This window comes from Nuphar pumila, chromosome 4 (genome assembly GCF_984573655.1).
Source record: "Nuphar pumila chromosome 4, dmNupPumi1.hap1.1, whole genome shotgun sequence".
NCBI lineage: Eukaryota > Viridiplantae > Streptophyta > Magnoliopsida > Nymphaeales > Nymphaeaceae > Nuphar > Nuphar pumila.
Genome location: NC_143252.1, coordinates 143,215,328 through 143,287,416, shown reverse-complemented (window position 1 = coordinate 143,287,416; position 72,089 = coordinate 143,215,328). Strand labels below are relative to the sequence as shown.

The 72,089-nt window shown below is 38.7% G+C and overlaps 4 protein-coding genes across 5 annotated transcripts in view; 1 reads left to right on the top strand and 3 right to left on the bottom strand.

Moving 5' to 3' along the window:
* LOC149841436 (golgin candidate 2-like) overlaps window positions 1-3,819 on the bottom strand; it is a 4,662-nt gene extending 843 nt beyond the window's left edge. Inside the window, exons 1-4 of the mRNA XM_090005262.1 lie at window positions 3,480-3,819; window positions 1,486-2,919; window positions 1,238-1,348; window positions 1,047-1,106 (exon numbers count right to left, since the gene is read on the bottom strand). Of these exons, the coding sequence (XP_089861388.1) occupies window positions 1,047-1,106; window positions 1,238-1,348; window positions 1,486-2,919; window positions 3,480-3,533 (1,659 nt within the window). The 5' untranslated portion in view covers window positions 3,534-3,819. The remainder of the gene's footprint in view (window positions 1-1,046; window positions 1,107-1,237; window positions 1,349-1,485; window positions 2,920-3,479) is intronic.
* Window positions 3,820-11,865: 8,046 nt separating this feature from the next.
* Window positions 11,866-32,251, bottom strand: LOC149841435 (ceramide synthase LOH2-like). The gene is made up of 6 exons (XM_090003836.1): window positions 31,925-32,251; window positions 28,428-28,639; window positions 26,954-27,109; window positions 13,071-13,256; window positions 12,787-12,965; window positions 11,866-12,122 (listed from the first exon to the last, which is right to left on the bottom strand). Exons 1-6 carry the CDS (start codon window positions 32,015-32,017, stop codon window positions 12,103-12,105), a joined length of 846 nt encoding a protein of 281 aa, XP_089859962.1. The 5' UTR covers window positions 32,018-32,251; the 3' UTR covers window positions 11,866-12,102.
* A 16,945-nt stretch (window positions 32,252-49,196) lies between these two features.
* On the bottom strand, window positions 49,197-52,045 carry LOC149841434 (sterol carrier protein 2-like). The gene is made up of 4 exons (XM_090004800.1): window positions 51,754-52,045; window positions 50,275-50,335; window positions 49,665-49,764; window positions 49,197-49,498 (listed from the first exon to the last, which is right to left on the bottom strand). The coding sequence occupies exons 1-4, from the start codon at window positions 51,877-51,879 to the stop codon at window positions 49,417-49,419; spliced, it is 369 nt and encodes a 122-aa protein (XP_089860926.1). The 5' UTR covers window positions 51,880-52,045; the 3' UTR covers window positions 49,197-49,416.
* A 5,478-nt stretch (window positions 52,046-57,523) lies between these two features.
* LOC149841433 (Thioredoxin superfamily protein) lies at window positions 57,524-70,978 on the top strand. 2 transcript variants are annotated; one of them, XM_090003834.1, is made up of 4 exons: window positions 57,539-57,610; window positions 59,021-59,689; window positions 60,697-60,750; window positions 70,509-70,978. In XM_090003834.1, the coding sequence occupies exons 2-4, from the start codon at window positions 59,207-59,209 to the stop codon at window positions 70,632-70,634; spliced, it is 663 nt and encodes a 220-aa protein (XP_089859960.1). In that variant the 5' UTR covers window positions 57,539-57,610; window positions 59,021-59,206; the 3' UTR covers window positions 70,635-70,978. The 2 variants fall into 2 exon arrangements, with proteins under 2 accessions (XP_089859961.1, XP_089859960.1); XM_090003835.1 differs by lacking the exon at window positions 59,021-59,689 and having other exon boundaries at window positions 57,524-57,610.
* The last annotated feature ends 1,111 nt before the right edge of the window (window positions 70,979-72,089 follow it).

The following is a 72,089-nucleotide window of genomic DNA, read 5'->3' as shown; positions in this document are numbered from 1 at the left end:
TCCCATATTTTACCCTTTCTTTGTCCAGCAATCACCTGCCAGAAAACCTAACCACTTCTGGTTACCCCACAACAGGTGAGAGTTTTGACTTTGGCCCCTTGCCCTCTCACCAAATCTCTATTCATCAACTTTCCACGTTATCCTTTGTTCTCAGGATCTAAACAGGCTCTCAAAGTCTTCTATTTGTCATATCCATATGGTGCTAACCATGAGAAAGTGGTCCCTGGAGCATCTAAGCATGTCTGCACCAGGTGCCGTCCATGTTACAAGTGTTTTGATCTATCTCTAGAAGAAAATGCAACTCGATAAATGTTACGTGTCTTTGGGACACATTGTTGCCCTTTTAGTATAAAAAGAGAATCCAGAAAAAAAAGGGATATGCTTCTTCTAGTACAGCCAGCTACAAAATTGTCATACCCAATTTTCAGATTGTTCAAGACAAGGAAAAGGGAAGAAAAGATTTCAATGCCTACTTGAAAGGGGAAAGAAATGTCTTCCTACTGCTCACATGTCCACTATGAAGGAATTACCCAATTCAGATAAAGCACCTATCTCTAAGTTGGATTCCTGATAACATAATCTCCCTATTGCCTTAATGAATAAGAAATAGAGAATACATTCCTTTAAGCCATTCCATTTGCCATCATTCCTTATTGCCTTATTAATAGGAAATAGACAATGTGATCCATTAAGTCATCCTATTCTATTTCCCATCATTCAAAAAGGCAGTGGAAGTAGAATGAACCAAAGAAGGCTGTCTATAGAATAAAAAACAGGAATATCATATTAGTGCCTGCATCTATATGTGAACCTGCAAATGAGACAAGCTACAAAAGAATGAAGGCCTATTAAAAACAAAAGCTCCAGTGATGCAGGCCCATAGTCGGACAAGTTTTTGAAGAAAGTCAGAGCATAGCAAGACATGACTAAGAAGCAAAGGCAAGATTCTCACACACGCATGGCAGAAATTGAATACGACAATAGCAAGCAATGCAAGACCCAGTGAGAAAAATACATGAATTTTTCATTCTTCAGAATTCACATACCTTTTTTTCAAGTTTCCATTGAGTGGATACAAGGGGTCTTGCCAGCTCAGCATTTGTAGCCTGCAACACCTTTTACTTCAGAAAGACGCAATAATGCATGCAATAACAATACTACTTACACTGCTAATAGACCACACACAAAAAAAGAACATAAACAAGCAAACTCTAACAGAAATCTCAGGTGAAAATACCTCTAGTTTAGCCAGATGGGCCATGGCTTCCATTCTGGTGCTATTATGCTTCTGTTTCTCTAGTTCAACAGCGTCCATGACTTCGTCCATATTTGACTGCAATGCTGAAGCCTGATAACATACAAGAGAAAAAAGTACAAATGCAATCAAATAAGAAGCAAAACCTGAAAAACAGAGAAAAAGAAAAGAGGAGGTCGCCATAAATGAACTAATCCGAAAAATAAAAGTAAAACAGCAGAGAATGTAACCTCTTGTGCTTGTTGCTTTTTTCGTTCTTCCAAGATTTTCTCTAAACTCTGCTTTTCTCCTTCTAACCTGGTCACAATGTTGTCACGCTCTTTTATAGCTTTGACCGCTCTAGCAGCTGCTGCAGCAGCAATCATTTGTTCCTTCCTTTTCCTCTCCTCTAGCTTACTGATCCGTTCATTTTCAGAATCAGATGTTGAAGCTGATTCAGTTTCTGATGAAGATCCTTTCTCACTCTCTGAAGAACTATCCGTGCTTGGATCCACTTTTCGTGTGGTTATGCCAGGTGATCTATCAGAATCTCTCTGTTCTTGAAGCATGGAATGCCCCATAATCAAATCAGACAAACATCTTCGAGCAATAAACACATGATCATCACCATCTGCTCTAATTTTGATGTCTGAGAGTTCACTGGCCAAAGCATCATGTTCCTTGGCCTTGGGAATGCATGTATCTCCTTTGTCGCCCAACTCTTTTGTGATGCTTTTCTCTGAGATTGTTTCAGAAGCAAGGCTCCAATCATCCAGCTTTACTCCTGAGATAGTTGCAACTTGATCGTGAAAAGCACCATCTTCTGTACTGTTCATTTTACTAGTCATCTCAGAATGAGACTGCTGTACGTCACGGTAGCCAGAGCTTATGTTAGCTTCCACTGCTTGTGGCACTTCAAGAGAGGTTTTTTTTAGATTCACATATGAACTATTGGCATTAGCAGTATGACCTGCTGCCATAACCAGATGATTGATAGTAGCCTGAGAATCATCAATGGTTCTTCTTTGAGGGTAATCCAATCCATCCAACATCTTTGGGGAAAAAGTTGCAGGCGTACAAGACTCAGCATCCATCTTGGCGAAAACCTCATCAACGGAAGTAAATAACCCACGACCCTGCTTACTGAAACCTGATGCCAAGACATCATGGTCCAACCTTTTCTCAGTTGGGACTTCCAATCCCTTCGCCGACTTGGGACTGGAAGAAGGGTGCTTATGAGCCTTTTTTGCATCCAAAACTGCTGAATCAAACTGAGCATCTTTAGGATCAAAACCAATAGAAGAACCACCGCAATTCAGCGCATAACTTTGGCTCCTCTTAGCGCCATTTGCAGTATATCGATCAGGAATTCCATTCGATTTGTCAGAAACAGATATAGACTTGGGAGAACCAAGGAGCTCCGTCCAGTCTCCATCCTTAAGAACAGAATTCGAAGAGGCAGGAGAAGGCTTCGGAGGTATAATCACTCCTTCCAGTTTCTTTTTCTGCCTACTTTTCTGCAAATCAAGTGTTTTTGGCAAATCATTGGATCTTTTCTCAAGGTTTTTCTTCTTGAGCTGGTCCTTCAAAGGAGCTGCCTCTAATTTCCTTGGAAGCTCGGAGCTCACGGTCCCAGATCGGGATGCATCGTTCTTCCCGAGTGATTCTGCCGCTTGCTGATCAATCTAACAAACGCAATCCCGAACCCCACAAAAATTAACCAAAAAAAAGAGCAAACAATAATCAACCCGCAGTGGCAAACAAACCAAACAATTCTTCACAAATCAAAATCACCCAACCTAACACACACCCACCATTCCAAATCAATCATAAAGTTAGAAACCTAAAACCAAAATCACGATAAACACTCCCATCGTTCCAAACTAACTCAAACAAAAAAGACCAGACGCAAAAACTACCCTTAAAGAGAACAACTAAACCTAATTAGGCAAAAACCACTGCACCATTCGTGAAAACAACCAACGATTGAGTGATTCCACCACATTTCCTCCGTACCCAACAATTCAAAATGTCGAATTTGATCCAGCAAATCGATCAAACGTCAATAGATTTTAAAGCACAAAGAAATACTCTAAACCCTAACCTACTGATCACCCAAATTCACGAACGCTAGAATCCCGAATTCCCATCTAAAAACTACCCTGTGAATCAGGAAATTGAACACCACACCCACGAAATCAGATGAATTCAACGGAAAATTGCCCGGAGAAAGGAGTAAAAGTACCTGTTGGAGGAGAGACTCTGCTGCTTTGAGTTTGGAGGAAAGCCAACTAGCCATCTGATTGAGATCTTTTAGGGCTCTATGGATCGAATGATCACAAACTCCGCCATTAACGACGTCAATCTGGAACTCTTCCGAGAGATGTTTCCCTTCTTTTCGTGTTTTTGAAATTCTTCCAAACGCCAACCTTTGAGAAAATGGCTGATACTGATCTACCAAATGACCCAAGAAAATAAGAGTGAGGTCTCCAAAAGCAAGCCCTTGTTATATTGCTGCCACTTGTACAAAAAGAAAGGAGAAAACCTTGCTGTATACATCGTAACCATTGACCTTTTTTTTTAAACTCACATCCTGACCGTTGTTTATTTAGCCGTTTTTCATGCTATGATGGGTTATCCAGGGTATGAGTTTGGGTCCGACATCCGAACTAGGGCTATCAACATGCCGGAGATCCAATCCAACAGGGTATATCCAAATCCACCTAAATAATTTCTTATCGGATTCGGGTTCAGGTTCAGGTTTTTCCTGGTCAAGAAAGTGAAGTCGCAAACTCGGATTTGTATAATTTAAAGAGTTTCTATTCACCAAAAATATATATAAAATACTCGGGTCACGCCAAGATGGGTCAAAAATATCTGATAAAAATCATGACCCAAACCTACCTGCATATTACTCGGGTCAGGTTCAGGTTGACCCGAATATTATTCGGGTCAGCAGATTTTATGGCCATACCTGTGTATTGGAGTTTGGGTTGGGTCGTGTACCTGATACAAACCTGACCCGTTGACAGCCTTAATCCGAAGAACCGAAGTCTGTCCATGTTGGATTTGGTAGGCAGTGAGATCTGGTAGCAGGTCATCAAATCAGATTTTGATAGTAAAACACAAACGAAGGTACTATTCAATTACAACGGGTCAGAACTGCACCTGACTCGTGGATTCAGATTCAGATCCGACTTTAAGCAGCTAATGTATCCAGCTGGACTTAGCATAAGAAGATCCAGATCCAGGTCCGGCTATAGATAGAATATGCCTGGCCTGGTAAAAATTTAATTTTATATATTTTTAATGAAGATTAATGGATCTTAGTGAACACCATGGGTCAGAAAGAGCCTAGTTTGGAATTTTATAGACCAGGCCCATATACTTCTCAGATTCTGTGAGTCCGAGCGAAATAGCTAATCAGATATATTTCATTTTTTAAAACCAGGTCCTATTGGATCTGATCCACTATGGATCAGGTCAATCCAGACCTGCAAAAAGGCCGGGTTATAATTAAGGGTGTCAATGGGTCGGGTTTACCCTGACCCGACCCATACCAAACCTTATAGGCTCTGGGTATGGTGACAAATAAGAAGACCCGATTAAGATCTGTGTCCCGACCTGAAGGTCTGATTAATACATAAACCCGGGTATAGTTTGTGAAATTTTATACCATACCTGGGCCCGACCTGAGTTCCGATTAAGACCTGCAAATTTTCAATGTAAAAATGATAAAAAAATATTATTTTACCAGGTATGGTCTGGGTCTGATTCATGTAACTTTTATCGGGTCCGGGTATGGTTTATCTTACGGACCTGATACTATACCCAAAAATTTGGTCCAAGTCTGGTTTCACCTGGGTCCGAACCAAACCCGACCCGTTTATAATTTAGATTTGTAAGGCTAGGGTCGAGCAAATGGTCCTCTTGCCGGCCCCAAACAGATCCAACCCATTAACAACCAGAGTTCCAACGTAAATGAGGGCTGACTATAGATAGAGTATCAAACTCGTGCATAGACAATGAGTGTTGGGCTCTGCTTGGCTTTATATGCTTAATAAATATGTTCTACATATTTTTCATATGATAGATTGTACATGGTTGAAGAGTTTGGCTTGGAGCAAATAAGTTTTAGAGTTAAAATCCTATTGCTTACAACCTTAAAACAGGTCCCTGAGACCACACCACATCATACTGGATTGGAGCTCGCAGATCCAAGTTTAACCACATCAATCCGCACACAAAATATCAAAAAAAGAAAACTCACAAGCATTAGAGTCAACTCAGACCACTCAGTAGTCGACTCAAGCACTGCAGGGGTCGACTCTTCAAATAACAATAATTGACTCACCATTGTAGTGGTTGACTCATCAAAAAACATGAGTCGACTCATAGATGCAAGGGTCGACTCATCAAACAACAGAGTTGACTTACTGTTGCTAGGGTAGACTCATCAAACAACATGAGTCAACTCATAGATGCAAAGGTCGACTCATCAAATAACAAAGGACTCACTGTTGCAGGGGTTGACTCATCAAACAACATGAGTCGACTCACAGATCCAAGGGTCGACTTAAACCAATAAGCATTTACTTTTCAGCAGGGGTCGATGACAAAACATAGGGGTTGACTCCTAAGCCTAGGGGTCGACTCTCAAGGCCAACCAAACAAAACAAAAAGTAGGGAGTTGACCCCTGACAATAATAAATTTGGTTTTTACCTTTGGAACACCAAAAATACAAGAGTCTAAGCACCCAAATCATACAAAATTTCTTCCCCAACACATAGGGTTTTTCCAAACCGATCTACACTAGTTTTTTCATGGATTAAACATCACAAGTTACTTCATAACATGAAGAGAAGAGACATGATGAAAACCAGAATATCAAAGCACAAACCATCTATTGCATGAAATCTTCCAAACCAACATAATTTTAAGCATGAAACAATTATAAGCATGCTGAAATCGATATCTAAACATGAATTCATCTCAAACATGCTATAAACTCAAAGATTGAAATCATCTAAACATGATTTAACAAGATAAGGTCTCAAACTACATAAAAATTCATCTTTTCTCAAAGTCATGATGAAAATCAGTCAATGAAACCTTGTTTACTATTTCTATCACAAACTTTCTAGCAATATGAAGAGTATAGAATCATACCTCAATCTATGCTCATTGACAATGAGAATCTCGCAAAATCTAATATATGATAATATAATTTATGAATTATGCATAAAATTCATTTTAATATATTAAAACATGAAAAAATATCGAGTTATAAAAAGTCGGGATGTTACAAAGTTGATCCCTCAAAGAAGTTATTCTATCTTTAAACTTACCCATCTTGTTCTTTCTCCATAATGGAAACTTGGTTTTCACCTCAACTAGCTTATTGAGGATTCGTATCATGGGACATCCTGGTTGAGGAGAACTCCAACAAGTTGAAACCATATTTATGCATTCCGATTTAGGGAACCACCAAGAATAGAATTTAAATGAATGACATTTTTTTTATTCACCACTACCTTTAATGGGGATGGCAGTGGATCGGGAGGCACCCTGCCTCGCCCCATTTGGACCAGGGATGAAGGACATGAAACAAAGATGGAGGCAAGGTTAAAATCAAAACCCATGCTGTGATGGACTTATGCTTTCCCCCGCCCCGCCCTGCCTCGCCCCATTTGGACCAGGGATGAAGGACATGAAACAAAGATGGAGGCAAGGTTAAAATCAAAACCCATGCGGTGATGGACTTATGCTTTCCCCCGCCCCGTCCTGTCCCCAATCCTTCTTTAGGGATGGCAATGGACCAAGGAAAAATGGGGCCCTGCCCCGCCCCGCCTCGCTCCGTTTGGACTGGGGATAGAGGGTATGAAACGGGGATGAAGGTTAAAATCAAAACCCATGCAGGAATGAAGACCAGGATGGAGGGCAGGATTTTGAAATGGGACAGGAGTGGAGGGCAGGATTTTGAGACGTGGCAGAGGTGGAGACCTTGTCCCCAACCCTTGCCCCCGTCTACTGCCGTCCATAACCTCCAATCAAAGATTAACATACTAAGCTACTCACCATTCCAATATCATTGAGCCATTGGTAGTTAACGAAAAACCTGTCCGGCTTACTTTGGACATTGAATCTAGCATTTTGATTGTTTGTCCAAAATATCGGGTCCCCAATTTCAAAAAGGCCACCTGTGGAGATGAAATCACGAAAATGGACAACATAATGATCATTAGGGGGCAAACCCGTTTTTTCAGATGCATTAAGTTGAAGTCACCTATAATAACCCAATGCTGTCCAAAAGATCCTATCATAGACAACAAGGCATCAAACTGTTGTAACTGATGACCATAATGGCTACTCAGGTACAACCCGGCCACCATAAACATCTTATTTTTAAAGCCATCAAACATTGATCAGCATAAAAAGCCATCATTAACATGAATATCATCATCACATACCACTGTCACAGGGTCCCAAAACACATCCACCTGCAGCCTCCCTTTGTACGGGTTCCATATGATCAGGGTCTGTACATTCCTCCACCTGATTCATGAACAACACTTCCTCTTCATTGGAGGACCCTCCACTTCATGCACATCATTTGATACGTCCCCCTCACCATCATGCAGATTATTTAATGCATCAAAAGAGTTCAAGTTAGGCTTATTTATCTCTTTCGAAACCCAAATCTTGGTCGATTTCAAAACCATCTCTAGCACCTTTCCTAACAACATGAGATCCTTCGACTGGCATCTAGGATATCTGTCCACCACGTGAACATGACTAGCAATAGCTGCACACCTCTGTTGATGATTCAAACCAGTGTTGTGAGAGGCGTACGCCTCAGTGCTTGAAGCGTATGCCTCACAGGCGAGGCGCACGCTCAAGGTACTGAGGCGCACACTCAGTACCTGAAGCGTCGGTGCCTCCTCCGAGCTGTGGCTAAAACCGAAAACAATTACACAATGAGCAGAGGAGGATATTCCGGCGAGTTTTACGGTGGGATTTCTTCTCTTCATGGCCTGAAATTGGATTTACTCGTCGGAAAAAAAGCAAAAGCTTTAAGTGAGTTTAACGGACTGAGTTCTTCCGATCGTTGCCGTAACCTGCACAGAGTCACAGACCTATCGAGAAGCAGAGCTGATGCCCTCTGACAAGGTTTCCGGCGAGGGGCGGGGGGACTTCTTCTCTCCGCGACCGAAATTGAGACCTACTCTCTTGATCATGAAGCTTACGTTTCAACGCCTCGAGGCTTACGCCTCACTTCATAACATGTTCAACGCCTCGCTTCGCCTCATCGCATTTAACAACCTTGATTCAAACTTCAATCGTAATTCCCCAGATAAAGAGATACTCAACGAATTTGGAATGGAGTCCACCAACTCGGAATTAACCTGAACCTCAACCAAGTGGAGTCTGACCTGAGGGGACGTGTGATCATCAACTACAATCAGCTTCCCTTCCATTGCCTCCGCAGCAAAACAGAAAAGGTTATTGCACCATACCGTCGGAGGAAGACTGAATACATGAACCCATATCGGGATCAACCGTAACCCATGGAACTTGGGGATTCCAATGCCATCCCATTGTTCTATCAATAATGCCCTTCCTGCAATTGTTCAAGGCCCTCGTCGAAGGATCAGGGGACCAGGCTGGTACTGGAGGTGTATTGGCATCTCGTTCATGGGCGCGGATAGTGGGATGCAACTTGAAAGCAGATCCCATGGAATCCAAAAATTTCTTCTAACCAACCATCATTCCACAGGAACCTAAAGAATAATTTCCACGCACCTTTTATGTGGTCCATGTTATTCGCAAAGCAAAATTCTCAAGGTTTGCCTTTCCATTGAATCCTGTGAAAGTTGGCTGGCAAGACTTTGTTACCAACAAACACAACTTTTGGATTCTCAGATGTGATCACTCATCACACCTATCACTAAAGCAAACGTTCTTTGCATCTTAGGCTCTGTTTGGCAGCCGGTGTTGGAGAGGAGATGAAAGTGGTGATGGGAGTGGAGATGAAAATGGAAAATAGATGAGACTGGAGTTGTCAGGAACATCTTTGCGAGGATACAGTTGAAAATAACCCATCTCCACTCAACACCATTCTCATCTTTCAAAGCAGAGCCAAACACTCAATTAAACCCTCGGTAAATACCATCTCACCTCTCCTCACATCTGCAGCTCCAAACAAAGCCTTAGTAATGATAAAAATCCGAGCTTGTTGCTTATCACGGCAGAAAAAGAGCCGAAACTTCTAAGGGGAAATTATTACGTCCCGAACACAGAGGTGGAAAAATTCCCACCCAAGGCCCTGTTTTCATGACAGAACGCAGGACCCACTGTTTGGATTCGGGAGGGCCTCTTTCCCAGTCATGGAGTTGGGCGGAATCAAAATCCAATTCCTTCAAAATTCTTCTATCAAAAAATGGGAGAAAACGAAATTTTGATGGAGTGGAATGCCAATTCAACATGAATCCAAGCACACCCTAAAGCTTCGTTTGTTTCATTCCTACCAATAATCAAAGAACCCCATGGAAAAGGCATCCAATGATGGGAAAGTCATCTCACGTGAAAAAAATCCATTCATAAATCCATTTAGGGGGGATGCATGGTCAACGTGAAAAGAAATCCTTGTTGATTGTGGGCCCCACAAGAAAAATGGAGTTAGCATGTTTGTTTCACCTGCATATAAGAATGGGAGGTTTTATATATAAACCCCCATTTTTTCATGTGTAAGGTGAAACAAACGAAGCATAAATTTCACCAACCAAACACATAAGGATTCCAACAAATCAAGGCTTACTATTCTAGAAAAAGTTAAATGTCCAAATAATTTACACAGTTTCAGATAAAAATACCTCTATTAAATTAGACAAATTAACAAAAGTATAAAATTGTTAAAAGACTTCCAACATAGTAGAAATTACATGGCACATTAAAATGATTGCACATTAAATCAATGAAAAATGACTGTTAGTGTATGTCAATTCCCAAAATGTCTTGGAATTTTCAAAATTTGTCCCATGCTTAAATTCACAAATACATGACTTCTTTAGAACAATTTTACCCTTCACACAAGTGAACCACAATATTTCGGTACGTTATTCGAGTCTTGCAAAACTCTCACTAAAAGATAGATTTACAATTTTTTTTTAACCTCATGATATTCACATTATTAAATTTGCAAACTTTTTGTAACAGAAACTTGTCGAAACTTCGCAAATAATTCACTAAATTTACATATATAGTATAAAGTTTGTTTGACTAAATTTGCAAACTTCTTGTAATTGAAACCTATCTAAATTTCACAAATATATTACTAAATTAACATATATAGTACAAAATCCGTACAAACAAATCTATAAACTTCTTGTACTGAAACCTGCCAAAACTTTACAAACTAACTTCGCATATATAGTAAAAATATTTGCATAACCAAATAGGTGAACTTCTTGTTACTGAAACCTGTTAAACCTTTGCAAACTAACTTTGCATATATAGTAAAAATATTTGCATAACCAAATATGTGAACTTCTTATTACTGAAACCTGCCGAAACTTCACAAATTAACTTCATATATATAATAAAAATATTTACATAACCAAATCTATGAACTTCTTGTAACTAAAACCTATCAAAACTTTACAAATATTCTATTAAATTCACATATATAACACGAAGTTCGCATAACCGAATCTATAAACTTCCTTTAATCAAAATCTGTCAAAACTTCACAAATATTTCACTAAATTTGCATATATAATTTGAAATTCACATAGATATGCGTGATTCTTCTTTAAGTAATAGATCATCAAGGAGATCCACAAGTATAAGGCAATATGCGCATATAATACATTGTGAAGTTTCGTGAAATTTCACACTCTAAAACAACTAACGCAAATAAGATACTAACTTTACAAATAAGGTTGATTTTTTGATAAATTTGCATATTTACAAAAATACCACAAATATTGAAGATGAACAAAATGCAATTTTCTTTTTTTTGCAAATATTAGATATGAATCAAATTTACGGATTTACAAAAATATTGTAAGTATTGGTTATGCAAACTCCATACTATACATGTAAAGTTAGTTTACAAAGTTTCGACAAATTTCAGTAACAAAAAATTAGCAAATTTAGTTATGCGAACTTCATACTATATATACGAATTTAGTAAAATATTTGCAAAGTTTAGACATGTTTCAGTTACAAGAACTCCACAAATTTGGTCATGCAAACTTCATACTATATATGCAAATTTAGTGAACTATTTGCGAAGTTTTGACAAGTTTCAATTACAGAAAATTCATATATTTGGTCATGCGAACATTGTAAGGTCTGCAAAGAAAAAACTTACGAATCTACCTTTTAATGAGTTTGCAATACTCAGAAAGCGTACCAATACATCACACAAACTTCAAGAGGTTCACTCATGCGATGGGTAAAATATCTTAAAGAAGTCAAACATTTGAGAATTTGTAGATGGGGTAGATTTTGAAAATTGTAGGGTATTTTGAGAAACATGTCATTTTTTACCATTAAATCAAACCATATGTGCCATGTGCAAAGCTCACATTATTTAGACAAGCTAATTTCCAAATGACCAGTATGCATAAGAAAAATATACAGAATGGTAACTAATATACATCAACCAAAACTGTTACAAAGGAGACGCAAAAATCCGCTGCAGTGAGGAACAAAGGAAAAATGAATGAGAACTCAAAATTCCTTACATCACCCTGGCAGATTAATTGGACAATAATTAGAATACGGAGATGCTGTGCACATCAGAGTATCTGGAATGCCTACCACTTGGGTAGCTTATGACCCACCGGATACCAGTTTACACCTAGTCTCCATCTTCTGAATCTGAATTTAGAATAAATCAAATGTTAATTCATGTTCATGAGAAGCAGATTGCTACTGTGGTATTCACCCCAAGCTTTTTATATGGTTTAGTTGATAAGAAAATAATCTATCCTTCTATTCACAGAAAACCCACAAGTAACCAAATAGTTGAAAGAATAGTTAAATGGTACTGAGTAAAACAACCCAGAAAGTAACCAACAAGTTGAAAGAATTAATTACATGGCACTCAGTAAAACCAGCGCTCCCAATGGAGTGGTCCAAAACAGAGGAAGGTGATTATCAAAATTGAAGACAAAAACTAAAATTGGTTACTTGCCTAGTGGTATTTAAATCAAGCTTAATCTATCACGTTAATTTTTTGTGTTTCCTTTAAAAAAGTTTTTTAACCAAAAGGTTTTTAATGTCAGTTTTGAGTTCTTCACAAAGCAAATCAAATTTATACCAAACCAGCCCTGCTTCAACATGTAGGTGTTAGATGACTCAATTGTAAGAAGGCATGTTGTCGGTCAAGATAGTTTCCAATTATAGCAGGGTCAAAGAGAAGAATAACATGCATGAGATTGCATTGCAAGTGACCAGTTGGTTTAAAAAATTTGGGATACATTCTATGTTCTAAGGTGTTGGAAAGTTTTCTTTTTTTTTATGAAATAAAAAGAATCATTACCTGATCTTATATCCTCTCCAACCTTTCCACTGTTTTTTAGTTGTCTCAAGACCATGGAGCATATGAGAATCCACCAATATATATGGAACACAAGCAGTGTTAAAAGCATTGTATTGAATACGTAGTAGAGCATACAGTTGTAACCATCAGAAAGCAACAGGAATTCCATGTAGTCATAGCTGCAGAAACCGACCAAACAAAAATAGTAACAGCAGCCTTAACAGCGGCAATAACAGCAACTATGTTGATAATCTTGAAAAACAAAATGGACATGGTATACTTGCCTAGAGCCCCAGATAACCCAAAAAGGAAAAATCATCAATCGTAAGATGAGCCATGAAATAGCAAAAAAACCAAAGAACACACTAGCTGCAAGCTCCTTTTCACAGTACTTGAAGAGTTTAGCAGTTTCCATAAAGATGTCACTGGCGTCATGCAAAGCTAGTATAATTGATCCAATACGGAAAAACCTGCAATAGAAAGATGTTTTTATTCAGCATTCCAATACATATAATTCCAGCATGGAAGATTACATAAACCAAGGGAAATGAATAACCAGAATACCATCACCAATGATTATAATTTAACAATAACAATCTCTGAAATCCATGGATAATAATATAAAAGCATGTTGTGCATGCATGCATAGAAACACATGCACACATACAAATGGCAGTTCCATACACTAATGCTGCCTTCAAGAATAATAAACTCTATTGAAAGTTAAAGAAAACATACACACACAGACAACTATTTCTATTTTAGAAATGCAGGGCAAATTTTCAGTCTTAAAATACCCTTAGTGGGGACAATCAATATAGTTTGACCACTGTGGCATTTCAAAATTTGTTAGGAGCAGACTGATTTGAATAATGAGTCAACATCAAGTAAAGGTTGGGAATATCCGGCCTCCGCCGCCCTCCACGCACACACACACACACACATAAATATGAATCTATGTATGTGTATGTAACTATGTATGTATGTATGTGTATGTGTCATAACTGTTGCTCTTGAAAATGCAGCAAGGAATATCTCAGGAGGATTTCAGAAGTTTGTTCTTCTTCAAAGGATCTTGTGAAAATCTCAGCACACATAGAAAAAGAAGAAAAAAGCATATTCTTTTAAGTTTCATGACATTAGGATAAATTCATGATATTAGTGTTATAACATCATCAGAAATACATGTGAATATTGTTGGATCATCCTACAAAATCTCAATAACAATATTGGAATTTTTGTGGCGAAGAGATGATGTATCTTAGTAACGTGATAGCATATACAAATTACCGCTCTAGGCAACTAACTACGCTTTGTGTCAGTAGGTATGATTTCAAGTAACAGTTACCACATCACTTGCACGGTTTTGGAAAAGTCACACTTTTTAAGATAACTAGGGATATATACACGTCAAATTTCATTATTTTTCATGTCATGGGATTGAACACAAGAAACCAAGTGTGTTGCCACAATTCTAACAATCTGTTTTCTTCAATTAATCAATGTTGCTTATCTAGTTTGAGTATGGAAGACTGTGAGTGACTAGAGTCATATGCCACGGATCAAGAAGACTAAGGGTCTGTTTGGCTGTGTTTTTCAAAAAATGAAATGAAATCACATGAGAATTGAAATCTCATCAGATTCAAAATCATGTGATTTGGAATCTCATGTCATTCCAATTCTCACGTTTGTTTAACGTGAGGAGTGATATCTCAAAAAAACATAAAATAGGATAAAAACAGTAAAACAGAAAAAAAAATCAAGGGCACTCTGGTATGAGCCCCTCTTCAGCAGCCATGTTTCCCCCTGGGCTCCTCCACCTCTGCCCCCTCAGCAGCCAGCTAATGGAGCTCGCCAGAATCGATTCCGACGAGCTCCCCCCCATCCTCCTTCAGCAGCCAGAAAAAGGGAAAAAGAAACAATTTACCTGTTTTTCGGGCAACCTTCCCTTTCCTCCGGCGATGTTGGGGTTCTCCGGCAATGCTTGGGTTTTCCGACGAAGATTGCTTCTGGCTTTCCCCCTGCTCTTCCTCTTTATATAGGAGAGAGGAGAAGACGGGGGAGGGAGAATAGGAGAGAGGAGAAGACGAGTGAGGAGCCGCTGCAAAAAAGCAAAGTAAATGTTGGGTTCACTTTGCTTTCTTGCAGAACCTGTGTTTCATGGGTGTGATTTGAAATATCACGGGTTGCCATGATTTCGAACCACATGTGATTCGAAATCTCACAGGTTGACGTGATTTCGAATCACATATGATTCGAAATCACATGAGCCCAAATCCCACATTCTGTTGAGCATGAGATTTGGGCCCATGTGAGAATCACTCTCTCATTTGAATGACAGTGATTCTCATGTGATCCAACCAAACATGCCCTAATTATCATCTAGCTTGTCTCATATATTATTATATAGCACCATTTAATTCCTCTAAAAAAATTTATTATTATATAGCACAATGACCATAATTCCAAACTGTGTCAGGCATGGTTAGTAAGCCTATAAGTGTCACTACATAATCACTATTTTTCATGCCACTGTCAAGCAGTACAAACAGATGCAAGTCCACATATCAACTATATTTTGTTTTATGGGACTATTGGGTTGTACAAGTAGGGACCAGAAAATGCAGTCACAAAGCTTGCTTTGATGAATCTCGCTAATGAAAATAGGTAAGGCTCAGACTCATAGGCCACATATTCCAAGTAGAAATAGATTTTTTATAGTAATAGACATTGATTTCCTCACACCTTCCAATTGCTGAATTCATGTAGAGCTGCCAAGAATGCAAAATTTGTTAATCATGCAGATCAGGTCCTTTGCACAAATCAGGGATCATGATATGATGGTACTTATCTGCACACCATTCCTGACATCATAAAGAGTGAATGCAAATCATGCTTTGATGGTACCTATCTGCACAACATTCTGACTTCATAAGGAGTCACTGCAAGCAGTAGCCAAAATTTTGAATTTGTGTGGTTTGTGGGTCACAGGAGAAGCTAAACCATCAGTCCTATGGTTTTGACAAAAAAAGGAACCTAGAGAATAGAGTATAAAGCAGCATGGAATTTATAAAGGAAAGAGCCACAAAATCAGAAAGCCAGGCAAAGAGCTTAGAAAACTTTGATGGCTTCAGGGCAAAGACAAGATAATTCATCTAACAGCAGTGAATGTGGACTGTAATAGTATTGTATGTGCTTCCAAAGTTCCCCATCTAAGATGCAGAGCTCTCAAATAAATATGCCCAAGCACATGATCTGGCACCATGAGATGTTGGTCATGCGTGAACTAAATATCCGCACACACAAACAGGAGAAAACACATAAGTCTGCACATAAACCACTTTCTTTTGGGTGCACATATTCCTCTTTCTTTTGGCAAATGTTTGTATAGATGTGCTATTGGGTGCAAGGATGGGTTGGTTAGTCAAGTGTACATGACTACATGTGCATGAGACTTGCAAGCAAAGAATCCTTCACTAGGTTACTAGGATCCTTATGCGCATTGCACCGGTGACAGGGCAATGAAATGGATTATCAAGTGAGGGAAGCAATAATTTTTCTATTTGTCCTTTAGAGGGTCACATTGTTTTCCCAGTTACCATTTTTAGTCTCAATTGACTAGATCCTTCCTAAGCTTTATTTGTTTAACTCATAAATTTCTATATCTGTTTTGCGGCATTTGCTTAATGTAATCATGTGTAGATGCAACATTACAGCAAGGACAGAAATTGTCATGACAAAACAGTAGATGTAGCAGTATTTAGCTATGACAAGAACAGGAATTTTCATGACATAGCAGTGGATGTAGCAGTATTTAGCTTTCAAAAATATTATCAAGCACCCACAAAGGCAAACATTTGACCCACTTAATCATTATATGCAGAAGATAAAGCTGTGGACTATAAAGAATGACATATCAAACAGGACCCACCCAGAGAAGAACATTTAAGATAAACGGTTGATGCAGGAGGGCACGATGTTTTCACGAGACAGATGCCGATGCTGATCTTTGGGTGCACGATCAGTCGTGCAGCAGCAAATAAATCAAATGAAATGCTGAGCAAGGATCGGATCAATAGATCCGGCCAACAGTTTATTCAATGGATTGATAAAGATTACAATGAACAAGGGTAAATAACAAACAAACTAATAACTAATGGTTGGATGCAAAAAAACAAACGAAATAACGTGAAGGAAAAGAAACGTTGCTATGAACCAACAGAAGGAAAGAGGCAGGCTGCGGTAAATTCAATATGCTACCCCCTGCACACAACCCTAGGATGGTCATTTAAAGGCTTCAACTGGATCCGGGTCTTGGGTCTGGTCCTGGACCTGAGACAACTTCTGAGTGCTGTTGGATCTGGGGCATCCCAGCATGTACTCTCTATGCTCATCTGGAGTAGGTACGCAGAGGGACCTTTTCTTCGCGTCTCGGTACGGGAATCTGGATCGGATCCACTACTTGGGTCTGATCCCCAATCCCATGGTGCAAATCCGGTCCACTGCCTGGGTCAGGCTGTATGGATCCGGGTCCATCCTGCTCTGCATCATTCTCCCCTGGTTGGGAAGAAGTCGACTCTGATGACTTGTTGTCTCCACAGTAAGCATATAGATCAAACACAATGAATATAGGTGAAATGTGTCAATCTTCGGGTAGTTCAAGGAGGTAGGCATTAGGACCCAACCGCTTAAGAATCTTAAAAGGACCATACTTTTTAGGACTCAACTTGCCATAGGTACCTACTGGAAAACGCTCGGGATGCAAGTAAACCCATACTAACTGACCTACTTGAAACTGGACATCACGACGACCTTGGTCCACGAAAGCTTTGTAAGCTTCATAGCTTTCAACAAGTTTGGCTCGGACCTGTCTGTGGATATCACGCATGTACTTGATGGCATCAAATGCGTCTGGGGCTGGGTTTGGGATACTAGACACAGGTGCTAGGTCTACTAGATGGGTGGGTGACCGACCATAAACCACTTGGAAAGGAGATTTGCCTGTAGACCGGTTGATGGAGCTGTTATATGCGAACTCGGCTTGGGGCAATACTAGGTCCCATGTTTTGACATTCTCCCCCACTAGACTCCGTAACAGGTTCCCTAAAGTGCGGTTGACAACTTCGATTTGACCATCTGTTTGAGGGTGGTACGCACTACTGAACTGAAGCTTGGTCTTCAACAAGGCCCATAATGATTTCCAAAAATGGCTCATAAAACACGTGTCACAATCTGAAGTGATCGTGTGAGGTAAACCATGAAAGTGGGCCACGTCCTTGAAGTAATAGGAAGCTACTAATGAGGCGTCGATGGTTCGCTTACACGGGACAAAAATAGCCATTTTAGAAAACCGGTCAACAACAACAACAACTATGCCTTCATCCCAAAACAATTAGGGTCGACGATATGAACCAAAAAAGAAAATCATTCTGAGTCTTCCACATGAATCCTTCTCCTCCAATCATTTTTATCCAATGCCATGTCCTCGGTGAGGTTCAAAGCAAGATTGAATCAAAACGACGCGGGGTTTTGGGAAAACCCACAATAAAATCCATGGATGCATGCTCCTAGGGACGCTCAGGGATGGGTAACGGAGTATACAGACCACTATTCTGACGATGACCCTTAGACACTTGACACACTCGACAACTTTGAATAAACTTGACAACATCTTTGCGCATTTTGGGCCAAAAGTAGCATTCATCTAACAGAGCGAACGTCTTATCATGTCCAAAATGTCCAGCTAGTCCCCCTTTATGTAACTCAAAAATCAACTGAAGTCTAAGAGAGAAATCAGGCACACATAACTTGTTACCGCGAAAGAGGTAACCGTTATGTATACTAAATTGTTGGTTGACTGTGCTCTCAGAGGAGAGGCACCCTTCCCAGACTTGCTGAAAATCAGGATTCGTCGGGTACAACTCCTTGCACTGTTCGAACCCAATGACCTACACTGACATAGTCATCAGAAGGTTGTTCTTCCTGCTAAGAGCGACAACTACCTTGTTCAGAGTACCAGATTGATGGCGAATAGTGAAGGTGTACTCTTGCAAGAAACTGACCCACTTGGCATGACGAGCACTCAACTTCTTTTGACTATTCAGATACTTCAATGCCTCATGATCCGTGTACAAGACAAACTCCTTATAAACAAGATAATGCCTCCAATAACGAAGGGCTTATACCACGGCATAAAACTCAACGTCATAAGTGGAATATTTGCACCTGGCCTGAGTCAGCGTCTCACTAAAGAAAGCAACGGGTCTGCGGTTCTAACTCAAGACTGCGTCAATCCCTACTTTAGAGGCATCACACTCAACCTCAACGACTGCATTAAAATCAGAAAGGGCTAAGACAGGGGCACTAGTCATTTTCTCTTTGATAATCGTAAAGGCCTTTCCCGCAGCAGGCGTCCAATGGAAACTAGTACCCTTTAGGCACTCCGTGATAGGGACCATGAGGGTGCTAAAGTTTCTCACAAAACGTCGGTAAAAAGTGGCTAACCCGTGGAAACTACGGATCTCTCCTATAGTCTTTAGGGTAGGCCAATCCATGATCGCACGAATTTTCGCGGGATCTGCCTTAACTCCATCGGATGACACAATAAAACCTAAGAATACGATACTAGACGTCATAAACTCACACTTTTTAGCATTGACATACAATTTTTCTTTCATTAAAATCTCTAAGACCTGACGCAGGTGACTCAAATGATCAGACAAATACCAGTTATAAATCAAAATATACAACAACAAACTTCCCTATACAAGGACGCAACACTTGGGTCATCATATTCATGAAAGTACTTGGGGCATTAGATAACCCAAATGGCATGACTAACCACTCATACAACCCATCACGTGTCTTGAATGCCATCTTCCAGTCATCCCCCTCCCGCATACGAATCAGGTGATACCCACTTTTTAAATCGATTTTGGAGAAAATGGCAGCACCAGCCAACAGGTCAAACATATCATCCAAACAAGGGATGGGAAAACGATATTTGACAGTGATGTGATTGATCGCTCGACTATCTACACACATGCGCATGGACCCATCCTTCTTAGGAGTGAGTAGGGTGGGTACTGCGCAAGAGCTCACACTCACGAATAAAACCCTTTTGCAGTAACTCTTGAACCTGCCTCAACAACTCGGCATGCTCGGATGGGTTCATGCGATACACGGGGAGGTTAGGGAGACTCGACCCTAGAATAAAATCAATAGCATGCTGTACAACTCGCGTCGAAGGAAGGCCATCTGGCATAATGTCGCGAAACTCCTCAATAAGGGGCGCGATGTCCGCGAGAACAGGCAAGGACGTACTTGTCGACGGCTTAGCCACCAGGGCATAACAATAACCATCCTCTCGGCAATGGCTCAAGAAATACCGATAGGATAGGCCTGCAAGCCAGGGAACTCGCTCAGGCTTATCCACCGTGGAAAACCCGATCTCCTTGATGGAGAGAAGGACTATCTTATGCCCCTTAGATATAAACGAGTACGTGTTCTTACGGCCATCATGAATGGTCTTGCGGTCAAACTGTCAGGGACGTCCCATCCCAAGAGGCTGTGACACGCGTTCATGAGGACTACATCACACCACACCTCATCGTGGTAATGCTCCCCCATGGAAAACTGGACTAGACAACGCTGGGTGATAGGGACCTCGTTTCCCTTCTTGAATCATGCCATCTTATAAGGTTGGGACCAGTGGTGTGAAAAGCGTTGAGGCGTAGCGAGGCGCTCCACCAAAATCTGAGGCGAGGCGTAAGCCTCAAAGTTTTTTTTTTTAAAACTTAAAAAAACTATAAAAAATATCTAAAATTATAAATAAATAAAAAAATCTTTATTGATGAAGCAACAACCAACAATAAATAAAAAATCTCAAATAAATACTGAAAAAAATATGAAATTAACATGTAAAAGTAACATTAATGCAACAACTTGATCTATATAAGTATCTAAAAAATAAAACACGGGCATTCATTAAATTAAAAATCGTTTCACTTTCTACAGCTGCATGCTTTCTTGAATTAAAAAAAAAATAGAAAAATTTAAAAAAAGATAAACATCGTACATGGAAGCTATACATCTTCTTAGACAACTTATTGAAAGATATAGAGAGAGGAACAAAGATTTGCATATGGTTTTTATTGATTTAGAGAAGGCATACGATAGAGTACCTAGGGACGTTCTCTGGTGGACAATGATGAAGAAAGGTGTTTCTCTCAAGTACATTAGTATAATTAAAGATATGTACGAAGGAGTAGTAACCAATGTCCGCACTTGTGGAGGGGTGACAACCAATTTCCCGATAACGGTTGGGTTACATCAAGGATCTGCTTTAAGCCCTTTCCTATTTGCAATAGTGATGGATGAGCTTACGAGATCAATTCAAGTAAATGTACCGTGGTGTATGTTGTTTGCTGATGATATTGTTTTGATTGATGAGTCTAGAGCTGGGGTTAATGCTAAGTTAGAATTATGGAGACAGACATTGGAAGCTAGAGGTTTTAAGTTGAGTAAGAGTAGGACTGAATATATGGAATGTCGGTTTAGTAAGCAACGAAGTAGTGATGGGAGTGTAGTGAAGCTTGGTGAGCAAGATATACCGGTGAATGATTATTTCAAATATTTGGGATCCATCATTCAAAAGTATGGAGAAATTGATGGAGATGTAAATCATAGGATAAAGGTTGGGTGGATGAAATGGAAAAGTGCTACTGGAGTGCTGTGCGATCGTAGAATGCCATTGCGGTTGAAGGGAAAGTTTTATAGGACGACTATTAGACCCGCTTTACTATATGGTACGGAATGTTGGGCTGCCAAGAGACATCATATTCAAAAAATGAGTGTAGCTGAGATGCGGATGCTTAGATGGATGTGTGGAAATACAATAAAAGATAAGATTCGGAACGAAGAGATACGTAAGAAGGTAGGTGTTGCACCCATTGAAAATAAGATGCGAGAGAATCGTTTACGGTGGTTTGGACATATTCGGCGAAGGCCTAATGATGCTCCAGTTAGAAGGTTGGAGAAATGGGAAAATATATTAGTTAAAAGAGGTCGGGGTAGGCCTAGGAAGACTTGGATGGAGATGATAGGAAAGGATATGAATGCTTTGAACCTCACCGAGGACATGGCGTTGGATAGAAATGATTGGAGGAAAAGGATTCATGTGGAAGACCCAAAATGAATTTCTTTTTTGGTTCATATCGCTGACCCCAATTGTTTTGGGATGAAGGCGTAGTTGTTGTTGTATAAACATCGTACATCTGCGCATGAACTGCAACATAAAATATCAGTAAGCATCCTCGTGGACAAAAAACAAACAAATTATTCTTTTCTAAAAAGAATCAAAACTGCCTTGGAACTTAACACATAGATCACTTTCTATCAATGTGCTTAATACAGAAATTCAAAACTGTCATTAGGCTTAATACATCTATATCCTGTTATGGAACTTAACATAAATAAATTTCTGTCAATATCCTTAATACAAAAATTCATCAAAACCGAAAACATGCAATCAATCAAATAAATCTAAGTTGAAAAACGAAATCCTATGTAATCAACATAGATCACTTTGTTTGCTGGGACCCAAGAATGCCAAATATAAGAATGCACGAGAACTGTTTGTTGAAGTGTGCTACTCTTGGTTCTTTCTTATACCAGGTCTTTCTGACCTGGTTTAAACAAATTGAAATATTATGAACGGTATTTTGCAGCTGTTGTTACTTCAGAAATAAGTCAGACACATTAGAGAAAGCTGAGAGAGCAATGCTGGAGACATATTGTGAGAGAGCTGGTATGGTGTTACTGAAGCCAGGAAAGGCAGATAGTTGAATGAGCACTGGTCACCTCCCCCAATAGACAGAGGTGGACTAGGCATCACCAGGTTAGATGTCTTGAACAGAGCCCTGCTGGCAGGCTGGGGGTGGGTGTGATGCACTGAAGACAAGATCTGGGTGTGATGCACTGAAGACAAGATTTGGCATGGAGTGGTTTCCAAACATGCCTTATTAAGTGCTAAGACTTCCCCTAGAGCTCGCATGTTTTCATGGTTGGTCTCTCTTGACAACCCAATTTAACCTTAAAAAGAGAGACATTCATGTGGCCAGCAAATGCTTTATGTGTGAACACGAGGAAGAAGACTATACAGAGATCCTACCTTAACCGGCGTTTGGGGTTGTTGTTGTTGCGAGAAGGAGGTCGCCGGCGGCGGTGGTCCTGCTGTCGCGCACGAAAACGAGAGGGAGATAGGAGGTGAGAAAAAAAAAACTAAAAACACATAAAGGGGTTGGTAGGGCTTTGTTTAAGCCCTAATTTTTTGGTCGAATGAGGGTTTTGACCCTCATTTGACCAAATAAATTGAGGCGTGTGCGCCTCAGTCTGCGGCGCACCTTGCCTCAAGGCCTATGAGGCGCACGCCTCAAGGGTATTGTGCTTTATACATGCGCCTCAAGGCACAAAGGCCCTCGCCTTGAGGCGAGGCGTGCTTTTTGCGCCTTGAGGCACATTTTTAATAACACTGGTTGGGACAATTTCTTCGTTTTTAGGTTCAAGGTGGATACGACACTCTTGGACATCATATTCTCGCACGCCCCAGTATCAATGATAACATCACACGCGTGCCCCTCACAGTTGCACCGGGTTCTAAAAATGTTATTTCTCAACCATTTTGCCGGGGCCGACTCCTGGGGTGCGGTCAAAACATGATGGACAGACAACAAATTTTTGACGTTGTCATCGAACTCTACGACTTCCCTCTCGTCATCTCCCTTAGCAAACGACTCACCCTCGCTCTCACTATCGGACGTTGACTCAACAATGCCCTCTACGAAATGTATGTTCTTGCTCACGGTGGGGCACTTGGACGCAACATGACCTAACTCCTGACACCTAAAACAACAAATGGTAGACTCACTAGGCTTGGCTTTGGATCTGGTGTGGTAAGCGGGTCCGGACTGGTCGGGTTTGCTAGGGTCAACTCTAGGGGTGGACTTTGAGTCTTCCTTCCTAGGGGAGCTCGCTCTCCTGGTACAGAAAACTCGACTTGGGTCGATTGAACTGGTCACTACGGGAGACTCGATAATCCTGCCTCCTTTTCAACTTCTCCTCGATGTTCATGGCATAATTGTTTGCCTGATCTAGAGACTCAACTGTGACACAACTGAAGTCATCAGAAATAGCAAGACGGAGACCAGAAACATACCTCGTGACCTGATGATGAGCGGTCTCCTCGATCTGCACTCGTAGGGAAAGACGCTGGAACTCAGCAGTGTACTCCATCACAGTTTGGGTGCCTTGACACAAGGTAAGGTACTCCTTGTAGGCTCTCTTAGTGTGATATGACGGCACGAACTTAGACTGCATTAACCTCTGCATCTCCACCCAAGTTTGTACGCGCTCTAGCCCCCGCCGCTCTCTCGACCTCTGCAGCTCAACCCACCATGTCTGCGCTAGGCCTCTCAACCGAGTAGAGGCTAGGGAGGCACGACGGTGCTCAACGACAATATGGTAGTCGAAGAAAAACTGGACGACATAAGACCAGTCGAAGAACTGCTCCGCTTCGAACCGACCTGCGAACTCTGGAAGATCCAGCTTCACCCCGTATGTGGAGGGGTGCTCTGGTGCTCTCTGCAGACGGGCCTCCACCATGCCTGCGGGGTGCTCGTTCCAGAAGGCGTCATCATCCATCACAACCTCATCTCCTTCGCCACGATACTGCTCTCTTGGTAACTGATGTTGATGAACTCCGACGACCTGTGGTCAGCGCTCTGGTCGCGCCGGTCCCTGTTGAATCTGTCTCTATCTGGCTCGCTCATGAGTGGGAACCATCTGCGGCCGACGTTGTGGCACCAGTATGACAGGTGGTCCTACTATAGGTGGAAGGGTTGGTCGGATCTCGGGCTCTAGGTGGGTAGGAATGGGATAATACGGGTTTGGGTTATGGGTCGGGCTAGGATAGTGGTGTCGGGTATGGTATTGGGTTTTGGATCGGGGATGGGTTAATGGGTTGGTTCTGGTGCAGGTATTGGGTATGGTTGGTATAATATTGGGATGATTCACCCGATTGGATATGGATCGGGTCTAGTCCTAAGCTACTTGTCAGACCCAGAATGGGATGGGTAAGACCCTGGATCGAGATGTGGTGTGAAAAGGCTTGGTTCGAACTCGATCCGTAACAAATTGGGTCTGGTTTTGACCCGACTCAAATTCAGACTGGAGCTCCGTCCGGGTCCGATACAAATTTGGGTCAGCATTGGATCCATTTTGGGGTTCAAACATAATGGGTTGGGTCTGGTTCGGGGTGAACCGCGAATCAAACCCAACTAGGTAGGTTGGGTAAAGGGGTTCGGAACTCGGACCCGCTCCCGGGGACCCAAAGGGTGGACCCCGAGACCCGGGCCTGGGCCCCGTAGTAACAAAGTCTGGTCCGGACCCTCTCGGGTTCAGACTCATCCACATAGATCCGTGAACCCCTATGCGCAGGTGGGCTGCAGTAACGCCCCCACACGCAGGCTCAGGGAAGTGGGTCACGGGCCTGTCTGTCGCTGGTATGCCAGCAGCCTGGCCCAGCGTCACGTTGGGGCCTTGCTGCGGCACAGGCACCAGGGCACGAGGCCAGGCCTGTGCACCAGAACTCACGCTGGGATACACGGCTAGAGCCCCATGACTTGGTTGCCCAGCACCGACGACCTGATTATTAATTATGACAGGTTCCGCAGTGGGAGACGGTACCAGAATTGGGGTGTTGGCGTGACCAAGATGGACCGGCTGACCTGGTTCAGCTCTGGAAACAGGTACGTGACTGTCCGCGCTGTCACCCAAGTTTGCTCCTGTTTTCCACATTGAAGTCGCGCGCGCATCTCCTGACGACTCGATCACGAGTCAATCTTCAATCCCATCGATGCGCTTCGACATTCCGGCTACCTCCTTGCCTACGCGTTGTAGGTTTTCCTGGATCTTCGTCACCATGTCAAGCACCCGCAGCATCGGATCTTCAATGCCGGTTTCCTCCCGCTCCTTGCCACTTGCCTGGTCGGTCCTCTCCTCATGAGATATCACGCTATTGAAGGAGGAACCCTAAGCTCTGATACCACTTTGATGCAAGAGGGTACGACATTTTCACGAGACAAATGCCGACGTTGATCTTTTGGTGCACGATCAGTCGTGCAACAACAAATAAATCAAATGAAATGCTGAGCAAGGATCGGATCAATAGATCCGGCCAATAGTTTATTCAATGGACTAATACAGATTACAATGAACAAGGGTAAATAACAAACAAACAAACTAATAACTAATGGCTGGATGCAAAAAAACAAACGAAATAACGTGAAGGAAAAGAAACGCTGCTATGAACCAACAGAAGGAAAGAGGCAGGCTGCGGTAAATTCAATATGCTACCCCCTGCACGCAACCCTAGGATGGTCATTTAAAGGCTTCAGCTGGATCCGGGTCTCGGGTCCGGTCCCGGACCCGAGACAACTTCTGAGTGCTGCTGGATTTGGGGCGTCCCAGCCTGTACTCTTTGTGCTCATCTGGAGTAGGTACGCAGAGGGACCTCTTCTCCGCATCTCGGTACGGGAATCTGGATCGGATCCACTACTTGGGTCCGATCCCCAATCCCATGGTGCAAATCCGGTCCACTGCCTGGGTCAGGCTGTATGGATCCGGGTCCATCCTGCTCTGCATCAACGGTACACAATAGAACAAGAAAAAACATATAAAACTAGATAAATCAGAGGGTCACATGGCTTCATACACAGACAGACATGTCAATGTGCATAGAGAACGACCTTCAAACTTCATTCTTATATTTGCTAGAAATCCTATCAGCATGGAAAATTAGTGCATCTTCATGAACAGTTTAAACTTTAAAATAATGAATAACAGTGCCATGTATCAACTGGCATTGCAACATCAACTCCAATAATCTTTTTATTCTAGCTGATTTTTAGGGACAAACACAGAATGTTGACTGTTCATTATGCAGCTTGGTAAGACAATGTATGACCAATGGGAGGCCCTAAAATAGTAACATATATGCATATCAGGACATCATACCCCACAATCGCTGGAAAACAAGGGTGGAATATGTGTTAATGGATTTGGCATTGCTAAAATCATCTAATAAGAAAATTGCTCAAGTATATCATACCTTGTAACGTAAGAGTACCCAATTAATACAACAGTGACTACATGATGCGACATCATTATACTAAAATCTTTTCTTCGAGTTTCCCATGTGAGGAGAGCAGCAATGCTGTAGATGTAGAATCCACATTGGCACATGTAGAAAAGACTCAAAGAAAACCTAGCAATAGAAAAGATTAAGGGTCAAGAAAAGAATGTTTAGATAAATCAGCATAATGCATTAAATGAATATACAAATTGAGAGTTGAGAAATAGCAACTGAAAGATCAGATTTGGAGAAGGCAGAAGGAAGCATGTCACAATGTCTTCAATTCAACAATAAAAACTTCAGCCTCTATGTTGAGCAATACTGGAAATACTGGTAAACACAATATAGTTTCATACAGCTAAAGGGGTTCAATTGGGACAACAAACCAAGAATGTTGAATGCACTCCTAGGTTATGAATTAATCATTCTTCACTTTCTTAAACCGAAAATTGTTTCACACATTTTTAATCAAAAGTTAAAACAAGGCAGTTTAATATTTATGATGATTCCTCTTGTTCACTTCACTGAGATCAAGCAACCTGGATTATTAATATGACAATCAAAATAAAGGGATGTAATAACGATTTTAGTGGGCATCAACAAGTTAACCAGCTCTTTTTGCCTACTATGTTGCTTTGCATTTTTTAGTATAAAAAGGAAGTGTTACTAAATTTCAGAAAAACATAAATCACTTTCTAGAAAAGATTCATTATAAAAGTAAAAAGTAGCCAGTGTTTATTGTAATTTTACTGCAATACCCTTGGCATAGTATTGCTAAGTAGTACAAGTCATCACCACAGTATTGTCAGAATTCTTGGGAGCAAAGGAGTTGGTGAAATTGTTAACCTCCACGAAAAACTACAGACATCAACTATATGTGAAACTGGTCCAATTGGAAGAAACTTTACTAGATCTATAACATCGAAAAAGTTATCATCTAGAAGAGAAGTGCCAATTTTAGGGAAGCTTTTAAAAATAAACATCACTATGGAAAAGATCTAGAAGAAAAGCACCTACTTTGGGAAAGTGTTGAAAATAGACATTACTATGGAATATTTTAAAAATACAAGCATGGCATGCATAAAGTGTGGAAATGGAAACATGGACACCATGTCCCACGTTGTGCCTTGAGCAATCTAGACAACAGCTATCATGCCTAGTGACAAAACATCCAAGCAGCATGAGCAATAAACCAAAAATTTGCTTTAGTTGTTGGGTCATGCATAGGCATTTACATTATAATGTGATTATTTTCAAGTAGTTAAAGCACCAGCTTGTTGCATCATCCATTGATCCAAACCGATCATGCTCAGCATGAAATAAATTTTCATGTAATAACAACAAACTTGAAATTAGCAATGGCAAAACAGTCAAAACTTTAAACTATGTTATCCATATATGCATGCCATCTAAATCACATCTCAAGGTGCCAAAGAAAGACAAAACTTACTTGAGGTCTTGAGTTGGCCATCCTCTAAAAAATTCTTTCTTGTCCCAAAACCAGGGTTCATGATAGGTTATGGAAAGAACACAAGCTTGAACAGCAGTATAGTATGTAAGTTTCCACATAGACTCGCAGAATTTTGCTATCTTGGCCTGTTTAGCTTCATTTAGCTTTGATGAGAAAGCAGTTCCATCATTCAATAACCAGATTGCAAGCTTCTGAACAAAAAACACATAGCACTTCCAATCATAAAAGGAAATTTCAGGGATAATAGAAATAATCAACAATCAGTTAGAGTTTACAATTATTGTGCTCAGGATCTAATTTATCCTGCATGGATTAAATAAAAGAATTTGCAAAAAGCAATCTGCACCATTTGCTTCATTGGCCTAATGATGCTACCACTAAGGGAAAAAAATAATTACCCAAAGGAACAAATATACCAACTCTATAACGTTTAAAAAGCATAATTAACCTTTATTTCCACGATTTTATTGCCAAAAAGGGAAGCAAATGATAAAATCAAATGTAAAATCTGTTAGCAAGTTAGAATAATAAATAAGAAAAAAGAAAAGGAAAAGGTTGAATAGTTATAGATCTATCATCTATGTACATAACCAGTACCACAATGTGCTTCTTGAACAAAATACTTAAAAAGCAATCAGCTTTATGTGTTTTGAGAAAAAATCTACAAACAAATCAATGTTCAACCATTATTACTTGTATGGTCATTCTAAATAGTGCATTTTGTCTATCTGTAAGGCATATATGTGGGTTGGATTATGAAGCTGATGTAAAAGCAAGAATATTTCACTGATCATGAAATACTTGAATTACAAAAACTAAGCACAGTCACAAAGATTTGAGCAATCAAAATGAAATTTTGAAACAAGTCCCCAGATACTCATTAACCTCATGAAAATGATCATTGTGTAAAGGGGAATCAGTCCAAAATTTTTGCTTCATGACACATACAAAATAACTCTAAGGCCATATGCAGGTAATCACTTGTTTACTCATAAACTTTACATGGCTAACAAAACAAAAACACAGATCACATCATACACATAAAATATAATCACAACACATGGCACACCCACATGAATGATGACAAAATTATACAACCATATAAAAGTACAGTTGACAAACGCGTAAATCAAAATATACAAGTAGTTGGTTTTTTTAAATGCTTTGCAAGTGAACCATGGGCTCATTGATTGCCTTCTTCCAGACCAAAATTTTCTTTTGCATCGATAAAGCCCAAGTAGCTACTACAAAATTCACCATAATAACAGCAACCCACCCAATAAAGATAGAGGCCCTAGATGCAGTGGGCACAGATAACCAAAGAAAATGGGGCAAATTTTCCAAAACTCAAGTTAATAATAAGAAGCATGATTTCACAAACACCAGAACTGCAAAATGTTGCAAAGAGGAATTCCCGAGCACATGAATGAAGAAGAATGAATTCCTCTGCAAATTAGTGATGCATCAATGCGTGGGTCCCCCTTGCTCTGATATCAGCCGCATTTTCTATAACAAAGAGCAATCAAGATGACCAATCAACCTTCAGTTCCAAAACATTTCTACACTAATGAAAACACCGCATCTTGATGCTTCAGTACCATGTGTTCTCGTCTAAGTAGTCAAAAGCACTAGTTGGCATCTAGGTACCAGCTCCTTAGAAGGCCTAGTAGGTGCCTAGGCAGGACTAGTCGGGACCAAAAAAGAAAAATGTAAAAAAATTAAACAATTACAATAAATTCTTAAATACAATATACATAGTTTATGAAACTAAACAACTAAAACTTAAAAAAGATAATGAATGAATCTAAACAATTAAAACATAATTACATTTTTAACATTCAATTTCTTGATGCACGACAAAACATAGTTGCTAGAAACGGGTACCGGTACTGGGACGTGTACGCGGTACTGGCACAGGCACAGGCACAGGCACATGAAGGCTTAAAAAGTTCTGGATACGTTTTTATTTGAAACACATATTGATACAGTTCCAAAAAATATTGACTCGAGTTTCTAATATATATTGATACGGTTTCTAAAACAATTGGTATGAGTTTCTAAAAAGTTAATATGAAGTATATATTTTTATAAAGATACCTATAAATTAAAATAGTAAAAAATAATATGTAAATCAATCATTATTGTATAATATTTTTTTCACAAATTATAATATTTAAAACTCTTAACAAAAATAATGTTTTTACAAAACAAAATTGGTGTTTGTATGCAAAAATGCTAATATAAACTTATGTCACATAGGTGAAGGTGCGGATGCAGCGATGCAGCACTTTAAAAAAACTTGGGTGTGGGGGTGTGGGGAGGGTATATATATATATGAGTAATGCTATGGTGCTCGGGAGTACCTACTCCCACATACTAGAAATCATGGTTGTAGGTTGTATCTTCTCAATTAAACCTTATGGATGTACTCAACATAGTTTATTTGATAGGAATCAAGCTTTGGATCACGTTTTTTGGACATAAAAATTAGGTTTTTTTAAGTAATGAAATTTTGATACATTGCGAGCCATTGATTTTTAAAGTTCTTAAAAAACATACATCTATTCTATAATCACATGATCCAAAATTTGTTTTCTACTAAATAATTATTGTAGATCATATCTAAAGCGTCTGATCAACAAAAAAAGTTTAAGAAATTTGAAAATTTGAAGCTTCTATTAGGTAGGAATAGGTACTCCTATCTATCTATCTATATATATATGTAATTTTTAACAGTTTTAAGTTAACACTATGTGTACGTGTATGCATTTATGTATTTATATATATAATATAGATAAAACTAGACTTTGTTAGGGTTAATTGAATCTACTTTTGTCCAAAAATGGACCTCAGTGTGGTTGACTTCACCTGACACAAAGAAAATCGTGTCCAAGTGCCTTAGAAGAGTCCGTGTTAGATAGATAGAAGCAAAATTGATACTCATGTATAATGTAATAAAAACATGTTTATGTGCATGATGGTATATGTTTCTCAAGTAATTGTGATGAGTTTCTTAAACAATTGATACTTCTATTTATGGTTTTGGAAACGAGTTTGTGCCAGTATCAGGTGCTGGTATGCCTGATACGCGATACGCTAGGGTGTATCGAGTTCCAATGCAACTATCCACAAAAGAATAAAATTATTCAAAAGAAACCACAACTCCTTTAAAATCCATTTCCCTTGAAGCCCAGATTATGTATTTCCTGGGACTCCTTGCAAATCCCTCCATCACTGGTTCCCAAACAAAACCCCCAAGAATTCGCTCCCTTCCGAAAAAGATCAAAACAACCCCCGTAAAAATCATGAAAAAAAAAACTGATTCCTGTCCCGACAAGCAAAATCCCGCGCTGGAAACCAAATCTTTTCGCAACCCAGATCTCTTCACAACCCAATAACACCACCGCAACAAAGATAACAAACAGTGCAGCCACAACCAAAAGACTGAACGAGAACCTAAAGATCCGAAACTTCACCTGGAAGACGAAGACGTGAAGAACGAACCTCGCCACGATGAAGGCTAAGGCGAAGTAGATCGCAAATCTGAAATCCACCCACACCGAATCCATTGCGACGAGAAGAGAAAACGCATCACAGAGAGAGAGAAAGAGAGTCGTCTAAGAGGGCGACGAGAACGGCTCTACATTCTTCAACTGAAGAATTCCGTCGCCCGTTCGAGCTCGGAGCAGCAACGAGGGAGGCAAGCGCAGGGGGAGGGGTGGTGGCGTTCTAGAAGCTTCGAGAAGGGATACGTCGTCACCTTTGCGGGCATCCTGGAAGTCAGTACAGATGGTGATGGATTGGGGAAGGGTAGCCAACGAGAGCTTTTAAGGGTGATGGTGCACAGAGCAGGGTCGAGAGGGGGATAAAATGAAGATTAGAGGGCTCTCGCGAAAATTTTGGTAAAGAGGGGGTCCGTTGGGTTGGATCGGATGGGACGGGGAAAAAAGATAAAAGAAAATGAACTAATAAATTGGTTAAGGGGGGACCGTAGATTTGGATATATATATATATATATATATATATATATATATGAGTAATAAGTTCCTTAGCCCGCCTTTCCGTTAGGTGTCGTTAGGCTCCTTTAAAAATCATAGTTTTAAGTATTTTTTCTCAAGTCTAACGCTTTAGATGGGATCTATAGGTTTTGTTTAGTGAAAATAGGCTTTTTGGATCGCCAAAATGTGACATGTATATAGGTTTTGTCAGTGATCCAAAATCAATGGCCGTCTACGAGGGTATCAATTTTTTCCGGCTCACAAAAATATAATTTTTTTTGTCAAAAAAACATAATTCAAGAGTCGATTCCCACTAAATCGAGCATGCTAAACATATCTAAAAGTTCAAATCTATCATAAAACACTTGAAACCTATGAGGCAGAACGAGAAATGAGACATAATATGTTCAGTTCTCTCTATATATAGAGAGAGAAAGAGAACGAGTGGTAGGTGCGCAGCTACCTAGCAAGCATGATGGACGGCAAAAAAACAATGAAAAACTTGTTAAAATGCAAGTTTTTTGCCTTTCAACGTTTTAACGTTAGTTTTTTACTGCTTTTTTTTATATTTTTGCATGGGCTGTCCATCAAGGCCACAATGGATGACGCACCCGATATATATATATATATATAATATTGGCTGCTAATGAAGGTACATAACTAATGAACTAGAAATCATATGTGCAAGTTATTTCAACTCAATCTAACCACATGGATGTGTTCAACATGGTTTGTTTGATATGGATCATGCTTTTTTTAAGTAAAAAATATGATCTTTTGAGTTATGAAATTGGCCAGTTGATTTTTTTAACTCCTTTAAAAACCTGATTACTTGACATAATTACATTTTTCAACACAAGTTTCCTACTAAAACTATATAGATCATGTCCCTAACCTTTGATCTACAAAAAAATAGAAATTTTGAAAAAAAAGTAATTTCTACTCATTAGTTCCTTACCTTCACTCATAACCAATATATATATTAAATTCCTCAATTAAAATGGTCTCAAACCTACCTAATGAAAATTTTTGATGTTTTTTTTATAATTCGGACTATACATATGTGTTTAGCATAATTGATTTACTAGAAATTGACACTTTGAATATTGAATTTTGGATTAAAAAAATAGTATTTGGAACCTCCAAAATTTATGAAAATTGTATGCCGTTGATTTTTGAAACTTATAAAAACTTGTTTATGCATTAGAAACAAGTGCTTCAAGAACTGATTCCTATAAAAATAAGCATATAGATCACATATGTATGGTTGAAATTATAAAAAAAATAACAAAAATCTAATAAAACGTCCACTGAGTAGGTTTGAGAGGGTTTTCCATTAGGTAGGTTTTCATTCATATATATATATATATATATATATATATATATATATATAGTCCTTTTTTTAAAAGGCAAGCTAGGGTTAGGTAGACCCTTACCAGATATCTCCTAATCCCCATGTGCTAAAGGCATTCCAACATGGGCCTTCTGCTTGTTTGCATAGATCTAGTTACCAAATGGTAAATCTAGCCATATATATGTATTTAGTGACTTATTTAGTATATTAGAAGGTTTTATCATGTTTAATACACCATAAGATTCTAGTTTTTAAATAGTGAAAATCAATGGCTCACAATGCATGAAAACAAGAGTAGTTTAAAATCATTAAAATATCACATTCGAGTAAACTTTAACATATGAAAATAATAAATAGAATACGTTAAACATAAAATATGTTAAACATGATCCAGCTTAAATCTACGTAAATCAAGCATGGTAAGCTATAGTGGTATATATATATATATATATATATATATATATATATATATATATATATATATATATGTACTAGAGTGTGAACAGTAACAATGGACCAGTAAATCTTTCGTTGTTACTACATACATATCTGCTGTTGATTGCACAAAAATCAATGACTAAACATTGTTTTTTTTTTAGCAAATGACACATTTGATTGTGGTCACGACTGCCGTTGATGGTCAAGATTTGCTCAAATCAAATTCACCTTGAATGTCCAACGCTTATTCGATGAGAAACCTGTTCAACATACGGGTTATATATATAACAAATTTAATATTGAAAAGCCCTAATTGAATTTCTTGACACCAATGTAAGAAGAAGAAGAGGCTCCTAAGGATGGTTGGCATCGCCCTTCTGCACAAGCCAATGCGTAGTAGCATAGGCTCAGGAGCAAGGGCAGGGGTTAATCTAGCCTCAGAGTTTTAGTTCGCACCACACAATCGTAGGTATGACAGGCTGAGCCATTGTGCTGGGTGCAGTTTCTTAGAGTTATGAATTAAAAAAAAAAATACATTATTTAATTTCACAAACGTCAAAATGCATACGGACATGAATGATTAACGGCTGGTATTTTGAAATACCAACAGCGGCATTTTTATAACTAATTCCTTGGTTTGGTTGGACATCCTTCAACGGTTCAACCCCAAGTCCCCGTCCTCCCTCTATCCTTAATGATGTAAGAATCCATGTGTCTACACGTTTTATTGGGCCAGTATTTGCATGTTGGCACGTGTTAAGAGTCAGACTGTCACGTGCCCTGATTTATTTTCTTTTTCCAAGTGGTACGATAAATCTTAAAGATTTATTTATTATTAAAAGACTCACTTTTTTGGTTCATAATTTCAAAAAAGAGACCTTTTATTTTTTTTATGCCGACCCAAGTTTACAAGACAGTTTACTTTTTTCTTGATAGGCAAGCTGGGGGTTTAGGCAGACCCCTACCAGATATCCCGTAAGCTTCATGTGGCAGAGGAATTCGAACCTGGGCCTTCAGCTTGGCACAGGACCTCACTTACCACATGGAATACCACCTAGGTGGTAAGACAATTTACTTTCTATGAACTATATTTTTTATCTCGATAGTCAAATAATAATCGATGCTCCAAATGAGGTTTGGCGTAGTGGGATGGGGGCATAGACAGCTAGGCCAGTTGGTGTAGGTTCAAATTTCAAAATTTATGGGCGTCATTCCTTGCTTCAAAACCTGGTAACTCGTTGGGGGACAAGAGGTAAGCTCATGGAGTTTTATGCTGAAAGGACAATGATCACAAGTACGGCAGAAAAAGTCAAAATGACTAGGTCTTTGATCTTTACGGTGGTTTCTTCACGCAAATATAAAAATAATAATAATTAATTATTTAGGTCCAGTAAACATGCTGAATCAACCAATCGGGGATGGTATGGGTTGGTTGCAAGCCTACCCATCAAACTAGTTGAGTAACCATGTTTTTTGACACACATGATATATATATATATATATATATATATTGTTTACCTAATTAGTTGCATAATAACTTGATAACTTTTATTGTTTACCTAATTAGTTGTATTAATTTTATAAAAACTTAAAAAATAATTGGTTGAGTACATTAGAACTTGTTAATTATTTATTAATTACCTAATTAGTTGCACTAATTAGTTGGGTTTGAAACAAGCCTAGTCCATCTTGACCCGCTTCACATTGGCCCATTGGTTGGGCCAATGAGCTAGGTCATGGGCTGCTCTTAAAACCTGAGTTTGTTAATAACTGGGCCAAAGTTTGATCCAAACCGGCCAGACTGCACTTAAAGCCCGACAGGCCAAGCTCTAAATGAGCTCGAGATAGGGCGGGCCAGCCTAGCCCGATGTCCACCCTTACCTAGGGGTGTTAACCTATCGGGTTTGGTTCAGACTCAAGTGTTACAAGACCCAAACCTCATTTGAGATGATGGCACTGGGTCAAGACCCCGGTATAATCAGACCCGACTATAAAAAAAAACCATACCCGAATCCTATAAGGATTATATTAAACAGACTTGGACCACACGTTTAAACAAATTTTTTTTTACATTGAAAAATTGCGGATCTTAATTGGAACTCCCGATGTAGTATGAAATTTCATAAACCATACCCGACTCCATATATTAATCGGACCCTTCGAGTCTGACCCGAATTTTAATCAACCTTCTTATTTATCACCAAACCTTGACCCTATAGGTCAGGTCCGGGTCAAACCCCCATCCACCCCATTTGCCAAAAAATCGATGGCCAAAAAAAGAAAGATTGAAAAAACATCCTCAGGCAGGGACCTACCTTTCAAAACAAAGGATTCATGGACTTGTTGGTGTCATTTTAATGTTTAAGTTGAATGATGGGTCCCACAAAACCGGAAAGCTGCTTATTGCTTTTACAAAGCGAGTGGTGGCGGTGGCTAGGAAGCCCACTTCATATTCAAATTTCCAATGAATTTAATAAAATCCATCCATGTGGATGTTGCTTTCATTATAACAACAGTACATAATAGATAATACATAACAAAAAAAACATAGTTTCTCTCGTTCTGTTTATGCATTGTTGGGTTGTGGTCATGTGGCAATTGGCAGGTGTCACTTTAACAATAAAAATGAAATGCACATCACCGGGGGCTCCTATTGTCTGACAGGAGCAGCTAGTGCACGTCACCTTGTGTTGGGACGTTGCAAGTTCCAATCCCAATGGTATCATTGTATAACTGGTAGAGTCTGCCTAACTTAGCTTGCCTTAAAAAAAAAAGAAGAAGAAAGAAATGAAATGAACAGTTGCCTGAGGAATTTGTTGTTATCCAAAGGTGTTAGGCACCCAGAAATAGGGCCGAGAAACGAGATGAGCAGCTCACTGTTCGGCTGAGAAATTGAGGTTCGTGAGCCGAGCTACCGGCCATCTCATTTAGGTAAGTGAGCCAAGCACGAACATGGCAAGCTAGGCTCGGCTCAGCTCGTATAGGCTCCTTTTACATATTATATACTTATATATTATATATTTTATACATATATTACATATTATATATATATAAGATACATAGTTTATGTGTTTTATACATTTATTATGTATTTTATATATCATATATTTTATATATTAACAAGCTTAAAAAACATTTAAAAACAATTTTTAAAGAAAACAAACCAGCTCGTGATTGACTTGAAATGAGCTGGGGCTTGACTCGGCTTGCCTCATGATGAACTCACGAGCCGAGCTTGAGCTGGGGTGTACCCATAAAGGGCTGAGCCCGAACAGCCCAGTTCAACTCGTTTACCAGCCTTACCCAGAGTGTGTATATATATATATATATATATATATATATATATATATATATATATATATATATATATATATATAGAGAGAGAGAGAGAGAGAGAGAGAGAGAGAGAGAGAGAGAGAGAGAGTTGCTTCACACATGCTACATTGGCTTTCTCAAGCATTTGATCAGCATTAACACATTCCAAGAGAGAGAGAGAGATGTTTGCTAAGCACAGTCATTAACAGCATTAACACACATAATAGATGATATTGCTTTTTTAAAACAGCCAGCAATGCATATCACATGTTGGGAGAGACAGGAACTGCCACCAACGGGGCTCCGTGTGGTTGGTAGGAGCTGTCATTGAACGTCTCCCTGTGGTGGGACGTTGCAGGTTCAAAACCCCATGGTATATTGAATAATAACTGGTGGGGGTGTTCTAACCCCAGCTTGCCTTTAAAAGACAAAAAAAGACAGGAACTGACAGTGCACTACGTAGAAACAGTGTATATCATCATTGCAAGCTTTTCAGGTTAGGATGGACTGAGGCAGAAACAATTTAAGTCTTTCTATAAAAACAAAAATCCTTTTGAAAATTTTTAGCTCTTACACGTTCTGATATGAATTGCCAATTGGCTTAGCACAGTCAGCAACCTTCAGACAGGAAATATTGAAGGGTTACGGACCCTACATCAGCTCCAAGAATCCAATTTCACGTTGATCACTCAACCCATTCATAGCCCGGTTAGGTGTGGACAGTGGACACTGAAAAAAGATGCCTCTTATTTAACGAGAGAAGATCAGGTCAAAAGCACATCTGAGGGTAACACCGTCATAGTGGCCTTAGATGTCGTTCATCTTAAAAATAAACGATACCCATCAAACAGTAAATAAGGGTCGTTGTGAGCCGTTCATTTTAAATCATTCAGATGCTGTTTATCTTTAGTGTGACCTAACTATCTAGCTATTTCATTTGACCCTGGAGGAGCCATTTTTTTTTGGGTATAATAAAAGTCCAACTTTTTTTTATATTGAAATTGTGCTGCCTGCTATGTCTATGATTCTAGGGGTGGTATATATATATATATATAATGCGTTCTTTAAGCACCTTTTTCGTTAGGATCTTTCAAAAATCATAGTTTTAAGTATTGATTCTCACGTCTAACACCGTAGATGTGATCTATATGTTTTGTTTAGTGGGAGCCGACTTTTGGATTGCAGGAATTTGACCTGTATACAGGTTTTTCCGGTGATCTAAAATCAATGGCCACGAAGGTAACAGTTTTTTCTGACTCAGAAAAATATGTTTTTTCATCCGAAAACATAATCCAAAAATTGATTATCACTAAATCGAGCATGCTAAACATATCTAAGGGTTCAGATCTATCATAAAACACTTAAAACCTATGGGGGCATAACCGGGCAGAATGAGAAATGAGACCTAATATATTCAGTTCTCTCTCTGTGTGTGATAGACATTTTTTATTAAATACATGTTTCAACTTTCAGCTATATTTTCATAGTATTTATGACTCGTATTGTTGCTTTGCATTCACTTTTCATGCTTCATGCATCAAGGTATTCCTTCACCAGCCATTCCTCACCTCTTGCTTCTTGTACCTAATTGCTTACTTGCCAACTATAAAGGGCTGTTTGTTTTATGAGGAATATAGTACTCTTATATGAAAACAATCATCTTTTCTGCCACCACAGGGTCGCCCGCTTGATTAGCAGTGTGGTTGTGAGGGTGTTGAGATGAATGCACCAGCTCAAACCCCACTGACACATGGGTGTGTTCGTAGTTTTTCAGAGGTGGGCCACGTAAGGCAACGTGGTTGTGGGGTCCCATTTGGGGTTTTCCGTTGAGGATTCTTTGCTTAAAAAGAAAAATCTGTCTTTTCAACCAGCATTAAACAAACAATCCTTTAAAAAAAAATGTGTGCCCATCTACTTATTGGATCTTGGTACTAAATCGGGATATGGCATAGGGTCTCACAAGAGAAACCCCAAGAGCCATTGTAGGTGGGATCATTATGAATTGTAATTAGGTTTATTAAAATAGGATTAATATGAATACTAATCTTAGTTTAATGGTTGAATACATAACCTACATATGATGATTATGGAGGGGGTTATTGTGGATAATGAGAAATTATCTCTAAGTTAATAGTGGTATTAATTCAATCGGCTATGGTTGAGTATATAAGACTATGACCATGGCAAGGAAGAATATAAAGCAATCTTTCAACTCTTTTTGTGAAAACCCACACTTAAAGCTGAGCTAGAATAGAGATAAAACGTGCAAAGTTAAGGTTCAACTCATTCTTTTAGCAGATGACTTATTATCCGATAACCCTCCCCAAATCTAGATTTGGGACCTACATTGGCATCAGAGTCACGAAATTGGGTTAGTTTAGGACATGTGTGGTGGAGAGAAAGGCGGTGAAGCATTACACAAGTATTTGGAGGATGCAGTTGCTGTGATAGTGGGAAGCGGATCAGGTCATGCTGAACATGAGCATTTTTGCTTATGCTGACATCATGGTCGTCCGATTTGCATTTTAAAAAGCTCAAAAGTCAACAAAACCACGTGGCATTCATCCAAAATGCAAACAGACGACCACGATGTCCGCATGAGCAAAAACGCTCATGTTCAGCATGACCTGATCTGCGCCCATGATAGTGAGAGCAGACCTGATTAAGGGAAATTGAGATGTGCACCCTTGGGTACATTCTCAGCTACAAGGAAATCAGGACGCGGGGTTGAGACCATTCATGTATTCTGACAGGGTGTGAAGGACAACACTAGCTGCCCTGCTGCAAAAAGTCAGAACAAAATCAGATCATAGCACACAATATTGGGAAATAAGGTGCTCCTTCGTATGCGCTTCTTCCCATGCATCATACCTTTTGGTATGATGCATAGTGACCCTTCAGAAGTATCCTTTGGATACATATATATACACTACATGATGGGCAATGGTGGAATGGTGAAATTGAAGGCTTACAAAGATCGGTCCTTGATCACACACTGCTTTAAAGCCTGTACTCATCATCAAGAGCAGTTAGGCTGAGGAAATCGCCCGTCTCTCGCATCAACGCAATGGCAGAGACAGGTATGCGACAATATCCCTTCATCTATGCGTTATACACAATGCATTTACTCCTCTGTTTCTCCACATTGTGGTATTAGAGCCACTGGTTTCCCCATCTAGATCTTCTCCATACAGTCCCTATTTTTCTCTTATTTGTATTTCTGTTAAAACAGAAAGAGGAAAAACAGGATCATGCGTGCCTTTTGGGTTGGGTCCATTTTTGAAACAGGTTCTGACTCAGATCTTTTTGGATATGAGTCAGATTCAGTTGGACCCGACCCGTACAGAGACCCGGTTCTACTAAACCGGGTCAAATCGACTGTCTCGAAAATCAAACCATTTCAGTTTGAGACCCGAGTCAGCAACTCGGCTATGCCCTTTTTCTCTTCTCTCCTGTCTCGGCCGATGGCATCTATCGCCGGGATACTGCTTAAAAAAAAATCAGAGAGAGGAAGGGCTTTACTGCCCGGACAACTGGATCCAGGGTCACCGCAGGCTGAAGCTCTGTGTGTGTGTGTGGGGGGGGGGGGGGTTCGTCAGGGAGATGAAAGTGGTGTCTATCACCGTGTTGAGACGTGGGTCATCTGTGACTGGCGACATGGATCGTCGTGGAGGGAGATGGGTGACCATCGCTCGCTGGCTCGAGGAGCGACGCTGGGAAAATCTTTGCCCGGCATTATTTCTGCCTTCCCTGTCAGAGACGCCGGTCATCGGTGGTTCGCCTGTCATTACCCCTTTCCTGTCCGCTGGCATAGGGTCGATCGTTGGCCCACGACTCCACAGGCAGGTAAGAATCGAGGAGCGACGCTGGGAAATCTTTTTCCTGACGTTGTTTCTGTTCCCCCCCCCCCCCCCTACCAAAGACGTCGATCGTCGGTGGTCCGCCCGTCGATCGTCGCCCCGCCGCCCGTCGTTTCCCCTTTTCTCTCTCTCTTAAAACTTCAGAAGTTTTGAGAATATAAAAAGAATAAAACCCTATCAGGTTTTATTTGGGTTTTTGGACCGGGTCTGGTGTTTGCAGACTCGATCCGGGGGGGATCATGACCCGGTCCATGGCGGGGTCCGAGTCTCCTTCATGTTTCGAGTCCCAGACTCGCAACCCGGATCCATTAAGTTTTCTGGATCCGGGTCTGTCACTGTCACCGACCTGGCATAACGATCCAGATCCATTAAGTTTATGGATCCCGGGTCGGTGGAGCGCTTCAAGATCCAAACCAAGACTCAGATCCATTTGGTTTTCGGATCCTGAGTCCTCAAATTTTTTGGATTCGGATTCGTTACTCAGATCCATTGGTATTGGATCATGGGACCCGAGTGATGCTCATTTTTCAGACCCGGTACCAAGATCCATTTGGATTTTGGATCCTGGATAATGTTCCTCATTGAACCCGACCCGATCTTGTTCCCGTACCGGAAAATAGGGAACAAATCAGTTCCAGAACCGATCTATCCGAAACTGGAAATGCTAGTTTCAGAACAAATCTGTCAGAAACTGGACAAATTGGTTCCAGAATCAATTTTGGGATTGATTCTATCAGTTTCAGACCGACCGGTTCCTTGCAATCTGGGACCGGTTCTGGATAGTACAGAACCGGTTCGAGGCGTTTAAGGGCTGGTTCAAAGCTTTCTAGAATAAATTTTTTGTCTATCCTAGGCCGTTTCAGTGTATTTTAGACCGGTTCAAAGCTTTTTCAAACCGATTCAGGGATTTTCTGGACTGGTTCACTGCTTTTATGACCGGTTCAGAGGCCATTTTCACTGGTTCATCATTTTTTGAATATTTTTATGTATTAAATGACCGGTTTGAATGATTTTTGGTGTCAGTTCAATATTTTTGGAGCTCTCTTGGACCATTTTGGAGTATCGTTGTGATTGATTCATTCAGTTTTAGAATCAATTAAGGAGTTTTAAGCACTTTACATGTATAACACTTAGTTTATTTCACTCATGTTATGATGCATGATGTTTTCATTAATGTCTTAGAAATATGTATTTTTTGTGCATCATATGGACAGTATTGATATAAAGAATGATATTTGAATTTTGATTAAGATGTATTTGTAATCACCAAAGTGGTCAAATGTATGCTTAATTAAGTTATTCTGTACTAATAATGGGATGAGTCAATATTAGAATTATCTTAGACTTGATGAAATGATGGACTGCCCAAAGGCAGTGATGTTATATTTAAAGTCTAGCAGGATAAAATGAAAAGAATGTATCCCAGCACATGAAACATGTAGCACCCAAAGGTGCCATGTCGACTTGTCTCTGGCTACATGTCTTTTCAGTTTTATCAAATAGTGAAAGGCGAAGTGCATTTGCATGTTATGGGTACTCACCAAAGTGAAACCATAATGACCCCTAGCACTTGCCTAAAAAAGTGTAAATGATAAAGAGGTCTTATTATTGCATTTACCTTTTCAAATCTTGAATGTGCTTGAATATTTATGAATGTCCTTTTGGTCAAGGGCATAGCTAGGATTCATGTGAGGGGGGAGGGGGGGGGGGGGGGCAAACAGGGGTGTCGCAAAAAAAAATAAAAATTGGTGTGATAGTCAGGGGGTTCGGGGGCAGCACCCCAAAAATTTTTTTTGAGATAAAATTAAAATTAGATGAGAGAGAATCGTTTACGGTGGTTTGGACATATTCGATGAAGGCCTAATGATGCTCCAGTTAGAAGGATGGAGAAATGGGAAAATATATTAGTTAAAAGAGGTCGGGGTAGGCCTAGGAAGACATGGATGGAGGTGATAGGAAAGGATATGAATGCTTTGAACCTCACTGAGGACATGGCATTGGATAGAAATGAATGGAGGAGAAGGATTCATGTGGAAGACCCAGAATGATTTTCTTTGTTGGTTCATATCGCCGACCCCAATTGTTTTGGGATGAAGGCGTAGTTGTTGTTGTTGTTGTTGTTGTAAAATTAAAACTGCTACAATTATTTATAAAAATCTATTTCATATGGACAAATCAAACTAGTTTTTGCAGTCAGGGCTGGGCTGGGCTATAAAAATGGATAAAAATCTATTTCATATGGAATTAGAGCTGGGCTAGGACTGGGCTTTTAATTATTTTTTTTAACTGGGCTGGGAGGCAGGACTAGGCTACAACCCAGTTCTGCCCCCAGCTCCGCCTATGCTTTTGCCATTACAGTGTCCAATTATGTGGTTTTTGATGGTCCAAGTCATATTTCTTTTCTAGACGGCTCGAATTTTAATGATTGGAAGGAAATTGTACAATTCATATTAGGTTATATGGATCTAGATTTAGCCCGGAGCAAGCCTGAGCCTACACCGTTAACTGACAATAGCACAACTGAACATAAAATTGATTTTGATAAGTGGGAGCACTCAAATAGACTTAGCCTACTGCTTCTACAGTCTCGTGTGGCTAAGAATATCAGGAGCGCCATACCCACATGCAGAACAATAAAAGAATTTCTGGAAGCTATAGAGGCACAATTTGTCAGTTCACATAAAGCAAGGGCTAGCACCTTGATGACAAGGTTAATTTCTATGAAATATACCGGTGGGGGAAACATCCGACAACACATTCTATAAATGAGAAATATGACAACTCAATTGAATGACATGAAGGTCAACATATCTGATTCCTTCATGGTCCACTTAATAATGACTTCTTTGCCTAATGAATATGGACTTTTCAAGATCTCCTACAACACTCATGATGGTGAATGGACATTCAATGACTTGATGTCCAAGTCTGTCGAGAAAGAAGAGAGACTGAAAGGAGAGAAGATACATAGTGCACATGCGTCTTCTCATAAAGGTCACAAAAGGCATGGACCAAAGAAGAATGTCATTAAGAAAAAGGCAAAGAGGAACTTAGATGCATCTGTGTCCAAGGGTCAGGCGCCAAGTCCCATGATGAATCTTTTATCAAGTGCTTCTTTTGCAAGAAGACGGGACATTTAAAGGCAGACTGCATGAGGCACAAGAAATGACTGACAAAGAAATGTAATTTGTCATTCGTTTCTCATGAATGTAATTTGATCAACATTTCAACTAATAGCTAGTGGATTGATTCAGGTGCCACTGTCCATATTGCCAATACCTTGCAGGTCTTCCTGAACAGAAGGGATCCAACGGATTATGAAAGGAGCATCTTCTCAGGAAACAAGATACGCTCACATGTTAAGGCCGTTGGAACCTGCAGAGTGATTTTGGAAAATGGTTTTATTTTAGACTTATTTGACATATTTTATGTACCTACATACAGCAGGAACCGTATTTCTGTGTCAAAACTGGATTCTATTGGATATTGTTTTATATTTGAAAATTCAAAAATGACTATCTATAAGAATTCAGTTTTTGTTGGTTCTGCGAATGTATGTGATGGATTGTATTGTCTGGAAACTAATGTCCAATTTTATGAAACCGTTTCCTCAGAAAATGTGTTGATTGGCAATAAATGTGACTTATTAGAAGAGCAATTTTATATGCTCTGACATCGTCGTCTCGGTCATATCTCTAAAGATAGGATCCAACGACTTGTGAAAGAAGGGATTCTTAAATCCATTGATTTCACAGTTAAGAAATTGTGTTTGGATTGCATAAAGGCCAAGCAAATCAACACATACAAGAAAGGTGCCAAAAGGAGCAACCACAAGTTGAAAATTATTCATACAGATGTATGTGGACCTTTCTCTCCTTGTCATACAAGAGAAAGGTACTTTGTCACCTTCATTGATGATTACTCCTGATACATGTATCTCTACTTATTATTTGAAAAATATGAAGTCTATAATGTTTTCAAAGACTTCAAGAAAGAAGTAGAGAAACAAATATGAGACATAATAAAAATAGTCAGATCAGATTGAGGTGGTGAGTACTATGGGCGTTTCACATGAGATGGGACAACGGGAAGGACCATTAGCACAATTTCTTAAGGAAGAAGGAATAGTCCCTCGATACACCATACCGGAAAGTGCATACCAGAATGGTGTAGCTGAAAGAAGAAATCATACGCTTAAAGAAATGGTACGTGCAATGTTGAATTATTCAACCCTTCCCATCACACTGTGGGGTGAAACTATGTGAACAACTGTACATGTCTTAAACAAAGTGCCTACTAAGGCTGTCTCAACAACACCTTATGAGTTGTGGACAGGTAGGAAACCATGTCTAAGTTACATGCACATATGAGGTTGTCCTGCAGAAGAAAAATTATATAATCCCCATATTAAGGCTTTTGACCCCAGGACAATCACTGGTTTCTTCATTGGTTATTCAGAAAGGTCAAAAGGTTTCAGGTTTTATTGTCCCTCTCATACACCACAAATAGTAGAAACAGATAAAGTTAAATTTTTAGAAGATGATTCTGTTGGTATAAATGCATTATAAAACCTCTCTTTTGAGGAAATTTAGGATAAAGTTACTCCACCTGAAAATTTAAAACTTTCTTTCATTATTCATTCGAATAATGAAACAAAAGTTGATTCTGTTAGTGATGCACCAACTCAAGAAGAACCATTTGTGGATCATGTTGAAGGGCATCCACAAGTTGATCAAGTTAGTTCACCTGTCAGGAGATCCACAAGAATTAAAAGATCAACTATTTATCCAGATTATGTGGTGTATCTACAAGAGCCCAATGATTTCATAGATATTGAAGATCCATCATCTTTTAAGGAAGCTGCTGAGTGTGAGTAATCTTCATCTTGGATAGAAGCCATGAAAGAAGAACTATACTCTATGGCTAAAAACCAAGTATGAGATCTTGTCGAATTGCCTAGAGGAGTCAAGTCCGTAGGGTGTAAGTGGGTCTTCAAGATCAAAAGAGATTCTAAAGGCAATATCAAAAAGTATAAAGCAAGACTGGTTGCTAAAGGTTTCACTTAAATGTAGGGCATTGACTACAACGAGACATTTTCTCCTATCTCGACTAAGGAGTCAATGAGAATTATTTTTGCCCTAGTAGCTCATTTTGATCTAGAGTTGCACCAAATGGATGTAAAAACAACTTTCTTAAATGGTGAATTAAGTGAAGAGGTATACATGAATCAACCTCTAGGTTTCTATAAAGATAAGTCAGACCGTTTGGTTTGCAAGTTGAAAAAGTCAATATATAGACTTAAACAGGCCTCCTATCTATAGTATATAAAGTTCACCAAAATCATTTTGACTTTTGGATTCACTGAAAGCATCGTTGATCGATATGTATACCTCAAGACAAGTGGGAGTAAGTTCATAATTCAGATACTTTATATGGATGGTATCTTACTTGCAACCAACGATAAGGATATGCTGACAGAAACAAAACAATTTTTATCCTTCCATTTTGAAATGAAAGACCCGGGAGAGGCTGCCTATGTTCTCGGCATTGAGATCTATCGAGATAGGTCTAAAGGTGTACTAGGTATCTCTCAGAAAGCTTATATTAATAAAATTCTCAAAAGATATGGGATGGAGCATTGTGCTCCTACTATGACACCCATATTAAAAGGGGATAAATTGAGCCTCAAGAACTGCCCACAGACTCAAGAAGAAAAAGGACAGATAACCATGATACCATATGCATCAGTGGTTGGCAGCTTGCAGTACGCTCAGACATGCACTCACCCTGACATATCATTTGCAGTCGGGGTCCTTGGCAGATTTCAGTTGAATCCGGGTCTTGCTCACTGGAAGGCTGTTAAGAAAGTCATGCGCTATCTGCAAGGGATAAAGGATTATATGTTAACCTACAGAAAGACGAACCACCTTAAGGTTATTGGCTATTCAGATGTAGATCTCAGAAGTTGTCCTGATAGTAGAAAGTCTACCACAGGATACATTTTTCTGCTAGCCGGTGGTGCGATTTCTTGGAGGAGTGGGAAGCAATCCACTATTGCTGCCTACACCATGGAGGCTGAGTTCATAGCTCTATTCGAAACAACTTCACTGGCCATTTGGTTGCAAAACTTCATCTCAGGACTTCAGGTGGTTAAATCCATTGGGAGACCACTGAAAGTATTCTGTGATAATAAAGTCGCTGTATCCTTCTCCAATAACAACAAAAGTACTACATCTTGTAAGCATATGAAGTTGAAGTATTTTATTGTAAAGGAGATGACAGAGAATCTTTTGGTGCATATTGATAACATATGGACTAAGGAAATGATAGTTGATCCTCTTACTAAGGGTTTGGCCCCGAGATTATATGCCGAACATGTTAAGAGGATGAGCTTGTTTGAAATCATGCAACCATGTACACTGACTTTTATGTGATCACATTTTGATAATAAATATATGATTCTTTCTTTCTTTCTTTTTTTTGTTGGTTATGCATCAAGTTTGCTCATAAAGTTTAAGAGTTTAGCATAACAACAAATTTGGACTGATAACGTGGACTTAAGACCTATCCCCATGAACTTTCACATACTCGGGTCAAGTGGAAGAATGTTGAGAAATAAGGTGCTCCTTCGTATGTGCTTCTTCCCATGCATCATACCTTTTGGTATGATGCATGGTGACCCTTCGGAGGTATCCTTTGGATACCTATATATACACCACATGATGGGCAGTGATGGGATGGTGAAATTGAAGGCTTACAAAGATCGGTCCCTGCTCACCCACTGCTTGAAGGTTTGTACTCATCAACAAGAGCAGTTGGTCTGAAGAGATCGCCCGACTTTCACATCAACGCAATGGCAGGGACAAGTATGCAATGATATCCCTTCATCTATGTATTATACACAATGTGTTTACTCCTCCGTTTCTCCACACACAATGCTTTCCAGGAAGCGGCAAAAATGCGACAGAGGGTCGGATCTATCTAACAGAGGGTAGATCCGACTGATATATACACTTATCTGTCAAAAAAGAGACAAATCCAGCCAACCTTTGATCCACCGATCAGAGGCCAAATCTGGTTAGTGTGGGTTTGGACATATTAAAAAAAAAATCTGCTGTGAAAATCCCCTTCCTTAAAAAGAAGAGGGCCAGCATAGGAGCATCTTGGATCCGCTGGACAACGATGATCCGGCCGGTGATGGCTCGGATCTGCCAGATAAATGAAGATCTGTTGTAGTCTAGGATAAAAGAGGAAATACAGTGGATTATATTTACCACAATGCCCTTGCAAGTATGGCTTTTGCGCGCATTAATGTTTCATTGTAGCAATGGCTTGAATAATTAAGATGGCTGGATTGTTAGGATTCAAGTTAGCCATGTTTGTAAATACTTTATGCGAATTTTATCAAGTCTGCAGAATGTTCATGTGAATCCCTTTTTTATCGAGATGTTGCGACCTTTAGACGGCATTCGTATCTATCGCACGAACATCAACAGATTCGCTTGTGCAAAGAATAAAAATATCCTAAAAAAGTCAAGAATCAAAATTTTGAGCATAAAAAGGCATTTAAAAAATTGCGCCATTTTACAAGGACAGTCCGATCATTTTCCAAGTGTAAATCTCCTGGTACCAAAACTTGTTAACCATGACAGATTTTTGTGTACTTTAGGTTCATCTAGAGATTCTAGATGAATCTCTATATCAAATTTGCATGTGCATATTACATGGCATAGCATAACAGTAAACTGTACATGTTCAGATTATTTAACTACTAAGGAAGATGTTACATCAGAAACAGGATCATTATTGATGATGAATATCCTTGCATGTCACCGATCTTTGAAGCAATGTCAAATCATAAGGCCAATCAGATGTCTACTCTACTAATTTGGATATACTGTAGGCCTTTCAAACTAGATGCAACTCCCTATAAGGACATGTATAAAATATCTCAAAATACACTTTATTATAAATCACAATAAATTGCTTAAACATAAGCCTGCTCAAAGCTTGGAGGGCTTTGGAAATATGTCAGGAGTAAACTTCTGTGCAGCACTCAAGCTGCCCTTGATCTTCATTGCTCCCCTGCAATAAAAGAGAATAAATTTTAAAATATTGAATTCCCATAGAAACAAGAATGTAACTCAAATTTTCTAGAGCATTGACTTCAACAAAGCCATGTATGTAGCGAGATCAACAATGAATGGTTCATCTCATATGAAAATTCAAGTGATCAATCTTTGTACAATACCTTATAAATGCAATCTGGGGATTCATCTTTCCGGTGGCTATGCCCATAAAATCATTGTCATTGAAGGAAAATGTCACATCAGGTTTGCCTTCATATGGTCCTGGACACCCATAAGAAAACAAACAGTAAAGATCATTAAAAAGCCACTACTTGTAATTTCTTCAGATCTCAGATAAAAATACAAAGCTTAAATTCTATAACCAATCTATCACTCAGATGCTTCGATTCTTCAGTTTCAACAGCTTCAATACCAAACTGGCTACTCAGCAGCAACTTAGGCGATTATGCAAGAATTTCCAGAACAGAATGAGACAGCTCATTAGGCACCAGGAGAAAAGCTTCAAGGGTTTGGGCAAGATCAACTAAGATCAACTTATACTCAACCCATTAAACTAAATGGGCCCAAATTCAGGCCCAGCCAAACCTACCACAAGAAATGTCTAAAAGCTACTTACCAGTCCATCAAGCATTAGAGCAACCAAAACCCATTTGCACCCTGACTATCTACTATAGAAGTCCATGATTGGGCTAAAATGATCTAGGATTACTTGATCCCTGGTTCACCCTATGGACTACATACCTAAAGCACATATAGAATAAGAGAACTCACCCTTTGTCACCTTTCCTTTCTTAAGGTCAACAACATAAGTCTCTTCATCAACGCCAATTTTCTGCAATAAATATCAAACCATTGAATCCATCAAGCAGATGATACAGGAACAAATGCAGCTTTGATTCAAATATGCAGAAGCAATTTTCATCTGAAATTAACAAAAATCAAGCAAGAGCCACACACATTTGCTTGTCCACAAGTATCACATTACAACTGAGATTCAAACTGGAGTCTAGAGTTGTAATAAATGAATAATAACTTTATATAAATTGAAAGAGAAAACAAGATCAAGATTCTCTAAGACAAGCTTTAGTGGCACATATCATGGCAAGAAAATGGAAAGCAAAAGCAAATAGAAAACAGCTAAAGTTTCCTACAATATAAATTAATCCACATTACAGTTTTCACTTTCTATAATCCGCAAGAATGAGTGTGAGTAGTGGATGCCTGTAACAAATTTATGTAGAATAACTCCAATAATCAGACAAATTAAGGATATACAACAGAGCAAGGAATGTTCACGTGATAATGCTGATGTAGGGCCAGAAACAAGATGAGCCGCTCGTGGCTTGGCTCATATGGAGCTCATTCAAACTCATAAAATAGGCTCAACCAGCTGAACATAAACAACTGGTGTAGGTGTTCGACTCGGCTTGGCTTGGCTTGTATGGTTCATTAAATAGTAACAATATATTTTAAAAATATATATTAGGCTCGATGAGTTGAAGTTGAACATAAACAACTGGTGTACGTGTTCGGCTCGGCTTGGCTTGGCTCGTATGGGTTCATTAAGAAGTAACAAATATATATATATATATATATATATATATATATATATATATATATATATATATATATATATATATATATATATGTTTCTTCTCATGTAGCATATTATCGACCAGAATGATTGAAGTGTCTCCGATTGCAACTTGTTCTACTTCACATAACAAGAACCTTCTAAAAGAGAGAATAGCAGACGCCAGATAAAGAAACTATACGGCTGAACAGGTAATACTGAATGCCCAAATACAGAAAACCCTAAAACTCAGCAACCTCTCTAATCAAAATACCAAAAACGGCAGGGAAAAACAAAAAGTCATAAAAACTCCCTCAGCTTATCCAAATCCTCAGTCTAGGGCTACAATTAGAAATAAAAAAACCCCCAATTCCCCCAGCAACTGGGTGAAACTATGGCCGTGTATGGATTCACGGAATTGGGTGGATCACATGAAAATCCTTGCATTATAAACTGGAGAAAAGGAGAATCTAAATGGAACTGGATTCCAATTCCAACAAGTTTCCTGAATCCAAACAAAACCTAAAAGAATCGCGTATCCCTTACTTCATCAGAAACCCTAAATAAGTGACATGAATCCATCGCTCGACCCACAATTATACTTTCAATTAAATGTCAAATCCCCAAAGAAAAATCCGAGAAAAAAGCTAGAAAAGAAATCGAAAAAAAAAACGCACCGCCGGGGCGATATTGAGCTGGTAAACGAGGCCGATCTTCTTCGTGAGCGCCTTCCCCTCGTCGGTGGTGAGATGCTGCTTCATCTGCTCCATCAGAAACGCTGATTTCAGATCCGATTTCCCCATCTCCGCCCCTCTGAAAAAAAGCACCTTTTTCCTGAGATTTCACCTGATTTCCGACGTTCTCAAGTTTTTCTTTCTAGGGTTTTCTTGGAAAGTCGATTCCGAGTTCTGAGGGGAGCGTCTTCTCAGGAAGACGCTGACTCCTCTACGTAACGACTAACGCTAACCTACCTGACACACACACTCATTCATTTTTTGATTTTGGGGATTTTCATTTAAAATCCCACATTTGCTTCATATTCTGAAAGAGCCTCATGTTTTCTCAAAAGACTTTTAAGTGCCTATTTTTTTTTAGTAAAATAGTCAAATGAATTTAACTTTTTTAGTAAAATAGTTTTTTTTTTAGTTAGGCAGACTCCTAGCATTTGGGGTTCGAACTTGCAATGTCCAAAGAGCCAGGGGTGTAGCTAGGATTCATGTGAGGGGGTTGGGGGGCAGCGCCCCCGAAATATTTTTTTTTTAGATAAAATAAAAAATAGCTACAATTATTAATAAAAATCTATTTCATATAGACAAATCAAACTATTTGCTGCGGTCAGGGCTGGGCTAGGACTGGGCTAGGCTACAAAAATGGATAGAAATCTATTTCATATGAAATCAGGGCTGGACTAGGACGACACATCATCTGTTGTCAAGCTTAGAGTTGACAAGTTGTGTACAACGACGACACACTAAAAGTGGGCAATCACATTCCACCTGATCCTCGCTCAGGTTAACTTGAGTTACTCCAACTTAATTCTTGAGTTGACAATTTCAGTGAAAAGTGAGTCTTGAAATGTTAAAAGAAATAAATAAAAGTAATCTTTTTAAAATATAGGGAAAAAGTGGGTTTGAATGAAGTTTTTCATTTATTTTGATTTATTAATTTTAGTTTTAAAAATCTTGACAGTTTATCTAGCCACGTCACATGATCTCCATGGTCTACATCATTCGCTTTATTGTTAAGTTCATAGACTTTTATCTCAGCTGCGTGTGCATAGTAAAGAGTGGGATCAGGTCAAAGGGAGTCCTGATCGGGTGCAATATGATTGCACAAAAATTTGTGCATTAAGCACCCATCCCACACCTGACAGGCCCTGTCCCGAAGATGGGGGGTGATCAGGTGCTTAATGCACAAATATTTGTGCAATAATTTTGTACCTGATATTTTCCTGGTCAAAGGTAGGGTTGGACAATGGGCTGGCCAACGCATGAGTAGTCCGTAATGTGGCTCGTCTGAGCTGGGCCTAGGCTCAGACCAAGTTTTGTCCGGCCCAACACGGGCTGAGCTGATGGTAAACACGGGCCAATATATGCATGGGGACCGTGCAATCAAAGAAAAGCATCCAACGATGATTAAGCAATAAAGTTTTTTTTTTTTTGTCGATCGAGCTCTACATATAGCATCTTTATCATTTATTCAATAAACAACATATTTTAGTTAATGATTGTTCGATATTTAGATGTATTTTTTAAAGTGCTAAAAATCTATGGCAGACAATACTTTGTATTGTAAAAATATAATCAGTCTATTTTTTCATGTTTCAAAAGCATGTCGAGATGTTGTAAAATCTTCATGCAAAGCATATTTCTTATTAAATACAATAAAAAAAATATAAGGTTTGATCGATGAAACACTCAAACACCGAAGAAGGAAAGCCGTCTGATCATCATTGGTTATAGATGTTGCACTTTGCGTTTGGTTGTATGGTCTCCCTTTCCTTATATCATTTCTCGCGTGTATATATATGCACACACAAGAAATACTATATGGGTACCCGGTCTCATTTAGTCCAATGAGTCTAATGGGTGGCTCAAGGGTTTGACCTAAGATCAGGCCCGACACAAACTGGGCTTAAACCTGGCTGATCATTTGACAGGCCAAGCTTGACAATGTGCTGGATGAGCCCGTCCAAAAATTGGGCTAGGCCCATCCGGTTGTCCAACCCTAGTCGAAGGTACCTTAAACGTCAATGGCTGCCTAGGGAGAGAACTCGTTGGATTTTCGCGAGCTCCAGTTGCCACATGGGGAATAGGTTTAACAGAAGCCCCATTTTAGTTTTTTTTTTTTTTTTTCTGTTTCAGTTTTTTTTCTTTGGTTTCTTGCGAAGCACAACAAAATGGGAGCTCACCGAACACCCGAATCAATTCCGGTGAGCTCTATCACTTTCCCTAGGACTGAATATTACCGTCACTCAAGAGGCCCTATTTCAGCTGTTTTTTTTTTTGGCTTTCAGTCTAAAGGAAACACAATGAAGAGGGGAGCTCGCCGGAATCGATTCCGGTGAGCTCCATCGCCTTCCCTACGTTTGAACATGGGAGCTTGCTTGGGAAGCCCCCTTTTTTTTCAGTTACCCAAAGAATGATCTAATTATGTATGACTTGAGAAAATGAATCCACGTCAACTTATCAATAAAAAATGAATCTCATATAAATGAGATTCATTTTCTCAAACCAACCAAACATGAGAAGTAGAATCTCATGAAAAAGTAAATCACGTGAGAGTGATTTTCATGAAATTTACTTTCTCATTTATGAAAAGCAACCAAGGGTACGTTTGGTTGTGTGTGGGTACTGTGCAAATGAGATTCACTTTCTAATCTCCTGAGAACTCGAATCTCATGAGGTTCACTTTCTAAATCGACTCTCATTTGCAAAGGCAGATGAGATTCACTTTCTCATGACGGTACTTTGTGTAAGTTTGCTTGCTTTAGCAAAAAAAAAGCAAATGAGATTCACTTTTTAAAGCGTGAGAGGAAGTGAATCTCATGTGATCGAACCAAAGAAGCAAGTAGAGAGAATAAGAAACAAGACTGAAGAACAAGAAGCAAATTAATTGGTTGTGAAAGTGCTGGCCCAGCCGTTGTTTACCAGTTCAAGACAAGTCCGTATATGTTGAAGAAGCACAAAACAAATATGTTTGTATAGACCTGATGACCACTGAAACTGGGGCTGCAAGCCTGCAACTATACAATACATTTCTTTCACGCCACCATTTCCAAAGCATTCACCAATTCTTTGAATGCCTCAGCTGCATCGGGCCAATGATGAGATGTCTAAAGCAAGAGATGGGTTCAACCTGTAAGTGTATGTCAGGCAAGGCACTAGCCAAAATTGTTTGAAAGTATGAGCAGAACGGTGTCGTTTCCAAGTCAGCTAGACACATAGGACATCTATTACCAATTTGTAGTCCCATTTTTTTGTTGGGGATCTTGAGTATTTGTGTCCAAGCAAAAAAATCTTGCTTGAGGAGATGGTCCCCAACTCCAAAGAGCCATTTTAGGGAACCAAAAAAACCAAAAAAGATCGTCGATAACATGAGGAGACTGTAAAAATCCCATTCTTGTTAGACATTTCGGATTGGGTTTAACCTTGAGTGACCTGGATTGACACAAGACACTAATGAAGGCATTAGTAAAGAGTTAGTGGAGAGGGGATTACGTGAATGTGAAGAATTTACATTCAATGTGGCATGTGAAGGGTTCACGTACATGAATGCCATGTATGTAACCCTCGCTCTCCTCCCACTATAAATTTAAGCTTGATGAGTGCAACCAAGGCGTCCTCTTTTTCTCATTTGGGATCAGGGTCATACTCACCATCAACTTTGATGGCCTGGGCTCATTGTTGGTGTCCATAGGCTGAAGAGAATGCGAGTACCCCCGTCAACGCTCCTTGCGTTCATGGCAGCTACCCGTATGTGTCTTTGCCTTTTACATTTCACTTCTGTTTTAGAACGCCAACAATCCTTGCTCAGTTTCCAAGATATGCTTAGGGGTGGCAATCGGGTCGGGTTGTCGGGTCGGGTTGGCGTGTCAGCATACCTCAACCCGAACCCGACCCGTTTATTAAACGGGTCGGCTGTGGCAAACACGAACCCGACCCGTTTAATAAACGGGTAACCCGACACGACCCGCCAACCCATTTAATAAATGGGTTGGGTCGGGTAAATGGGTTTTCAAGTTCGCGGGTCAGGTTGGCGGGTCGGGTTGGCGGGTCGGGCAGACGGGTTGGCGGGTTGGCGGGTCGGGTTGACGGGTTGGCGGGTTGACCCACCCGCCTAACCCGTTTATTAAACGGGTCAGCCGGGTTGGCATACCCCCAACCCGAACCCAACCTGTTTAATAAACGGGTTACACGGGTCGACCCGTTTATTAAACGGGTTGGCTTAAGCCCAACCCGAACCCGCCTAAGAGGCGGGTTGGCGGGTCGTGTCAGAAATTGCCACCCCTAGATATGCTGGTGTGGGTTCTCTTTGTAGATATGAATTGCATGAAAAATTCAAAGTGCTTGCACTTCTTTTTCCATATTGCGGACCTCTCTTCCAAGCACTTTGACGCTGCCATGAATTAAGATCTTCTGATAGTTTGTGCAAAGACTTTGATTGCAGGCTTTGCTGGAGAGGATCGTTACAGAAGAATTGAGTTTTGTTTCATTTTTGAGGAACTGCAAAAGCTATGGCCGGAAATAAAAGATTTAAAAAAGTTTCATAAAGTAGAAACGGTTTGTTTGTTATCCTGAAAAGAGGTTAATGACAGATTGCTGGACGAACGTTGATCGTAAATAAGTGGACCCCAGGTATGGAATGGATGCTCCAAATAACTTGGATGATTCCTGTTTGGATCAGACTTCCTGATCTTTCTTTGGAGTTATGGAATCATGATTTCTTTATGGGGGGTGGCAAGTATTTGAATGGTAAACTTTTGGAGACTGATGATTGTATAAAATCCCAAGATAGAGTGGTGTTTGCTGGATTGTGCGTAGAAGTTGCTAGTGATTTTGAACCGGTGAGGGAAATTGAGGTCATGATGAAGCCACACTAAAGTTCTGCTCCTTAGACCCAAAAGAATGATGAGGTTAAAACCAACGGGGGCTCGCGTGATTGGTAGGAGCTGTCAGTGCACGTCTCTTGTGGTGGGACGTTGCAGGTTCAAAACCCAGTGATAAGTAGAATAATAATTGGTGGGGATCTGCCTTACCCCAACTTGCCTTTCAAGAAAAAAAAATAGAATGATGAGGTTAAAGCTAATTAGGGATGGCAATTTCCTAAAGAAAAGAAGGTTTGGAGGAAGGTGGAGGATCAGTTCAGAAAAACATGCGCAAAACTGAGGTTATCTTGGATAACCAACACAAATCACATCTAAAACCTGACCCAAGTATTTATCCACGTTGACTCAGCCAACTTGATCTTCATTGTCAGGAAGTTAGTCTCAACTCAAGCCTGGTTGGCATAGTGGGGTGAGGCCTTGGTTGTTCGATTTTCATGGGCATCCCCCCTGGGGGTAGGAGTTCTAGCCTCAAAGTTTTATGCTGTTGGATCGTAGGTATGGCAGGCTGAACCAGCACGAGTAGGTCTTTGTGCTCGGTGGGGTTTTTTTTGGTTATAAATTAAAAAAAAATGTCAAGCCTGGGTCTTTAGTTCCTTTTTCAAGGTCTGTTCTGTCAAAGTCCACATCAACCCCAACTAAAATTTCATTTTGGGTCATTGCACATTTATGTCTTTCTTTTGATAATCATTCTTTGACCTTGGATAGCGCTGAAGGAACAAGTTTTCATGTTCTTGCTGCCACGTTGCCACTCAAAAATGCCAAATTTCAATAACTGGCAGTAAGAGACTATTGGGACTTGATTTTGTTGTGCTCTTGTTTTTATAAAAAACATACGAAAAATTATGACAAATTTTCTTGCTACCTGTTATCCTCAACAGCATTTCAACAACGCCCACGTCCGCATGTTCTTCGGCTCTAAATCTGAGGTAAATCTGCGTAATCTTGTTTGCTTCAGCTGTCTCTCTCCTTCTATGTTATCAGTTTGGTTCTTTCATTTTACTGAAAATGTTCACTGAAATCGTTAGAATAGATCGGCGTACTGTTCCTCTCTCTCTCTCTCTCTCTCTCTATATATATATATATATATATATATTTATATTTATATGTCTGTACACCACTCAGAAGCATATATATCCATGGAGGCCATTCACCCCAAATGAGAATTCAAGTTCTTTTAACTGAAAATTTCGGTATATGTTGAAGAATTTGCTTATTTGAAAATGGGTAAGTCTTTAATCGACTAATTTTTATCCATATGTTTTGTATATTTGTGAAAATAAAATGCTAAAACTCTCTCTCTCTCTCTCTATATATATATATATACATATATATATATATATATATATAGAGAGAGAGAGAGAGAGAGAGAGAGAGAGGATTGTGACAGCATATGTTCAAATTCTGCCTATGTTCCGGACTGGTGAATTGAAGATGAGATAGAGTTATTTCCTCTCTTCTTCTTTTTCATTTTACTTGAATCTTTGGTGTAGGATATGTTTATGAGTGTGGAGATAGGTACATTGAAACCATATTGACTTACCTACGTTTTTCTATAATTTCTCAACCCTTGCTTAGCAGCTGCAACAATTTGAGGGGAATAAGTATCTCATAGAGTTTTTTCACGATGTTGATTGATCTAGAAGTGAGTGATCCACCATGTAGATGTAATAATTTTGTTTATATTCGATTGGGAGTGAGAGTTACATGTAAACAATGGCTAATAGAATAGTTGGTGGAGGTGATCTTGTATTTTCCTTTAAACAATTTTGTTGAAAACCTTTGGTTTATCTAAAACGAGGGGTAAAAAATATTCATAAACATGTCTAGAAATTGGTGCTTTTTTAACTTGTACAGGATTAATAGTTTTGCAATCAAGATATCGTCAAACACTTCTTATTACAGAACTGTGATCAAGCTTCATTCATTAGCAAAACATGTCGGACAGGGCAATGCATTTTAAGGTTCAGAAATGAAGGTTGGATAGAAGTCATAAAAGAATAGGTGTGCACACATTATTTCCTTTCATTGTAATTTAAAATTGGAGCTGATCGACATATACTACCACAGTTAAATGCTTGGGTGTTATACACAATGTCGTCCACCTTGACAACAATAACTTACATAAACAAATTATGTTTATATATAATTCTGTGAGCTTCCAATTCAACTACAAATGATTCTACATCATAAGATGTTTCCAACTCCAATCCATTTTATGGCTCTTTTTCTTCATTACATTCTTGATATGTATCTATATATTTATATATGAATTTCATATGATGGTGGTTAAAGTAGTTGCTACCTAGCAATGCTTATTTCTTGTTTTATGTGCACAGAAAAGGCTAAACAATGTAATGTGGGAAAGAAGTGTAAGATCATCCCCTATCATTGGCAATGGTATTTGATCTTTCAAGAAGGAGCATCAACACCTTGTGCTTTTGTCTGTTTTTTACCCTTTGATAGTCTCAGCACATCCACATATTGGGCAAATAATTTTCCATTTCTTGGAATTACATTGCAATATGCTAAGACAGAGTTTTATTTATTCCCAAGATCCTTTTACTTTTGCAAAAGCATCCATTGGACTAGATTATTCCAGACTCAAACATGTAGTGCCAGGTTGGCTTCAATCAAGCAGGAAATGTGTTAGGTTTTTACTAGCAAGCACATCCATTCCTTGCATCAAGGAGAATAAAAAACTACAGATGGCAAGCAATTGTTCACTTCATGCTGAGGGCGGTGAACGATTGAAGGATCTAAATCAAGGGGAATTATGTGAATTTGATGAAGATGACAATCTTTGTCCAGTTGAATGTGTGAGAGAATTTAAGACAGACAAAGAATTTTTGAGAATTTTGGAGAAGGCCAAAGCGACTGAATCCCTTGTTGTTGTTGATTTCTATCGAACTGCATGTGGAAGCTGCAAGTACATAGAACAGGGATTTTCAAAACTATGTAAAGGATCTGGTGATGGAGAAGATGCAGTTATCTTTTTGAAACATAATGTAAGTGATATCTTTTATGCTGTTTATATAAAACATTGCATTGTTTGTGATGCAAAGTCTTTGATACTTATAAATTTATAAATGTATGGTATGCAATAGCCTGTTCTTTGCTCCTTGTCAACCATATTTGGCAGTGTGACTTCTCAAGCCTTGGTCTTTCCTTACACCTGTGACCACGGGCCTTTTGAATCTAGCAAAGTTTAGTCAGATTACAGATATCTTCCAGATACTGATGGTAGGGAATAAGTACCTTTCCTATGTATCATTTGGAAGTTCATTAACTTTAATAGTGTTAAAAAGAGGTAGTACAGAAGTGTGCAAACTAGAAAAATGGGTCAAAGTGGATTAATCCAAACTAGCGCTTCCATATAATAACCCTGGTAAAGGCAATCCCAAGGGATAGCCTTGGGTACACTGGCAATGATTTTTGCTGCTAAATAATCTTCTTATACATGGACCCAATGTCAATCATAACCAATTACATCAAAGGATGCAGTCAGTACAGCCAGAACTAGACCTGTAACCCCTTGCCAATGAAATGATATTGCCTGCAGTATGGAATTTGTGTCATAAGAAATGACCCATGTTGCATGATTTAGTTACAGGGTCTGTCATTCCTTTAGTTCATGTTATTGTAGGAACTTGAAGGATGCACTAAAGTGGGAAGTTTCCTTTTTAGATTCAGAATATGCTAGCATGTCATCTTTAATCAATGATAGCATTGTGCATCTGTATTATCTAGTGTATCCCAACTTAGAACAGCAGTTAGGACAAGATGGTTTTATTGTGTTTTGAGTTATTTTTCCAGTATGAATCTGTAATTCAACTTACTTGGTGTGCCTAAGTTGGGGTTATATGTGTACTTTATAGAGGACGTGAAGCAATGCTAGGTTCATGATTAGTCCTAATCTTATTCTGTTTTTCAAAAACCTTGTCTACGTCCAAATTAGAAGTATGTAATTTCTGTCAAGGCAAGGAAAGATGTTTATTTTCATAAATTTATGCAGGTTGTCGATGAGTATGATGAGCAGTCAGAGGTTGCTGAACGACTTAAGATCAGGGTATGTTATCCCAAATAGCTAATTTCTTTATCAAATGTATCCAGCATTTTGATGTGGATAATGAATGCAACACTTTGGACCATGCCAAATTTTCATATACTGAATCCTTGATTCAGTGATTACTTGGAAAGTTTCTTTGGTGTTTGGTGTACTTCAACTGTTAAACTTAGTGAGAATGAGATAGCTGGATGGTGGTTACACTTTCATAACCAATGGTCTTGGGTTTGAATCCCACAGAGGCTATCCCCCAGCTTGGCTATCAAAACAAAAAAAGTGATGAACAGAGTCCATGAATTATATGAACGCCGAACTGGTGCACTCTATCTATAGTAGAACTGTGTTCCCTTGTTAGTTTCTATGCACTTGTGTGCTCTTTCCTTTTTTGCTTGGTCTGGTTCCTTCTCAGTATAGCTTGGCAACCAAATAGGGCAGGTGTTTGAAACATTGCAAGAAAACCTCTGCAGATATTCTTTCCTTCCAAAAATTTTGGTAATGGGAGGTTGTGGTCTATTAGGTGCAGTTGTTTATATCTGAGATGGTGTGGATCAATTAGCCATGTTATGCAGCCATCCAAAGTGATTGGCTTTTGTTGGCATACAGGACAATAAAAAACTGATAGGACTGCCAACTTGCAAGGGCACTCTTGAATGACCGAGTTAACCCCTTGAGCATTTAAGTCACAGGAAATCAATCACAATTCTCGTCATTTTCAGGTAATGGGTAAGATGAGATTCCAAAATTGATGTCCTAATATCATATTGAGCAGTGATACAGTGACTCTGTTAGTCTCTAAGTTGAACAAACACTGGAACTGCTACATGTGCAATTCAGGGATGTTCAGATAATTGCAGAAAAAATAGGCACTTCAGAGAAAAAAAATAACAGCCTCCTTTTTATTGTGGCAGAAGAAAGCTATTGAACCCTTTTTTCCACCTTGCTGCTGTTAAAATGTATCATTCAATCTTTGTAATCTTATATATATTTTATATATATAAAGGATGATACATATACATATATGTTATATATGCATATGTATCTTCCTAATTATATATATAAAATATATATTTCTCTATTATTAGGCATAAGGGTAGTTTAGTCATTTCCCCTTTTTACGCATATTCCATTTGGAATATGTTTGTAATTTTATTTTTATTTTTATTTTTTTATTTTATTCATTCTTGTGGTTTGCGCCACCTAGGGAGGCTCCCCAAAGAGTCGTTGGGGAGCCCCCAACGGTCACAAATGTGATCGTTGAGGGCTCCCAACGACTCCTTTGGGAGCCCCCTATGTGGCTCCTCTCTTGTTATAAATAGGGGTCTCCCCCTTGTAATTTAAGCACTCCTTTGGAGGAGCTTTTGCTCCATGTAATGGGTGTTACACCCTTCCTCTTTTCAATAATATCAACTTATGCCTTATAGGCATTTTTGCCCATATGTGGGTTTATGTGTTAGCACATTATGTGCTTATGTTTTCCCCTTTGATGGGTATATTCGCACTTCATGTGCATGTGTATTGGTTCATTATTGAACCTAATATATTCAAAGCCGTTTCCTTACATGCAGTTTATTTTCATGCTATATTTTTTCTTCCAAGTTAAGAAATGAGGCTTCAGTGCTTCTTCCTTGCTTAACTAGATTTACATTAAATTTTTTCTTTAAATTAATACACTAGAATACTTTATGCCCACAGGTTGAGATTCTATTTTCCTTAGTATGGCCAGAGGAGGATGACATTCCCCATAGTGCAACCTTTTGTGAAAATGGGAGCATGGGTGTAGTTAAAATAAAGAAACACACTTGATATGGTGTTGCTTTCCTACCTTCTTAGAAGCATGGGATTGCAACAATCAAGTCTTTAAAGGAGGTTTCAGATAGTACTTAATATCCAAAAGCTGATATAGTATTTATCCAAAAGCTGATTTGCTATTGCTCCAGCATCATGCACTGAGATCTTTCATGAATCAGCTAGAGTATTGGAGGGGTAGTTTTCTCTCTCACTAATTGATTGACCAAATTTTTTTCACTCTTATTCTGATGTTTATTTGTCATTTATGCTGGATTCATAGCATCTTATCACACTCTTCCCTTCTGCCCTCATATTTTAGTAGTTTTGTGGTTTCTGAAGCACAAAAAAAAAAGAAAAAATTCTCTCTTTTCATGCAAATGCCACCATAATATAAATTTGATAACCGGCAATTGTAAGGAAATGAGTTCCTCCAAAGATGTTCACCAAATCATCAAAGTGGACACTCAAAAGAGTTCTACCAAAACACCAAAATAAATACACAAAAGCCACAAATAGGCTCACACACCAAACCCACCAAATGTGGCCAACACAAGAATAAAAAATAATATTTTATTAAAGAGGAACCATGCAAGAAGCATTACAAATTAGAGGGGAGTCATTCCCTATTTAGATGTTGGAGCAGGTTAATTAAAGTTGTTGGGCCAGCTCCAATGTCTCTTTTGAACTAGTCAACCTTGTGTTGACTAGTTCCAAAGAACTAAAAACTAAAAACTAAAAAAAAACTAACCTAATTATATATATATATATATATATTTACAATTTTTAACACTCTCCCTCCAACTTATGATTGGATAACCGAAAGTTTGTCTAAAAGAAAGTGAAATCTAGGAGCAGCAAGATGCTTGGTGAAGAAACCTGCCAATTGATATTATGAGTTAACATTAGGGAAGATCGATGGTGCCCTCTAGATGCTCCTCTCGTACATAGTGACAATCCAACTCAATATGTTTGGTAAGCTCGTGAAAGGTCCGGTTGCTAGCAATGTAGATGGAACTTTTGTTGTCACAACATATTCGTGATGCTCCTTTAATCTAACTCCCATATCAGCTAACAATCTTTTAAGCCAGATCACCTCTATAGTGATTGTAGCCATGACTTGGTATTGTGCTTCAGTTAAACAGAGATAAACTTTTTGTTGCTTCTTGCACCATCATAAAATCCACGATTTCACCTAAAAACATACGAAAACCTATAGTTGAGTATCGATTATTGGGATCACATCTTCAATCAACATCAGTATAAGTAGTTAAATCTAATGACGAAGAAGCAGACAACAAAAGTTATTGAAAAATAAAAGTTTTAATATATCTAATAATACGCAAAACCGCTCCTATATGAACAAAAGTATGAGCATGTTGAAACTGGCTTGATGTGTGAACAACATGTGCTATATCAGGTCTCATAATTGAAAGATAAGAAAGTGCCTCGATAAGTTGTCTGTACGGTGTCAAATTTTCTAGTGGTTCTCCATCACCAATTCTCATCTTAGTGTTAACAACTTCGGGAGTATCCACCTTCTTATCATTTGAGATTCCAAACCTGACAACAATATCTAGAGAAAATTTAGATTGAGTCAGCAAATAATCTTTAGAAAAATAAACACTTCTATACAAAAAAAAAACAAAAAAAAACCCAAATCAGTCATTTGAAAATATGTTGAGAATTTTCTTAATGTAAACTCTTTGTTTGTCCCCTCCGGTGATGATCATGTCGTCCACGTAAATGAGAATAATAATAATACTTGTATAAGAAATCTTAATAAACAAAGTTGTGTCAATCAAACAAGATTGAAATCCAACATCAAGCATAACTTGACTAAACTTGTGATACCAAACCTTTGGTGCTTGTTTAAGACCACACAGGGCTTTATCTAAATGAAGAGACTTTAGGAATAGTTATACCAGACAGTCTTCTATATAAACTGCTTAAATCAAATTCCCATCAAGAAATGCATTTTTGAAATCCATCTGATATATTGGCTATATTCTCACAGAGGCAAGGGCTACTAAGGTCCTAACTATGGTCATCCTAGCAACTGGGGCAAACATCTCTTTATAATCTATTTCATACCCGTGAGAATATTTCTTGACAACTAATCTGGCTTTGTACTTTTCAAGAGTTTCATCACTCTTAGTTTTTATCTTATACACCTATCGACAACCTATAAGTTTCATTCCTGTAAGAATATCTTGATTAGTCCAAGTATTTGCCTTTTCTAAGGTGTCTAACTTTACCTTCATAGCTTCTATCCATTCGGAATGTTCTTTTGCTTGAGCATAGGTTGAGGGTTCTATGTAGGAATGTATTAATGCAATGTAGGCTTGGTGCTTAGGTGAAAATGAATCATAAGACACAAATTTTTCAGGAGGTTTTAATACTGTAGATCAAGGTTGTAAGTAGCGTATCATTACCCGTATCGGTCGGGCCAATAGTAACACTGTATCATAGATATATCATAAATTTTTATTAAAAATTTCAAAAAATCTAGAAAAATCCAAAAAAATAAGAAAAAATTAGTAAAAATTCTAAAAAAATTATATCACATGAAAGAATGATGAATTGCACAAAATACAACCATAAAATCATATATGAAGCATTTATATCTCTATGATCTGCATAATATATCATCAAACATCAACTATCTCACAAGAATAATATAAAATATTAAATATCTTGCAATTAAGAATATGCCACAAGACTCATACTTTCATACTACATAAACAAAAGTATTATGGTAATAGTTGCACTAAATTTTCAAACGGTTTCCACTGATTACTTGAGTGCCCCATTGCCATGCCGGATCATTTGATGCCATTTTTGTTAGAGGAGTGTGGAGCCTGATTTCTACCTTGTTATAAATCTTTAATTTTTGCGGATTCAACTTCATGGTAAGTTGCTGGGGGTTGTAGGGAGGAAAGCACCCCCCGAGACAAATTTTTTATGGAGAGTAGTTTTTTAATTTTACTTATAACAAAGATTTTTTACCTTAACCCATTTTCTTGAGTGAAAAACTGATGAAAATGCATTTTTTTTATCTTAACTCACTTATTTAGGTGAAAAAATGGTGGAAGTACACTTCTAATGGCCTCTAGACAAATGGAAAAGTTGACCCTCAAAAAGTATTTAAAACCCAAAATGAAAAAAAAATAAAATTTAGCATTTTTTAAAGTGCGCCGAAGGTGTATCGTATGATACACCCTATATCGTATGATACACCCTATATCGTATGATACAACATGATACATGAGTGTATCGTACGATACACTCGATACGGGTGTGATACTCACTCGTATCGTGATACGAGTGTGTATCATATCGTGATACGAGTATGTATCATATCGCGATACGAGTATGTATCATATCGTAAACCCCAAAAGTAACAATATGTATCGTACGATACGATACCGACAACCTTCCTCTAGATGACCTTCTGATTTGTATTTCTATATGGTTTTCATTATCAATATATTTTTCAAGGGAACATGGATGTTCAAAATTGCTACGCCTGAAATATTGGATACAATTTTGATCCTTATGAAGTTGCTCTTCTCTAATCTCATTATCACGAGATGGTTCTTTACGTTTCTTGAAACATATAGCCTTTTATTTCTAAAAATCAAAGCACTTATAGTCTTTTTGGTTATTCACATATCCCAAAAAGACATATGTAATAGAACGAGGGGAAAATTTATCATTTTTATTAGTAAAAACAAAACATTTACAGTTAAAGACTCTTAATCTAAAATAATCAGGAATTAGTTTGAAAAGTTTTTCAATTGGTGATATATTTTTTAAAGAGGTGGATGACATTTTGTTAATGAGATAAACTGCACTTGAAATTGATTTAACCCAAAAATCTTTAGGTACTTGGTTTGCAATAAGTAAAGTTATTGTGGTTTCTATGATATGCCTACATTTTTTTTTAGCTAAACCATTTTGTTGTAGAGTGTAAGGACAAATTTTTTGATGTGTGATACCGTTTAAATCTAGGTAATCTTTAAATTTCTTTGATAAAAATTCTCCTCACGAATCAGTACGAAAAATAAAGATATTTTTAAATTTATTTTTGACCAAATTATGAAATATTTAAATATATAAAAAAATTCATATTTGTTTTTAAGGAAATAAATCCAAGTATGTCTAGTGAAATCATCAACAAAGATTACGTAAATATACAAACCCGCCCTTAGGTACAATAGGTGCTAGGCCCCAAACATTTGAATGTATCAACTCAAGTGGTTGTGTAGAGATAAAGGTTCCTGCTTGAAATGACAATCTTTTCATTTTACCAAGAATACAGTCTTCACATGTAAAATTTTCAGAATTACAAAAATTTTCCATCTTTGGAAAATACTGAATTTTGGATACATTAGGATGGCCAAACCTTTTATGCCATAAATCCAAATATAGTTTCTAAGCATTATAACAAAAGGTATTTTTGGGTATTTTCAAAAAATCCATGTATTTTAAACATCCTTCTCTATGGCCTTCCCCAATCTGCTTTCCTGACTAACGATCCTGCACCCGACAACCAATAGAGGAGAAAAAAACATTACACCATGTTCAGATAATTGAGAAACATGCAAAAGATTTAAATTTAATTTAGGAATATATCTAACTTTTAAAGGAAAAAACTTTTTTGAATTTTGAGAAATATTTTTGAAATTTTTATTTCTTTTATCGCAAGAGATGTCCCATCAACAATAAACACATCTGACCTAGTTGAGTTATAATATTCGGATAAGATATCACCATTTGGTGCCATGTGAAATGAGGCACTTGAGTCAAGAGCCAAAGAGATTTATTGGGATCAGTGATGCCAAAGGAAGTGACAACGACTCTAGTTGATGAAACTCTTTTAAGTAAAGGTTGAAGAGTCTCTACTAGTTGAGTCAAAGACATTTTCCCAATAGATGTTCTTGTGTAGTTTTGAACTCACTTGACTATTGTGCAACCGAGGCTACCTTCTTCTTATAAGGTAGTCTTTTCAACTTAGGGCAATAGGTTTTGACGCGTCATGATTCATGACAATAATATCAAATAACTTTTTTTCTTCTCCAACTCATTGCTTTGTTTTTCATGATGATCATTGTTTGGCCTTTCATAGTGTGGTGGTTTGTAAGTATGAACATAGTTTCCCGACCTAAATATGAATAGAACTGAGTCATTCTCACTCTTAAAGGTCTTATTTTTTAGTCTATTTTCCTCCATACTTGGCTCTTCAATTGTGTCTTCAATAGAGAGAACTTTTCCTCTATGGAGGAGAGCCGATTTTGTAGACTCAAATTTCGGTCGTAGGCCATTCACAAATTGATAGAATTGCTTTGCATCTATTTGTTTTTGGCAGAGTTCTATTTCTTCGAGACAATGCCATCTAGCATTAAGAAGAGCCAACTCATTCCAAAGATCGGACAATTCACTAAAGTATTTTCTAATGCTTTTTCTTTCTTGGGTCATAGTATGAAGTTTGTCTTGTAAGTTGCATACATGTGCAATATCTTAAGAGAATACATTCTCTTAAGATAATCTCATGTCTTGTTTGCATGTTCGAATTTTGCAAGACTAGAACATTTCTTAATGTCAATACTATTAATAAACCAAGACATAATCTTGGCATGCCCCATTTCCATTCCTTCTACTTTTTTCTGTAGGTGACCATTGCATTGGTTTTTTCAACCTCTGTAAAAGGTACTTCCTTCTCACCTTCTATTTTAATGAAGATTAGTTTAGGTTCCGGATCGGTCCCATCCACTAGTCCCCACAACCCTTTTCCCGATATGAGGTGCTTAATAGTTGAAGCCTATGTTACATAGTTTGAGTCATTGAGTTTGATGGGTTTTATGGTGACATTTTTATTGTCATCCATTTTTACAAGGGTTAAAGAAGATAGAACAAGAAGAAAAAAAAAAAAGGAAATAAAGGAAGAAAGAAGAAAAACAAGGTGAAGATCACGATCACTCTACCACCAAGCAAGCACCACTGATCACGAGCACTAACATTTCTTTACTTGAAGCATAATCACGAACTCACTAACACTTGAATAGAATTTGCAAAAGAGTTCCAACACTTTTAAATTTCGAATAGCACATTTCCCAATGCACTAAAAATATTTTCAGCTTGATCATCACGCTCTTATACCATGTAAGGAAATGAGTTCCTCCAAAGATGTTCACCAAATAATTAAAGTGGACACTCAAATGAGTTCCACCAAAACACCAAAATGAATACACAAAAGCTACCAATAGGCTCACACACCAAACCCACTAAAGGCGGCCAACACAAGAATAAAAAATAATATTTTATTGAAGAGGAACCATGCAAGAAGCATTACAAATTAGAGGGGAGTCATCCCCTATTTATACATACACACGGGGTCTCATTAGAGACATTGGAGCAGGTCCAACAACTCTATTTAGAGCCATTAGACCAGCCCCAACGTCTCTTTTGAACTAGTCAACCTTGTGTTGACTATATATACATACATATATGTACATAATACATATATTTTCACAATTTTTAACAGCAACACTAGTTTTACATGGTATATGGTCACCACATCATTTTCTATGCAGTTGACGTTGCATAGGTACAGAGCAGCATATGCCACATTGCTTTTTGTTTTATTATTGTTATTCTTCATATCTGTTAGTGGTACATGTTTGACTGCATTTAACGACCCATTTTTTCCTTGCCAATTTCTTTTTACTCTTTATTCCATTATAACAGCATTACCTATTATTTATCTTAGTAGTTTTTTTATTATTATAAACTCCTATATATGTAGTGACTGCACTAGATCATTTGTCTTTCTGGCATCAATGACTAAAGCATGTCTCTAGCTCTACGCTGCAGCTTATTGGCCTTTGGTATAGTTTGATCTGTCAATCATAAAACTTTCAAGGGTATAAAACAGTGTAAAATCTCCAAGCTGGTCCAGGCTCATGCTTTGCCCTTTAATTGTGATAATTTATTTATTCTTTTTACATTCATGTTTATGTGTTCAGATGTGTGCGAACCAGTTCCTATATTGTCTGACAGGGTGTTTATGCCTATGATATTTTGGGATGGTTTTAAGTCCAAGTTGAATTGATTGAAACATTGTTAGGTCCTTTCTGGGCTCCATGTAGTTTCTTATTCATTCTTTAAAGGTATTCATGTTTTTGATTCATTTCTGGTCCAAGTCTCACGTCATATACACTTATATCAAAGCAACATATGCCATGACAAATTTGTTGCCTGCAAAGCTGAATCTAATTGGAATACACAGGAATGACCTTGCAGCTGGTAGTGAGGAAGCAAGAATGAAAATGTGCCATGACATTTGTGAAACAGTAAAAACCTCCAAGGTCTACAGTAATCAATGAAAATAAAGCTCTATGAGAGTCTCTTTTTCTGTGTTCTCTTGCTCAAAATAGTGATATCTCTGAGATTGACTAATTATATGGAAATATACAAACAACAAAAAATTACAATTTATACATTAACCGGTGAAAATAATTCTATTTTAAAGTCAGAATCTTATGCACATTCTCTCTTTTCATTTCTTCTTGATCTCCTGTTGCTATACAGCAAAAATGCTATTTCTGATTGAGTTGTTTATTCATTGTTGAAATGAATTGGTCCAATTGGTTTACAAAACCATGTTTGGCTGGAAAGCGGTGTTAGCTTTCAGTAACCTTGGTGCTAGTTATAAAGGGAAAACGTGCAGTTGTTCATGGTGCTTTAATTTGATTTCTTTAACAAAAACATTTACACTGGTTCATAATCTAGTTAGATTCTTTTGTCAAAGGGTCATGCTAGTATGCATAAGCTGAAAAAAGATAAAAAAAACCAAATTCCTGTCGTGATCTTGCTTTTTCCTCTTCATTTCTACCATTGATTGCAAGGAAGTTTCTCTTTGTAATGTTTCTCATATTCTTTCTGCAACACTCAATGTTTAATTGCTCATACAGGCAGTTCCTCTATTCCACTTCTACAAGGATGGAGTCTTATTGGAATCATTTCCAACAAGAGATAAGGAGAGAATTTTAGCTGCAATTTCTAAATATACATCACCATCACATAAGGATGGAGGTTAGAGTATCATTCTTTGCTCAGGACTGAAGCATTTACTCAGCCTTCCAGGGCCTGGATCTGTTAGTCATGGTGTGGCTATTTAAGATCTTGGGGCATTGAAAGCTGTGTTTAGAGGTTTTTTTTGAAGGTCAGTTGTTGAATAAAAGGAAATTCTTTATATGTGAAATTTACTGTTTAAGGCTTTAAGCTTGATAAAATGTTTCCAAGAGTCTTTAGGAAGCCTTTAATGTTTACATGTACGTGTGTAAAATATGTATTCTATTTTTCTTGGATCCATCAAATAATGTTCACGACTGTAAATCTGTAGCACTGGTTCATGTAATGTAGATGTCACAACAGTTGAATCTATATTGACTTTTGGGGTTCTAAAAATTGGTTGAAATCACTCCTAGAAGCTCCTGTCACCGCTTCTCTAAAAGTTTATGTTAAGAGTCCTTTTCCAATGAGTTCCTCTGGGAGGACAAAACTGTGTGCTTTTTTACCACTGGAACTAGGTCTGGTGTAAAGATTTTTCATAGCTGACCTTGTAGTTCATATCTATGTCAGGCTGTTAACATGCACACACACATACACACGGCAATTTGGGTCAGTCTGACCCTAATCTTTCCAGTCAGGTATCGCAGGCCAACACAAGATCTGATGAGGTAAATTTTTGTATCTGGTAAGGAGTTTCCATACCTGAATCCTGTAATGATTTGAATTTTATAAAATCCAGTCACATGTAAAAGTTAGATCCCTGAAGAGTATATGAAAGTGAATGGGTTGAATTTCCTGTCCAAAACTGATGAAGATAGTATTCAATTAAGTCCATTATTGACCTTAGAATCTATATCACAAATATCACTGGTATTTTGAAAATATCTTGATTTCATCATATGATGTTTTCAGAATCTGCATGATATGAATGAGATTAAAATATTTTCATAATATATATTCTCGAGATTTTCCCAAGAAAAATCAGAATTTTCAAAAAATTGCAAGAACAGGATCTGCGAGATTGATTAGAGCCTGGCATAGTCGGCAGAAACTGGGCAAAGTGTGTCTGAATTTCTTGGCAGGTGGTGTTTGTTAGGTGCAAGAAGGGAGGGGAGAGAAAATTCCAAGAAGAAACGTGGGGTGTTTTTCCTTTTTGGAAAAAGTTTGGTTTTGATGGTGTGGAATAGTCCCATATTGATGGTGTTTGAGTTTGTTGTGGGCTTTATAACCCATATGTAAACTCTTATACTTGTTCCTAAGAACAAGGGGTTGGGATGACTACCACACACGCGCGCGCGCGCACTCGCTGGGCTAGGCCGGGTTTGGGTAATTGGCCCTTTAGGGCCATATCCAATCAAGACCAATGTATCCTTTTGCCCCGATTTTCTGTTTTTCCTTGGATTATATAAAGAAAAAGAGTCATGCCTTTTGGAACTGGTGACCCTTGGCAGAGCCACACTTGTTCAAATCTGGTAACTCTT

What these genes read in the sequence shown, in the direction of transcription:
- LOC149841433 (XM_090003834.1), top strand. Translation starts at nt 59,207, where the DNA reads ATGCTAAGACAGAGTTTTATTTATTCCCAAGATCCTTTTACTTTTGCA. An exon ending in TTATCTTTTTGAAACATAAT is followed by an intron (nt 59,690 to 60,696) that starts GTAAGTGATATC and finishes AAATTTATGCAG; the next exon opens with GTTGTCGATGAGTATGATGA. An exon ending in CTGAACGACTTAAGATCAGG is followed by an intron (nt 60,751 to 70,508) that starts GTATGTTATCCC and finishes TTGCTCATACAG; the next exon opens with GCAGTTCCTCTATTCCACTT.
- LOC149841434 (XM_090004800.1), bottom strand. Translation starts at nt 51,879, where the DNA reads ATGGGGAAATCGGATCTGAAATCAGCGTTTCTGATGGAGCAGATGAAG. An exon ending in AGCTCAATATCGCCCCGGCG is followed by an intron (nt 50,336 to 51,753) that starts GTGCGTTTTTTT and finishes TATTTATTGCAG; the next exon opens with AAAATTGGCGTTGATGAAGA. An exon ending in GAAAGGAAAGGTGACAAAGG is followed by an intron (nt 49,765 to 50,274) that starts GTGAGTTCTCTT and finishes ATGGGTGTCCAG; the next exon opens with GACCATATGAAGGCAAACCT.
- LOC149841435 (XM_090003836.1), bottom strand. Translation starts at nt 32,017, where the DNA reads ATGGATTCGGTGTGGGTGGATTTCAGATTTGCGATCTACTTCGCCTTA. An exon ending in GGGTACTCTTACGTTACAAG is followed by an intron (nt 13,257 to 26,953) that starts GTATGATATACT and finishes TTTCTATTGCAG; the next exon opens with GTTTTTCCGTATTGGATCAA. An exon ending in TGGAGAGGATATAAGATCAG is followed by an intron (nt 12,123 to 12,786) that starts GTAATGATTCTT and finishes TTCTAAATTCAG; the next exon opens with ATTCAGAAGATGGAGACTAG.